Below are 70,513 nucleotides of genomic sequence, written 5' to 3' on the forward strand. Positions count from 1 at the left end.
GGTCATCTTCCCTCAGGACCTCTTGGAGAGAGTCAGGTCTGGAACCCAGAGTAAGAGACAATAATGATAATAGTACGTGATGTGACAGGCTCAATGATTTACCAACATTACTGTAGGTATACCTCACAACTAGCATAGGAGGTAAATACTGTTATAGCCCCTTTTCACAGATGAAGAAATGAACACCAACTGATAAAAATGAAATCTGTGTAGGGTCCCACCGGGCATCATTTATGGAGCTAGGATTCAGAACCAGGGTGCTTGATTTCAGAGTTCAAGTTCATAACCACCAGACCAAAGTTCATGGTGACCCATGAACTCTGTCCAAAGGTCCCAGCAACATTCTCTATTGTCTCTAATGACCTCTCCCTGGTCTAGGATCAAAGGACCCATAGGGGATGGGCGGAGTTTACGGCCATAGTCTCAGTTAAACCTTTGGATACTTCCTGTTCCTTTTTGAGAACAACCCTGGAATAACCTCACTCGTGGTCACTTTCAGGAGTGGGCCACCAGAGCCACACATCCGCCACTCCTCCCTGTGTGTCCCCGGGCCCTTCTTCCCTTGTGTCCCCTCCCTTGGGCTCCTTAAAGTTTTCAGGGGGAGTCACCTGGTGGTAAAGTTGTTAACCAAAGCTGGAAAATGGAATATGTGTGTGTACGAATAAATTGTTGGATTTATTTATTTGTTATTATCATTGATGGATCTGCCTTCTCAGAAGGGCCAGAGACTCTGTGAGAAAAAGGAAAGCAGGCCCTGGGGGTGGCAAGAGTCTTTGAGGAAAAAGATAGAGCGGCTTCTTAGAGGAGATGGTGTTGAAGATCATCTCAGCTTTAGCCCTGTCCAGGAGTAGCTAGGGGAGAGGGAAAGGAAAAATGAGCACTGAACTGGAAGTACTTCAGTTTCCAACTGAATAATTATATACTGTGGGTTTTTGCAGGTGATGGAGATGGCGAAGGATGAGTTGGAGGGGGCTGGCATGAACTGGGTAAGTTCACAGTTTCAGATTGAGGCAACAGTTTGTAATTTCTGCCTCCCATTTAGTCTTGGAAAAACAGGTTTTTGAGAAAGTTATCAGGGTAGTCTCCCCTTTTCCTACCAGCTGGCAATCATTGCTGAGTTTGGGATGAATGGCACAGACATGGGAGGGGTATAGTTCCTAGGAATCTCAAGAAAATCTAGTATGTGGGCCTACTCAGTCGTACTCTGACTAGTCTGATGTCACATCATTTCCTCAAATAAATATGTGTGGCTCTAACCATGGGCCTCTTTTCTGCAAGCCTCCTCCAGCCTGTCTGGGATGGGCTGAGAGCTGCTGCTCACCCCTCTCTCCTCCCAGGTCCATTTCTGTTTGGGAGTATGGCCTGGTTATGAGTTTCTGCTTTTCCATCCTGCCTTCTGGGCACCAGGAAGAAGAGAGAAAAAGAGAAGAGATTTTTAGCCTTTAGGTTGTTAGAGCTCAAGAAGGGCAGAAGGGAGAAGGAGGATGGATTGGACCAATGAGAAGGGCTTTCCCTCCTTGTCCAGCAGTGGAGATAATGGTGGCAAGGTGATGTGGGATCAGAAACTTTCCTTCAAGGGGTATGGATTGTAGGTAATTGCCCGTCGTGTCTCTGGACGACTTTGGACCCTGGTGGGAAGGTGCTGGTTCATCTGCTCTGGCCTCTGCTGTGAGCCTCAGCTTCCCTTAGGAGCACAAGATCCCACAAATCCTACCGGGTTCTGCAAGTCGTGATGGGATCAGGCAACGGGGCTGTAGCTGCAAAATGGATCAGGCTTTGTGGGGTTCCAATGGTAGTCTCGGGGTTCTTCCACAGCCGTAACTGCCCGAAGTGTCATTTACAGATGGTCCAAATCATTCAGCAGGGAAGTCTGCCTTTTGGTCTTGTCAAGGAAGGAGCTGTTTCAAAGGGGAGCCAAGGTGAGAAGGGCACTCTGGTGAGGAGCCCCACGCCGAGAGGAAGGGCTGGTGGAGCCCAGGCATGACCTCGGAGTTACACACGTGTGCCCCACATGGTGGGCCATGTGTGCCGCAGTCTGGGCTCCGGAGCCTGCAGGGTCCTCCATGCTTGGAATAGTCTGGTTCTGCTGACTTGGCAAAATGGGGTGGGGGGGCTGGGCCGCATCTGGAGGGGAGAGGGAAGGAGCCCCCGGTGACTGGGCTGTAGAGGGGCTCGCTCGCCCCACGCTCCTGCAGCCCAGAGCTCCCCCCTCCTTCCCCCCAACCACAAGAGCAGTGTAATTCTCACGTTAAAAGTAAACATCTGGCAGCATCGGCAGTGCCCAAGTAAACCAAGAACTAATAGGAGGCGTTTGTAACCACAGTAGGTCCTGGATGGGGGAGGAGGGAGTGGGTCTCTATGTAGAAGCCAACCTGGCTACTTGGGGAGCCTCAACTCATTTGTTTATTGATGGGTGGTTAATTAGTTGATCAATGTACCAGTTCCTAGAAGATCTTGTTGGTGCAGTTTGCCATGGCCCCAGGGCAGCAAGGACATCACATTGACTTTGTGGGGGCCAGATGGTCCATGGTATAGCAGGGACTGGGAACGATGGTCAGTCCTGGAGCGTCACCTGCCCCTTGCTGCAAGTCCAGGGTCAAATATTCCAGAGAACAGTGGGAAGATCTGTGTGGCAAAGCCAGTGGGGTCACTGCAGGAAAAAGGGCCATTTTCTAGAAGCGAAGTTTGCCTGGGCCCCTTCCTGAGAGAGCAGAAGCAGAGGCCGTCATAAAAGCAGGTAGGATCCCTCTGTGGTCAGTCATGGTGCCAAAGGAGCGTCCAGGGATGAGAGAGAGAGGGAGACAGAGAGAGAGAGGGAGACAGAGAGAGTGGAGATGAAGCAGAAGAAGAGGTTACATCTTGAGGTCAGTCCTCTGAAGCTGGTAACTGGTGTCAGGGCAGTGGTATTGGAAGAAACAGTGATAAACACATTGACTGCTCAAATATGATTGACAACAAGCTGGAAACAGAGTCTGGGCCTGGCTGGTACATCTGACAACTGTGAAGGGCTCAAGGATGAAACTGGGCAAATTTGAACAGCATCAAATCCATTCCTCACAGCCACACTAAATGTAAGTGACAGATGGAGACACAAATTAATATTAAAAATGTTGCCAGCTTTTACATTCTGGCAAGAGAAATGCTTCCAACTAGGGACAGAGTCACAAGCCTTCATACTTTGAGTACTAATATCCTTCATCACCCTCATCAAACAGCCGGAAGTGGCGCAGGGTTCACTGGGGAAGAGTCAGTAGGAGAACACAGGAGGTTTGGTGGCTGAATACTCAGAAATCAAGCAGTTGGCTGTAACTTCAGAAATGGGTTTCATGCTAGAGGTCACAAACTGGCCACCAGCTGGCTGAGTCCAGCTTGTAGACATGTTCTGTTTGGCCCACAAATGTTTCTACTTTATTTTTGAATTTGGCTTGGTGGCCAAAATGCACAAATCAAGAGAATCACAGAAAATTCCAGTTCCCTTGAAATACCTATGCACTCAGGCCTAAGTTCTCCAGATGGTGTCAGGCTCCACAACTCCCTTCCCTGCTGGACTTACAGTCATTTGTGATTTCAACTCCTGTTTTAAGCCATCAAACACCTTTTATGAATAAGAGATTTAGTGGAGCGGACTTTCCAAAAGTCCAATTTAAATGGAGGTTATGTAACAAAATGGGAGAGAGATTTTGGTACCACTTTAGGTAACAAGATTGAGCTTCTCCTTTAATCCGTTGAAACAATGATCTAATTGAAATCACTTTTTATTAATCAAGCAACATAACAACATACAAGAAGAGTATAGAAAATTAAAAAAAAAAACTAGTTTGTCATCCTTGCAAAATTGTGGTATTCGCAACTATTCACAGTAGTTGTGTGTATTCCTTCCAGTATTTTTTCACTGCATTTTTATATAGTCATGTGTCTGGGTTTACATCCTCCTTTTCTCGTTTAACACTATAATTTACATGTTTTATCATATTGCTATATAATCCTCACTTTTCCTTATTCTAAATAATGTTGCAAGGAACATCTGTGTGCATTTGAACCTTTCCATTTAAAAATTTTTTTTTGGCCACACTGCACGGCACGTGGGATCTTAGTTCCCCGATCAGGGATTGAACCCACACCCCTTGCATTGGAAATGTGGAGTCTTAACCACTGGACCGCCAGGGAAGTCCCGACCTTTCCATATTTTAAATTGTTTGCTGGGAATATATTTTCAGAAGTAGTATGAATGAGTTATATGACTTGCACATGAAAGAGTTAACCTGTAAATTCCTAACCCGAAAGGACCCTGTATAAATTTCTTCATCTCAGCAAATTGTTGGAGAGGCTGTAGGGAAAAAAGGTCACTTCAGCATATGTGATAGGAGTGTGGGTAATTAAAAAAGAAAAATTCAGCATGTGAAGTCCATTCCAGGAATAGCACTATCTTGAGACCCAAGTCAAATAGTACTAAATGTGCTAAGCAGAGGCCTATGTTTAAAGAAGAAACTCATTTGTTCTTAAGAACTGAAAAATGCTGCATAGTTCGACGATGGAGTCAGAAAACTCCGCATCGCATCAAAGCCTGGTTCAAAAAGATACGGGAGGCCAAGATACAAGACAAGCTGTCTTTCCCGATTAAAGCATCTTGGTGCCCCAAGTACAATAGTCATTTCTTAGAACAATGGCTGCCTTTAAAATTTTTTATTGATGGGAGAAAAAAATGACTAAACAAGACCAGAGCATTTAAAGGTAATCTATGTCCTATAAACACAACCTAAAGAGCGGTGTAAACAAGGTGATATGTCATAAAATGAAATGTGATACAGATAATCTCACAACTATCTCCTGTTCAAGTTCAGATGAATAACAGGGCCTTAAGCCTCCATGCAATGGGAAGCAAAGCATACTGTGTGTTTTATTTTGCCTCGTGTCTTTCCCCAAATAAATAAGATTGATTTTATAGAAGGGCAGGAGAAAATGAGAGCCCTTTCTTGAGACTGACCTCTGTGCTGAAGATCTGAAGGGCACCAAAAGGGCTTCTGGGAAATGGCCCACAAGTTTTGTTCCCCTGCCAGGCCAGTCAGCAGACCTTCTAAGGGCTGGATTATGGAGCACTTGAGAAACTCCTCCTCCTGTGGAAAGGCAGCCTGTCTTTGGTAAGGAGAAATTGTGCCTCTCTAATCTACTAGAGCTCTTTGAAGGGCCAAAGAAGTGTATGGATAAGGGGGGAAACAGTAGACACACTCTATTTACACTTTCAAGAAGCCTCTGACAGGCTCCACACCAAAGCCTGTTGAGTTGCCTTGGGAATGGGGGCGGGCAGGGGGGAATGTCTGGTGACAAAAGGGAACTGACTTTCAGATAAGAAATACAGAGTAAGGATAAGCCTTCCTCTGGATGGAACAGTGTTAACAGTGGGGCTCCTGGTGGGGACTTGACGCTCCTGGTGGGGACTTGACACTCCTGGGGGACCAGGTTAACTAGCCCTTAGTGATTTGAGATGTGACCATCAAGCCCTTTGCTTTCATAAGCCACATGTGGAAATTGATCTCATTGCTCTAGAGTCACAGCTCATATATTGCCCCATTGAATTTGTCCATCTTTGTGACATCTCTAGTGACACTGTGAGTTCCTAAAAGGCAGGGGGTATTCTGATATTTTAGTATTCATTACAGTGACTAGCATTCAAGAAATATTTTGTGGCTTGATCACTAGAGAGACGAGTGAGTGTGCATTGAAATACCCTGGCTTCCCATGACCCGAGCTCTTTTGTGTAGGAAAATACCAACCAAAGGCTGTAAGCTGCGGGGAGATGCAGGAGTCTCTGCATGGACCAAGATGCTCATCATGGGCAAGGATACGTTGAATAAAATGTTACATGAAAAATAACTCAGGCTTCCCTGGTGGCGCAGTGGTTAAGTATCCGCCTGCCAATGCAGGGGACACGGGTTGGAGCCCTGGTTTGGGAAGATCCCACATGCCGCAGAGCAACGAAGCCCATGCGCCACGACTACTGAGCCTGTGCTCTAGAGCCCGCGAGCCACAACTACTGAAGCCCGCGCATCTAGAGCCCGTGCTTCACAACAAGAGAAGCCACCGCAATGAGAAGCCTGCGCACCACAACGAAGAGTAGCCCCCGCTCACCGCAACTAGAGAAAAGCCTGTGTGCAGCAACAAAGACCCAATGCAGCCAAAAAAACCCCCCAAAACCAAAAAAACACCTCAAATTTCACTTTGTTTTTATTAGGAATGGCACAGACAGTACACACAAATGTATATATCAGTTTAGAGAAAAGAATATAATCTGTACTTTTGAGGGTGACAGATTCAAAGCTTTCAGTGACAGCCCAAGAAAGGGTTTTGGGTCAACTCTAATCCAGTGCTTCTTAAGCTATGATTCATTATCCCATGCCCCACATCCCCATCCAATACTCTTGTGGATACTTTTCTCCTAAATGCTACCACCCCCATGGAATTTTAGTAGCTCAGTTATATTGCATGTCTCTTTAGGCATCCATTATGATATCTAAGATTTTTTCATCTCCCAAGAACCAAGTTTTGTCTCCTTGGGGATGATGGCGCCCCTGATGAGAATGTATGCTGTAGAGGACTCCCTGAAGGTTTGGTCCCATGTGTTCTCTTATCCAAACAGAACAACAAAGAGCTGGATATCTAAGAATGGAACTGGGAGTAAAAAAAGAAAAGTCTTCTCTTGCCCTTCCTCAAGCCAAACAAAAGCTCAAACAGGAAGTGGGATGGAGTGCTAGGTGTATTCCTCTTGCGCCTCCCGATCGGCAATCTCCCCTTCTCCACCCTGCTGTCTTAGAGGCTTGACAGTTGCAGACCTCACATCAAGCTCCCTCTGGCTTCAAGGTGGGTTTGGTGATGGAGAGCTCAGCAGGAGATGGAGGGGTGGGGGAAGGGAGGATGGAAAGTGAGGGGAGACTGGCTCCCTCCTTGTGAGGTCATCCTGTCTGGCTGTGTCCTTTGGTCACTTGACTCCTCCTAGGTTCTCCTTCTGGGTTCTGGTAGCAGATCCTACTCCCTTCCCTTGGGTAGAGATGGTAACAGCTCTATTTTCACTAGTTCCAGGTTATAGCGCTATCCCATGGGGTTCCCTTGTACCCACATATTTGTAAATATATCCAATGTTCCTTGTACTCTCCATTTCCTGTTGAGACCCTGAATGATTGACGGAGGCGGGGGGTGGAGGGGTGGGGGAGGTCTGGTTACTGCACCTCAGGAGGAACCTCCTGGAGCTGGAATGAGGCCAGCAGAGGGCAGGCGAGAGGCTGGCGGGGGGCTGGTTAAGATGGGGCAGGAGGAGGAGGATAAGGCATCACTGCCCTAAAAAAGGAAGCTGAAAGGGGCCTTGATCTGGTTTCTGGAATGAGGTGGAAAATGAACTTCTCCCTACATGGTCATCAAGGATCCACTACAGCTTGAGAGGTAATTTTAAGAAATATCGTGGTCCATCTCCTTCACATAGTTGGCACTGATGTAGCTCCTTCTCCACCCAAGGGTGTAGCCCTGGCTTGGATTCACAGAGAGGTGAACAAGGGAAATAAAAGTTCTGCACGACTGACCTCAAAGCGGTGCTGAAAGTAGGTTGGGCTCTTTGGGGACATCCTCACCCTTATGGGATGAGGCCAGAGAAGTGGACCTGGTCTCCTTAAATTGCCCTCTGGGTTTCCCATCAAAGGCAGAGTGTGAGTCTGGGAATCCTTCCCAAGGGAAGAGGCAGGTCTGAGCGGATCATTGATCTTTTGGGTTCGGGGGCGCTATGATCCTGGGCGAGACAGTGGGTAGAGGGGAAGGATCACAGGCTTCCAGGGGCGATCACCTAGGCTTGAATCCCAGCTCCTCACCTCTCTGGGCCATCCCCCGTCTCACAGAGCTGCCATGAGGATTAGACGAGACAGTGCATGTCAAGGCAGCTGGGCCCCTCTTCCTAGCCAATTAAATAGTCTCATGTTCTGAGCCCACCAAGCCTCTTCCCGGCTCTTCCCCTGGGAGCAGGGGGCAACCAAGCCTCACAGGCTCCGGCTCCAGAAGCCACAGAGTGAAAGTAAGAAGCTTGTTGTCATGGATGGGGGTGGGTGGGCACATTATCTTGAAGCCTCCTAATCCCATTTTCTGCTTTCATGTTAATCCTCTTCCTCCTTCTGTCTGCCACGCTCAACTCCCAGGGCACCGACCCAGAGAGCTGGGTTCTACCTCCTCCAGGCAATGGCAGCGCTCCCTGGTGTGGGTGCTGGAGGTGGAGTGTCGGGGGACAGTCTGGCTGTGCCTGGGTCCTCCCCAGCTGACCTGGATACTCTTGTAGGCCAGGCCTTGGATGAATGTGGAGGGCTCAGCTCACTCATAACAGTAACAATGACAGTATCAGTATTTCCTAACACTGCTGACCCTGGCTAAGACTTTTATGTATGTAATTTCGTTCAATTCCCATGACACTTCTGTGAAGCAGGTATCATAAATCTGAAATTTGCAGATTAGGAGTTGGAGGCTCAGGGAGTCGTCACGGCCCAGATCACACAGTGAGCAAAGAGAAAGACTGGCCAGAATTCCTCCAGAACCTCGTGGGGGAGTAGTGGCAACACAGGCCCTTTCGTGTTGCTTCCTACTCCTCCAGCCCTGGAAAGGACCCACCTCCCTCCTCTGGTCCTGTCACCCGAGGCTTCAGTTGGGCGAATGCATTTCTTCCATGCACTAGATCTGGGTGTCACTGACTGTGCAGTGGAGTGGAAAGAACATAGACTTTGGGGCCGGCAGGGATGGGTCCGTCTTCCTCAGGAAGGGAACAAGATGTTCCCAGGAGCTGAACGTTTTCCAGGGACACAGGTGGCTATGTGTAAAGGGCCATCTGGGGGGGAGGACGATTCTGCCTCCGGCTTTCACTCTCTACCCCCTTCCTTTCAGGGCACTCCACCACTTCTCCACCCCCAGCCGCAAATGCCCCTTTCTACTTTGCAGCACTGAGCCTGGCCATTTTTGCCCCCCTGATATAGGTTTGGAGGCAAGGCTCACTCCACTGAGGAAGCAGCTGTTTACCATCCCTTTAGCTACCTGTGGGTGAGTCTTTCTAGGAAGGTTTTATGCACTTTGGACCTCCATTTGAGTTTGGCACACACTCAGAGTATGGGCTCCCTGACTCTAACTTAGATTCCTCTTATAGCAATTCTCCCTCCAGAACAGGCTTGGAAGTTAGGGCTGGGTTTGAATGCTCATTAAATCCCTTTGCAGCTGTGACCTGGGCTTTGGTTTTCAGGTCTGTAAAACTGGAGTGATAATCACACCTTGCCGAGGCCAGAGCCTGCACCTCTCCACGGGCCAGTGAGCCTCTCATCTGGAAGCCCAGAAGGCAGTGGTTGGTTCATCTTCAGCCTTCTCTTTCCTCACTGAGTCACACAGTTCCTGAGCCCGCGGGCCTCTCTGCTGACTGTAACCAGGGTCTTTGTTTCCCTCTGGATGGCACAGACCCCGCAGACCTTCCTGCCCCAGCCCTGTGGAACCCCCTTGGGCCCAGCATGGTGACGTGGTTCTCCTGCCCTCAGAGCTCCACAGACTGGTGGGCAGTTGAACAACAGAGGGCACTGTGAACTCTTAACACTGGCTAGCAAGGGGTAGGCTACCCGTGCGGTAGCGTGTGAATTCAGCTGAGGAAAGAGCTCTGGAGGCTGATGGAAGCCGAGTTCCTCCTTGGAGGGGTGGGGACTGAGAGTGGTGAGCATGGGCAGGACGTGGCTTGGTTGAATCATGGTGTGAGGTTCTGTGGAGGCTCTGACCCTTCCCGCCCTCCACGATCACCAAGCCCAGGTAACCAGAGGCAAGAGGTAGGGCGCGTGGGCTGGGCATGGTGGTGGTAAGGTACAACTTTGAGGGTCCGGGCGGCATCCATGATGAGGACTCCAGAGCTAACATCGGCACCTCAACCACTCAGAACTACAGGGATGTCCTGTGCATGAGAAATTACACCGAACACCTCTGCTGAGAAAACATTGGGCTCTGAGTTGAACTTTGGTTATTCTTTTTAAAGCCCTCAAAGGCTTGTGCACTTTGAGAATATTCTAGAAGTAGAATGGTATACAGGGGAGAAGATGTGGGATTTCAAGTTAGAAGACTTGCATCCATGCTGGGGCTCTCTCTGGCCTCAGTGTGATCTTGAACTCTTTCACTTTGGGCTTCCATATACTCGGGCCTTTCCCTGTTAGACCCTCCCTCCCAAAACTCAGGAAGAGGGGGCCGGGCTTTCCATTGACTTTTCTGTCTCCCCACTCTCCATATATTTATTTCTTGCTCAAAGAAAGGCTCTGAGAAAGGAAAGTGTGCATTACCATGTGGTGGGCAGTGGTGATGATGGCCAGGCCCAACCCTGCACAGAGGCAAAGCTGACCTGACTGGAGGCTGCCCAGGGCACCCTGGCGTGACTGACATCCCACCGTTAGGACACGAGTCCTCTGGGTAAAGGCTTTGTATAGAAGAAGCCAGTGTGTGTTAAAATTTTAACCTCGTTAGTCCCTCCTGTCTTTTGTTAGGACATGGATGTGGAGGGCCAAGGACGGAGACAGGAACCATGGGAGCAGGGCCTGAACGCACACTGTGCCAGCTTCAGTGTTTGCATGGAGATTTCACTCCTTCATCACACGCTGCCCCCCGCCCCTAAACAGACATCAAAGACAAAACTGAGGACGAGAAAGGCAGCCTGGGAAAATGCGGCTTGGGAAGAGTCCTTGCCATGAAATGTCATTTTATTAATTGATTTTTTTTTCTTACAAAAATAAACATTTTAATGAACAAGAAGTACAAAAGCTTCTGGATATACAAACTCCAGGAGCAGGGAGAGGCTGCTTTTGGCTGCTTTGTGGCTTTCACTGAAAGCAAATGAGGCAGAAAGGCCCCGGCCCCACCCCTGCCCCGGGTCCTGGCTCAAACTGCTACCTGCTCCTCAACCCCATGACTTGGCTCATACCTTGTGTGCTCCTCTGCCCCCCTGCTCCTGGGCTGGCCGGTGAGCGCCCCTGTCAGGTGCCCAGAGGCGGCCGCCCCAGGTACAGAATCACCCACCTCCCGGAGCATCCCTTCAAGTCTCCGGTCAGGAGCTTGGCTAAGAGAACACTCCGTGACTGATTGTCCCCACGCGGCCCCCGCTGGGCCATGGCACATGCAGCAGCACCAGCCGCAGGGGCTCTGGCTACATTCTCGCGCTACGAACGCAGTGATGGGGCTGCCCCCAGAACCGTCCCAGTGAGGGGCAGAGCCCCCCGTGGGGGGACCGTCCTGAGCCTCGCTGGCAGCCCAGAGGGTGAGAGGGGCAGTCAGCCCTCCATGATTCCTGCCCGGGAGCCAGCAGTCCCAGACCTAGACTGGTAAACTCACATTTTAACATGTGGCATTATTGCACGTTGTCCTGGTCACCTCGGTCTGTCGGGGATGTCAGCCTTGTCTGCAGGGGTGCCCAGGTGACATGCAGTGCTGCCAGTGCAAGTCACAGGCAAGCCCAGCTGGCAGGGATGGTCAGCTGAGCCCACAGACAGGTCAGCCAGAGGCCCTCACATATGTGGTCTTGCTGGGATCAGGGACCACGTGGCTCCATCCTGTCTTGAAAAAGACTAGTTGCCGACCTGGGGGCAGAGGTAAGAGGTAACAGGACTGGATGATTCTCTCCCTGGAGGCAGGGCCACTCTCCCTATAACGCAACTGCCCTGAGGACACTTGTCTTCTCACCATCGCTGGCTTCTGAGGGGGGACCGCTACCTGTCAATCTCTTCCGGGGACTCCAGTCACCTCCCTCAGGATGTCCTTTCCCACTGGCTCACCTGTCCAAGTGGTCTGGTTGGTGACCACAAAGGCCTGGCACTGGGCGTGGCTCTCACAGATGTCCACAGCCTCGGCCAGGTTGAACACTGAGAGGAGGCAGCTTCCGTGGTGGTAGGACGGCCAGCAGCGGTAGTCTTCCTGGGGGATGGTACTGCCTGGGAGGTGCTGGTACTCTGTGGGTTGGGGATGGAGCTCAGATGAGAACTCTCTGTGCCCAGGGGTAAGGGCTGGGGCCGCTTTCTTTAAAGGGCTGTGAGCCACATTTCCTAGGTGAGGGCTGAAATCCAGCCCAGTCCTCCTAGCATGGAGATGAAGGCAGCTCTACCACTGTGAAATTGGGATGACCACTCAGGAAAGGCAAAGCTCAGGTTTACTTTTTGGGAGACACACATCTCCCAAATATAAGGGCACACAACTGGTTCAGGCTACACATGACGGCGGGCACAGGCATGGGATAAGTGCACACACAGAGCCATTGGCTGACCAGGAAGGCTGCTGAGCTCAGAACATTTTAGACATTTAAAGCCGGGCTTCTCAAACTTTGATGTGCATGTGAATCTCCAGGGAATCTTGTTAAAATGCAGATTCTGATTCAGAAGGTCTGGGGTGGGGCTTGGGAACTGGCATTTCCAACCAACTTCTGGTGCTGCTGGTCGGCAGACCACACTTTGAGTGGCAGAGAGTTTAGAGCTGCCCTTTGGTCCCATTTCCTCCTGGCCTTGGGGAGAGAGGCTAGGCCAGTTCCTCGGACAGGGGGTCAGTCATGGAGTTTTTGAAGTTCAGAGGCATGCAAATGAATGTAAAACACAAAAAATTACCATTTGGGAATCCACAACTTGAGTATTTGGGGCAGAGGCTGGAGGAAGAATGTGAAATCTCCCCATTTCACAGAAAGAGCCCCCAGAGGCTCTGAAATCTCCTCAATCCAGAAGCTGCTTGGCCGCAGGCCTCCTGTTCACCCGAGTCTTTCCCGCTGCCTGGGGAGCCCCAGCTCTGGACTGATAATGCAGAAGCCCTGGGCCTCTGGCCACCCTGCCCTCCTGCCTCCTTCTTCTACCAGGGACTAGACCAAAGTCCAGGGCTGGCTGTGATTTATAGCCCCATAAACAGCGTCCTCAGGGACAGAGCCAGCCATTGTTCACCTCGTTAAACTTTATTTACAGGGCTAACGAGGGCTCCCCTACCCTTAAGACTGGCCAGAGCTCCTTGAATACAGAGGCTGCCCATCCCTCGCCCCCCTGCCAACCATGCTAAACCCCAGGGCCTCAGCGGGAGAGACCACAGCCCACAAGCCATGGCTAGAATTCTCTCTCTGCCCTGGAGCTTCCTAACTGGTTTCAGTGTGGAGCCCTTCTCCACCTCCAGCCACCCTCCCAGCCCCAGAAGGGCGAGGAAGGAAAGAGTAGCAAACATATATTGTGTTCAAGCTGTGTAACAGGAAACGAGTTAACTGCTCTCACACATTTCACCTGCCATTTAATCCCCATAAGAATTCTGAGGCAGGTAATACTGAACCCAATTCACTGATGAGGAAAGTGAGGCTCAAGGTGTCAGTTAACTTGCTCATAGTCACACAGTAAGTACATGGTGGGGTTTGCAGCCATCCAGAGAAGGGGTGTCAGTGCCCACCCCCCAGTTCAAGGCAGAATTGTAGTTGTTCTAGCTCAGTTGAAGTGAAAGCTAAACAGCGGTCTCTGCAACACTCCACGTGAGTCTCAGAGGGAGGATAAGCCACTTCCCCGATTAGGGGAATCACCCACCCTGGCACCTGCTCCCCACCTCCCCAGTCCCTGGATCCCAGCCGGGGCCACTCACCGGCTCTGCCGGCCTCCGTGGAGTTCTGCAGATACTGCCCGCTCCGGTACAGGTGCAGCACCTTCTCCAGCTGGGCCAGGGTCTCGTCCACCCCCCAGGTGAGCTCTCCTGCAGAGTGCACGGTGCTGTAAGAGGGTACCTGGGCTCCTACTTCTCCCTGAGGTAGGCAGCCAGCTGCCTTTTCCCCCTCCCTCTGGAGCCTGGGCCCCGATGACCGGAGGACTGGGGACTGGGTTTGCCACAGAATGCCACTTTGGGAAATGATGTTTCTGGACCATGTGCTGCCCTGGGTCATTCTTATGCCCATGCTTGCTGGAGGTGGGAGAGGGTGACGGGAGACAGATGGGCTCTGGAGAGCTCACCTGTGGCGTTGACAATGCTGTCCAAGAGAGGCCGCAGTGAGGGTGGGGCACTGTGGGGCAGGAGGTATGTGAAGAAAAACCTGGGGCAGAGAGAAATCAGGGGCTTAGTGGCTCAGCCTTTGGGGACATATCCTTCTTCTACCCCAACTTGGGACAGAACCCCCACCTGGCCAGGGAGCCTGCTCTGTCAGGCTAATCAACTAGGCCTATAACCCCCCGAGCGTGCCAAGGAGTCTCTTCAGACTCAGGCTCGGGGTCTGGGCACACGCTAAGGCCACAGGTAACTTCACACCAAACTGAAATCTGAGGTCTGTTTTCCCCACCCGTCCCAGGGACCTTCCCACCCCTCAGCCCCGCATTATCCCCCGGCTGACCCGTGTTAGAGCTGCCCCATGGCTTGGCCCTATGAGGAGCTTCCAGAGGTGAAGGGCCAGGGGAGGAAGGGGCAGGGCCTGTCCCACCAGCCCTAGGCTCTGAGTCTGAGACTATTTTAAGAAGCCTCCAGCTGCCACCCCCCCAACCCAGATTCTCCTTGGAGCTGACTATTTTTAGCCTCATGGTCAGGAGCCTGAATGTTCCCTTCTTGAAGGGGTGGAAGCCTTCCCCCGCCCCTGCTACTCCGCTGGTCACGGCTGCGTCTCCCAACCTGGCTGGCCTCCTGGACCCCGTGCTGGGTCCCTCCCTGCCCCCCGCCGCCCCCCCCACCCCACCCCCCGGCTCATGCTCCCTCGCCGCCGGCCTTCCTGAGTGGGGATGGAGGTCACCTGTAGGCATTGTAGAGGTTGCGTTTCTCATTCATGGCCTCGCACCAGCCCTGGGCTGAGCAGGGCAGGGTGAAGTTCCTGGCTGGGAACTCGAGTGTGCAGTCAGCGCTGCCTGTGCACGGTGTCTCCTCCACGCGGGCGTCATCCAGATCTGTCACCTTCAGTTCCCCATCCACCAGCACGAACTGTCGGGGGCGGAAGTCCAGCAGAGTGACCGAGCCCAGCGGAGAGTGGGCCAGGTGGTGGAGGAGGCGGCCCAGGCTCAGGCAGATCTGAGGGGCAAACACCAGGCTGCTCACGGCTTCTCTCCTGGGAGGGCGCCTGGGGGCTCCCCGCTTTGGTGCTCTGGACTGAGCTTGGGGGTTTGCCTTTCTCTTCAAGGCTCTGGAGCTCACTAAGGACTGAGGCCTGGGGCCTTACTGAGCAAGCCAGTGATTTTCTGTTACCCCCGGTGGGCCTGACCCTGAGGCCAACATGGAATAAGTGGGAAATGGGCAGAGAGAAGTCTGGGCACACTGCATATCCTCCCTGAAGTTGCATCTTCGGTGTGGCTTCTGTCCAGCGTATGCAAACAGAGGGAGGGTCAAGATGCCCTGAAGCTCTTTTCTAGTCCTGGGACACTGGCCCTCCTGCAGCCAGGCTGAGAGTATGTGTGAGTGTGTGTGTGTGAGTGTGTGTGTGAGGGCAGCAGGAGCACAGAAACCTCAGGATCCTCTCTGCCTCGTTTCTTTTTTTAACCCTTTGGCCGATGGCCGAGTCAGCTTTGCTCCATCCTTCCCTCCCTCTCCCTCAACTGAGGAGGAGTTGAAGCTGCTCCGGAGGGCTGGCCTGCTAAGGGAGAACCATCCCAGCAAGGAGCCCAGGGCCCTGGCCCTCTTCCCTGCTCACTCGGAAGCGATCCTCCCAGGAAGTCTGCAGCAGCTGGATCATTTCCACAGGGGCGCCCAGCTCCGTGATGGTGGTCAGGGTGTCCGGGATGTCCTCGCTGTCCTGGTAGCAGTAGCCATAGAGCTGGAAGAGGCCCAGGCGGGTCATGAGGTCACAGGATGGGGGTGGGGACAAGGAAGGGCTGGGTTTTCACATGCCCCCCACCCTCCCATCCCTAGGTCTTTGCCTCAGCTCGGGCCAGAAGAGAATAGCAACGTTGCCTGGGAAGCCTGCCCTCTGTCCCAGCAGCCAGAGTTCCTACTGATTCCATCAGCCCCTTACCTCTGGCCACTCAGGTAAATGGGCAGGTCTGGCCACCTTGTGTTAACCATGTGCCAGGCACTGTGTTAAATGTTTTACAAGCAAAACTCAATTCTTAGAATAACCTTAAAAGGGCATAGTAGGTACTATTAGTATCTCCAATTCACATGTGAGGAAACCAACTCAGAGAGGTTAAGTTACCTCCCCAAGGCCACACAGCTAAGAATTGCAGGATCTAGGATTCAAATTTATGTTACTCTGATTCCACACCCTTGTTCTTTCCACGAGTACCATTTGCTAATCGCCCAGCCAACAAATGGATATTATACCTCCTCCTCTGCTCTAATCCTTGTCTTTGCTTCATCATTTTCACTTTCTGGCACCTTCATTTTTCCTCTGCTCTGGTCTTTCTGGAGGAAAAGCAATCTCCCTTGGGATTGGTAACAAGTGTGGATCAGAACAAAAAGTATCCAAGGGGCATATCATTGGGTGTTCTTTGCATAGCTGGTGGGCGGGGTGGGGTGGGGTCACCCGTATCAACTGGGGTAGTAGTAAGGGTGGTTCCTGGGGAAGGTCAGTTCTTTGAGGGCACGGTCACAAGGGCCGGCCCGCTCCATATGATCTGGGGGAGGGGCTTTGTACGGCTCAGCTGGCCAGGGGCTTCTGGGAAGCACAGCCTGACTTTGTCACTGACACCTAAACCAGCATCCACAGAGATCTCTGCTTCTCCCAGTCTCTCCCACCATGCTGCACATCAGCTACGGATCAGACGGTGCTCAAAACAACCAGTACCCTGTAGGGAGCAGGAACACAAAGGCCGAGTTGTCTGGGCCAGAGTGGGAAGAGGGGAGAGCTGCACAACGGGGGGTGCCGGTGGGGTGAGGCAGCAGGGAAGCCGAGCCCCTGGGCTAGATGTCCCTGCACACCGTCACCCTTCACACCCTTCCCAGCTCCACTCCAAGCCCTTATATGCTCCCTTCCATCCCAGGAGTGCCCTTGCAGCTCCCCGTCCCTGGAGCCAGCTGCCTCAGTCCTGCTGGCACGAGGGAAGGCATGTCTTGGTGTCGCCGTCAGGTTGCAGCTTGGGGGGTCAGGGGGAAATCCCCGGTGCCCTCTTCTTCCCTCTCTCTCTACCCTCCCCACCCCACACCAGCCCAGGGAGACCCCAGACCCCAGTGGGGCAGAGGTAGGGGTGAGGTAAAAGGAGCAGCCCTGGAGCCTGGTTCTCATTTTCTTGCCCAGTCTGAGCCTTTGTGGGAAACTTCTGAAGGTTATTAAACACCCGGAGGTCGTTAAATGCGCTGTTAACGAGGTATTAATCAACACCCCTCAGGAAAAAATAAAAAGACACCATTAACCCCCCCAGGAAGCGTGAGGCTGAGCATTTCAGTCGCATCTTTTGTTCCTTTGGGAGAAGAAATATACTCTAGCAGGGCCAGAATCAGGGCCCAAGCAGGCCTGGGGCCCCATCTGAGGCCTGAGGCCCTGGGAAGGACAGAGATGCAGGGGAGGGAAGACCCTGGTGCCCTTTGACCCTGGGCTATAGAGGCATCTATCACGTGAGGGAGTGTGGTGTGTGTGTGTGTGTGTGTGTGTGTGTGTGTGTGTGTGTGTGTGTGTGTGTGTGTGTGTGTGAGGTGGGTTGGGGAGGGGTCACAGAGATGGATGGAGAGATCTCGCCCAGGCAGTCCCCGGACTGAGCAAGCTCTGGGAAGGGCCCGGTGGGACACGCTGCTATCCTGGCGCTTTTCTATTAGAACCAGCACCAACTTCAGGGCTGCCAGAGAGGCGGAGGTGGGGGTGGGGGCCTCGGGGAGCGGGAAACACTCTCTGGCTCCTCCCCGGTTCAGCAAACAGTCCAACAGTTTTGAAATTTTAAACGATTAAGAGGTATTAAAACAACATTATTTCTAGTTCCCTGCACACCAGAACTGGAGCCTCCTGAGCAGGAAGACCCCCAGGCAGACTTACCTGGAGCAGAGGTGGCATTGCTGAAGAAGCCAGAGGGATACTGGCCTGGGGGTTGGGGGACGAATGTAGGAGACCCAACACCAAAGCAGTCCCTAAATTCACACTCAGGTACCTCTACCTCCCCGTAATGGTAGCTTTTCACCTCTCCCCTGACAGAAAGGACCAGGCACCCTCTCCGTCTTGTAACACTTCTGTCCTAGGGCAACTAACCCCAGTCTCTGACCCTGTAAGAGTAACACAGACAACCCAGTCTCGGTCTAGAGCGGGAATGAGTGAAAGCGATTCAGTTGTAATTTGTTTTTTCCTTTGGCACCTTCAGCATTGGGCTGGGGGCCTGACATATGCGTGAGGGTGGTTAGCTGGATGTTCGTCTTGAAGTTTGGGTGGGGTAAGAGAGGGCGGGAGGAGTTCCTTAAGAGACAGGAAAGCGCATCAAACCTCAAATCCCTCGTAAGGGAGGGGGGTGGGGTCTTGAGTCAATTAACTAACACTTAATATCCTGCTAAGACACTCAAGACCTTCTCCACTGCCTCAGAATCTGGCCTACACCCCAGGTTTCCAAAAGGTTCCCAGGAGCTCCTGGGGAGCAAAGAGAACAAGATCCTCCCAGTTAGAATGGCCACGTGACCAACTGCTCACTCCCTGTAGCTCCAGTGTCAGCCGTGCAACAGTTGGCTGACACTGGAGCGTAACCACCCATAACTGTTGGCTCTGCCTGACCTTCTGCAACCAGTTCAGGGCCCAGGACCCAGTCAACGAGTGTCTGACCAGGGCTGGAGTAGCCTGGGGAGACTGGGAGCCAGCAGTAGTATAAACAGCTCTCTGGCTTCTCTCTCCTATTCTCCCATGCCCACCCAGATCTGGGGGTCCATCTCACTCCTGAGGAAAGGAGGGAGGGATTCCTGGGTTTCTGACCAGTTCTGCCGGGTGCAGAAAGGTTAATTTGACTGGGCTAGGAGGTGGAAGGTGCGGGCAACGTTCCTCAGCTGGGGAGTCTGAACAAACCCTATGTTCACCGGGCCAAAAGCAGTCAGGGATTCCCCTCTCAGTCTGCTCAGACATGTGCTAAGGGAACGGTTCATCTAATCCTAGGGCTGACTCAAGGACCGAGGAGAGCTGGGGGAGAGGAGGAAGTGGGTGTGTTAGGGCAGTGCTGGGACTGTGAGAGGCCCACTCTCTTAGTCTAGCCTGGAGGGGACAAGGTGGGGTCTCATCTTTCCCCTCTGCCCCCCAGTGAAGGGGAGAGACAGAGTCCCATTTAGTAGGAACCTGGGCATCTGGTCTTCTCAGTCTTCTAGCCTCTTGGCCACATTTGCTCAGATAATGTGACATGCAGACCCTCAGGTCCTCAGCCTGTCCCCTGAGCATTGAGCTAGGACCCCGAGGCTTCCTCAATACTTCCAAAGCCTACTTTGAGGCCCAGGGTCTCTTCTGGGAAGGGCCATGCATTTTCTGGCCTACTATCCAATCCCCTCCAGTCCTTTCAGCAGCTTCTGGGTGGGGTACGGGATATTCTCTGGGAATCAAGCCTGGTCTTTTTCTAGCTCTTCCCAACCCCATTGCAGTCCCACCCCAACTTCAAAGCCAGACAAGTCACTGTCTGGAAGTTGAGAGAAGTGGGGTTCAGATTCCATCAAGAAAGGGGACCCTATCATTGCAGTTGGGACCCTGACTCAGGGATGACCTCTGCTCATTGTTTTGGCTGGGGTCCCTTCTCTGGTGCTCAACACCCCAGCTCCAGCCAGAGGCAGGGTCCTAAGCCCGAACGGACCTCCACTCCTACCCTGAGTTTGGGGACCCTCTCTCCTGTCCTCAAGAGATACGGTTTGTAAGCTGAGAAACCCGGGAGTCTCTCCGTAACGGGACGCCCACCCAGGCAGGGTGGTGTAATGGGAAGCTGCCATGGTCCGGGTTCTGCCCCTAGCTTAACCTGGGCAGTCATCGGGGCTCCGCTTCTTTATCTGTAAGACCAAGGGTTCTCTTCCAGCCTGAGTGGTCGGGCACGGGCACGTCCAGCCAGCACCCTTATCCCTGCACCCGCACCCTCGTACCTGCAGCACGTTGGGGTGCCGCAGCCGCTCCAGCAGCACCATCTCCTTGAGCAGCTTGTGGGCCGCCAGCCGATAGCAGCCCCTCCGCGCCCCGAACTCGCGCACACAGCTGCCCAGATCGTGGCCGCTGAAGTCCACCGCCTTGAGCGCCACCGCGACGCCGCCGGGCAGGCGGACCCGGTACACGGCCTTGGTGTAGCCGGAGCCCACGTACTGTGCGCCGGACACGTTACGGAGCGCGGCGCAGCCCAGGCGCGGGCCCGGGCCGGAGGATCCCGGGCCGGGGGAGCCCGGGCCAGGAGCCGGGGGCCAGCCCGGAGCGCCGTCGGGCAGGGGCCGGGCCCGCGGGGGGCGGGGACGCTGCAGGCCCGGGCCGCCCGGAGCTAGGTCCATCAGGCGCCGCCGCTCCGGCCGGCCGGCCCCGGGACCGGGGCCCCCGCGGGAATAGCGCTGCACCTCCTCGTAGCGCGCTCGGATCTGCCGGGCCAGCTCCCCGCGGCCCCCGCGACGGCCCGGGCCCGGGTCTGACGAGGGCCCGGGGGACTGGCCTGGCCGCGGAGGCTCCGAGCCCGGTGCGAAGAGCACGTTGAGGACCGAGCCCAGCAGGAAGGAGGCGCAGAAACCCGCGGCCACCGCCGCCCGCCGGCGCCGCATCGCTCCCCTCCCCCCGGCCGGCCGGCCCCGCGCGGCTCCCCGGCCGCGGCCCTGGGAGGCTCAGGCTCCGAAGCGGCTACGCTCTGCGCCCCGCGGGTCCCCTGCCCAGCCCGCGCGCATGGCCCCGGCGGCCCCGACCCCGGCCCCTCGCGGGCTGCACATCGGCCTGACACTTGCCTCCCTCCCGCCCTGCCCCCGCCGCTTATAAGGCCCGGAGCCGCCCCCGCCCCCGCCCCCTCCGCCTCCGCCTCCGCCTCCCAGCTCCCGGCCGGAGCCCGTCCTCGGCGCCGCCCCCTTCGGCTGCCCGGCCTTCCCCGCTGACTGACAGCGGGACCTCCTCCCGCGGCCGTCCGGGCCTGGGAAGCGGCGCGGAGGCGGCTTCGGCCCTGCCCAGCCCGCGGCCCCCGAGCTCGGGCCGGCGAGAAAGGGAGGGGCGGCAGCGGCCCCGGGACGCGCGGGGGCTCGGGCCCAGCGCAAAGGCGGATAATGGTGTCGGGGCGGCCGGATAACGGGACCGGGAGGCGGCTAACGGAGCCGGCCGGGCAGGGTGGGGGAGAAGATGAAGGGGCGAGGCCAGCGGGTAACGGGTTCTGGAGGGGACGAGCAGCTGGGTCCGGGGTGCTGAGCATCCGCGTGGTCCCAGAGCGCCCTCCCGGGGACCCGGGGCCTTGGGGCGGGCTGGGCGCAGGAAAGGAGCGTGGGTCCCGCCTCCCGCGAGTGGGACTGCGGGTGGCGGCTCCGGGCTCAGTCCCGGATTCGCGGGCGGGGGATGGGGAGGCGGCGCTGAGGGGCTGGCACCTGCGAGCGCGGGTGGGACGGGAACTCTGGGATCAGAAGAAAAATCTTGAGGTTTTCGGAGATGCCCTCTTCAACCTCCTCTACCAAGTTTTCTGATTTTCTTTGTCCCCGAAGCCCCAGATGGAACCCCTGCCCCGGGATCCCCGCAGTCAGACGCGGTTAGCAGCGGATCACGAACCATATTCGTGCTAGTAATTTGTACAAAGAGTGCCTTTGTATCCACGGACGTGCGTGGTCCAGATTGTCTCTGGAAGTGTGTGCATTAGTGTGTCTGAAGGGGCCACTGTGTCCGAGGAAGGGAGTGTATACCGCGTGTGTAAGTAGGTGCTGACTCCACCAGAACTTCTGGCCCCTCCTCCTCCCTCCCTGATTGCATCATTAGTGCTAATTGAGGAGCTTTCACACGCCAGTGCATTAGTTGTTTGGAGTGAGCTCCCCCCTCCTGGGAGAGATAAGCCGCTGCCCCTCCCCCTCCCAGCCCTCCACTTCCCCACCGCCCAGGAACTGCCCACCTAGATCCTCCCACCTTCCTGGGCACCTTCCTGCCTCCTGGTCCTCTACTGGTTAATCTCTTTCCGCCCAGCAGTGTCAGGGATCGGCTGGAGAGGAGTCAGGGAGGAGGTGGAGGGCTTAGAAAAATCTATCCTCCGGGAGGCTGAAGAGGTTCTGGCCTTCCTACAGAAAGCACAGTCTCTGTGATGAGAGAGGGGACAGGAATCTCTGGCCGGTTCTTTTGGACCTGGAAGGGCAGAGGACAGCACTGAGTCCTTGATCTCCAGCCTGTGATCCCACTGATGAAGGGGCAACCAATCCTGCCTGACTCCTGGGGTCCCCTAAGACTCGGAGAGCTGGGGCCCAGTCTAACTTAGAAAATATGGGAGGGCTGAGTGAGAGAAGCCACGATTCTCCTGAGGACCTTGGGTTTGGTGGAGTTTGGTCTGGTCCTGTTTAGCTGCTCTGCCCTGCCCTGGCCCTTGGCTGCTGGGTGTAGGGGGAAGGCTCTGAGCAGATGCCCTCCTCAGGCCTCACACCAGATGTCTTTGGTCTAATTAACTGTGCTGGGAAAACCAACCTGGGTTTGTAAACAGAGCTACTGGCTAAAGTCAACAGGGAACAGCAGCAAACAGCAAACATTCCCCTCTCGCAGCTACAGTCCAATCCAGCCGCCTGGGGAAGAGGGGAGCCTTGCCCATCACGGGGCCCCCCGGGGCCGACAGCTGAGTCAGGGAAGGCCTCTCTACCTCTGTGACCCTAATATGGCCATTTCCTTACCAGTGCCAGGGCTCCTGTGCTGGGGAGGAATGGGGATTCTGGGAGGACAGAGTTGCCGTTTCAAGATAGGCTCTGCCCCCCTTTCGGAGTTCTCTTGGTATCTATTAGCCAAACCTCCTGATCCACAAGGAAGCCATTGTGGGGGGAATATTCCTTAACGAGCTTTCTTCGGGGCCTGCTCTGCTCTAGGGTCTTGGAGGAGCCTCCTAGGTAGGACTTGGCATTGAGAATCTATAACTCGGAGTTGGTGAATATAACATGAACATTGTTGAGTTCGTTACACATCGTGTAGGTATTATAATAACATGTTCTGAAACTAGATAATTATTCCTGTGATAGCTTTGCCAAGCTTCAGTGTTTCCGTTATGGTTTGAAAGTTCAATGCACACAGGGCCTGAGAAACAGGCCTGAGTGTACATACATACAGTGCACACACACGAGCCCATGGAACGGTGGCCTCACACACAGGAACAAAGGCATTTCAGCACTCGTTCTCACACTCACTCTGTCTCCCTTGCCAGCTCTCAGACATACAGACATATACAATCTTTGATGGAAATAGGTTTTTGGACTCTGAAGAAAAGAGATTGAACTTTTTGAACAGATTAGAGTTTCTGAATTGGCAGTTTCTTGAGTTCTTAACCAAATTGTGCTTGTTTGCTTTTTCCTCTTCTTCTTCTTTTTTTTTTTTTTTGCCACCCAAGGAGTGGAATCATCATTTCAAAGAACTGAAAAAGACACAAAACTCTGGTTGAGGACCCAGATCTACCGTCTGCCCATCTGCCCTGTCTCGAAGACCTGGCAAGGCCAGTAGCCTCTTTATTTTCTGCCTTTTCCCTCCAGCCCAGGTCTCAAAGACCTCTTTTGGAGTATCACTCTCTTGCTCAGCAACCTGGAGGATAAATTGAACTGTGCCTTCAGGCCTTTGTGAACTGGCCCCAGCCCTCCACCTGGCCCAGTTACCCCCTTTTCATTTCCCTGTACAGAACCAGACTCCCCCAGTCTGCTGCCTGCACTGGCTCCTGACTTGCAGACATCATTAGTGTTTTCCCCCGTGGCCCTCCCGGTTCCCTTTCCTGAAATGCCCGCTTGTAGCCTTTCTGTGTCATCTTTGCTAGCTGGTTCTTCAGGGTCTCCCAGAACATAGTGAATTACAGATACTAACCTGGACACATGGGTCCCTGGGATCTTGAAGGTCTATTCTTAGAGTTTTTGTGGATATATTTTCTTCAAAAGGAAATGTACGAAATGCATTTCTCAGGTCTTGGAAACCTTCATGTAGAGCAAAGAGCTTGGGATTTGGAGTCCAAGAAGCCTGGGTTCAAATTTCATTATTCGAGTTACTTTGGGTGAGTTAGTTAACTTCTCTGGGTATTCGTTTTCTTATGCAGAAAATGGGAGATGATAGTAGTGCCTGCTCCGTAAGGCTGTTGAGTGAATGAAATGCAAAGACATAAAAAGTGCTTGGCATAAGCTAAGCCCTCAATATGGGTAATCTGTAGCTAGGATTAATGATGATATTAAACAAATAAATATCTGTGACAACATGTTAGACAGCTAACCATAACCCTGCCTAGAGGCAGAAATGACTTTAACTACTTTCCTTCCTGGTTTCCACTGGTGAAATCTCTCAGCCTCCTGGGCTCTCTCTGTGTCTGGAATTTTCACTTTTTCCCGAATCAGTAAACCAGTGGTGGATCAGAAGAGGCCTTGTTGCCTCCCCCAGCCGGTGGTGAGCTGCACAGGGAAGACACTGATCAAGGCCCGATTCTCGCTGCCACAGTGACCAAGCACAGGGAAGGCCTTGGTCCGTCCTCCCTGGGGCAAGGAGCTGGGGGAGGGGATGGGCTCCGAAGAGGAAGGGGGGAGGGAAAGGGGTGGAGCCAAGCAGCCTGCTCCCCCAGCCCCCCCTTCCCTCAGGTAGGAAGTGAAGCTGACGTTTCCAAAATATAAAAAACAGATGATGAGGGTCGGGTTTCCTACACACTGGAGAGCGGGAGCCCCAAGGCAGAGTCCCCAAGAAATGATCAGAGACAGAGATGGGGGGCAGAGAGAGAAAGAGAGAGGAGAGGAGAGAAGATAGACAAAGATGCAGAAACATAGAGACAGAGAAAACCCCCCCTGAATCCTGAGGGTAGTCAGACAAAGACAGAGACAAAAGCCGTGGCTCAGGAAAGATCTTTCCCCCCGTTTCTGGAAAAGAGCTTAGTTCCTCTTTGTGGGTCTCAAGTTGGGAACGTGAGCCATTTTGGCTCCATGACCCTGGCTGGGGGTGAGGCCCTCCAGGACCCCAGAAACCAAAAGGCCCTCTGGGCTCAGAGCTCTCCCCGCCCCGGCTGGTCTCTGTCTGTCTGGGCCTCCAGATCTGTGGTCCAGAGCCTCCCTCCCGGAGCGAGCCTCGCGCTTCCCCCCTCCTCCCTCCTGCTTAGCTTCACCTACCAGCCCAGAGAGATGCTCTACGACAGCTTCTCTTTCTCTCCCTTTCCTGGATGTCTGGGACGTGTGTCCTCTTCCTTCACTGGTTCCTTTGATTGGAGGAGCTGGGGACATGGGGCTGAGGACAGAGAAGGCTGAGAGGTACCTGTTTAAGAGCCATTACCTAGGGGAAGGAGGGAGGCGGCTGCCTTGGCGTTGGACCCAGGCCAGGGGAGGGAGAACAGTGAGGGCTAAACCCTAGGGTCTCTGTTCCCTGGGCAGGTGGAGAAGCAGGTAGAGGGATGAAGAGTTGGCCACTGGATCAATGGGTGATGGGTGGACTCTGGTGGCAGGGGGTGGTAGAGAGGAGGCCTTTGCCTTTGTCCAGAGGCCTTTGCAAGGGAGAGGGATAGGAATGGGAGCATAGGGGCCAGGTGATCCGATCTAACAATTCACACCTTCTCTGACCAAGCCAAATGTGCCCTAAGTCAATGGGGCAACTTTTCTCCCAGGCCATAGTCAAATAGAAAGAACCAGTTCTTTTCGAGCAGCCTCGGGGCTGTGGTTTGGAAAGTAGAGAAAAAAGAAGAAGAAAGAGGGGCTGTTGAGTTTGTGCATCTGGTCTTGGACCTCCAGAAGGCTGACAATTCTCTCCCTCTTCCCCAGCTGCCCCAGGAGGCTGGCCTGGACCCAGGCCCAGAAAGAAGACTGTTCCTTACAGTTAAAGAAGCCTTGGCCCTGCCTCTGCCCTGAGGAGTTTACCGTGTAATTGGGAAGATTCGCAGTCAGCTGTTAGGGACAGAGGGAACTGTGGAGGGTCTGGGGCAGGGAAGAGCTGGCCCCTACCTGGAGCCCTGATGGAGAGTTATCATGTACTGAACGCCTGCTGTGCGCCAGGAACCGTCTAACCTCTTGACATGTACTGTGAGGTCAGTATTACTACACCCGTTTTATAGATGGGGGAATCGAGGCTCATGAGATTAAGGAATCTGTTGAATGTCACACAAATCGTAAGTGGCAGAGCAGACTACCATGAAATCAGGAAGCAGCAACTCGGGCCCCGCTTCAGGTCTTCTCTCAGCTCTTTGTTGGTTGGGGAAGAAAAGAAAAATTCCTGTCAAAAGGAGCAGCAGAGGTAAACAAGTGCCACCAGTGGGAACCAAGATGGAAGCGCATTACGGTGATTTTTGCCTCCAAGCAACAAAGTTTGGTCATAAAGATTTCTTATTTTATTGTTCTTATTAATTCTAATGATAGAGTACACTCATTAAATGCCTTTCATCATCATTTAACCCACTTAATACCTCTCGGAGATAAATACTATTATTATCTCCAATTTTCAAGATGAGAAAATTGATGTATAGAGCAGTTAGATAACTTGCAGCAGAGCTGGGATTTGGACACAGATGCCTCTGATGGCAGAGCTGTACTCTTGCATCTTCCGTCCTGTGTCCGTTGTTTAGGTCATGGTCTAGGCTGGGCTAATTTCAGCTATAAAAATCCCAAGGTCAGTCTTTCCAAGCTCAGTGCTGCAAACTTGCTTCAAAGATGGGTGTCTGATGATGTTTGAGCCTTTAAAGGACAGAGGCAAGCCCTGATGGGGTCACAGGGCAGTGGGGAGAGAAGGAGGGAGACACTGAAAGAGGTACCCCCCTCCACCCCCGCAGGGAGAGCCAGAGACTCAGGAGCTGAGACTAAACTCCTATGAAGTGTTTTTCAGGGACCCCAGCAGACTCTGTAAATCATTCTCTCCTTCCCCTTCCCTGCGGGGGAGATGGTTTACAAAGGGTTAACGAGATCTGGGTGTCTGCATGGAATTAAAATAATTAGTTGAAAAATTCCAAAAAGCACCAAAAGGAAGTAAAAATTACACAAAATCCCTCCATTAAAAGAGATTATATATCATAAGATACGAAAGCCACCTTGCCTGCCCCTCCAACCCCACCCGCAGAGGTAACCACTGTGAAGGATGCTGCGTGCAAAGACGCCCTAAGATGCCCCACGCATTCTTCATCTCCTTCCCCCCACAGGCTTCCCTTGGTGACTGTCTCATTTCTGCACTGGCAGGCTCCAAGACACCTCAGTCTCTTTGATGCTTCCAAACCCAAATTTAAATCCTGTGCTTAAAAAAAAAGTCTCTTGGATTCGCCCCTTTATTTCCTCACAGCCTTCCTCCCCAGTCTAGGCTCTTCCTCACACATCTGGTCTGTTGACTGCGTCCCCTCGATGTTCTCCTCCCATCTCAAAGCATGTACGGGTACCAGATACATCTGCCAAAAACACTGCTTCCAACACATCATTTTTCTGTTCCAAAATTGTTGATGATTCCCCATCATTTGGAGGATAATTTAGCTTGGCATTTAGAGTCAGTCGCAACCTACCTCTTCTATTCTTGTTTCCACGAGTACTTCCTGGTGCTGTGTTGCAGCCTGACTGGTTGCTTCACCCATCTTAGAGCATTCTCTGCCTCTCCTGCCTGATGACATCCTTTCTCCACCTATCCAAAGCTTGCCCATCCTTCAAGGCCCACCCCAAGACTTTCTTTTTCCAGAAAGCTTTCCCTGACTGCTTTAGTTCACGTCCACTGCTCCTTCCCCAAATGTCTGACCACAAGGAGGCTGTACATCATGGTTCAGAGTCCCCTTGTTGGAAGAGACCTTGGGTATGACCATCAAATAGTAGTTCTCAGCCTGGACCCCAAAGATCTTCAGGAGTCTGTAAACGTATTGGGGAAGGCGGAGCTATTGTCAATATTCCAGAAAACCTATAGGAAATATTTCATGGTGAGTTTGCCCAGTCAAGGGAAACATTGACTTTCTTTGCTTGTGGCCAGAATTATGTCATGCCTTGGGTCTCTTGTGCTGTTGAGTGACACTGGTTTTTTATTAAGAAAAATGGGGCGGGGGGGGGGAAATTATGTTATGGAAATGTACTCTGGTAGGCAGACTTTTTAAAAAATCTGGGGTTTGTGGGGCAGCAGGATGGATAAAAGGAATCCTTGATGGTGAAAAAGTTGGAGTCACTGGTCCTGCCCATCTCCTGACCAAAGTAGGACTCTTCGCTGACATTGGGATAGCCCAGTCACCCCTAATGCCCAGCCCCGTGATGGACAAGCTCACTTTCTTATAGGTAGCCAAGACGTTATTTGATCATAGTAAATCTAAACCATCTTCCTCAGGACAGCTCTTCAAATATCTGAAGATAACTTAAAACTGTCGTTGGCTTCTAGTTTCCTATAGGCCAAAGACAAACCTTCTTTCATGTTTTCTGAGGCCCCACATGCTATAGCCTTGCCCACCTCTCCCACTTTCGCCTGCACTATGCCCTTCCTCCCTGTCTCTGCTGAGACCCGTTTACCCTCCCCTGCTCCTCATTTGCACCTTGCTCTCTCCCCCCACTTACGGTGCCCTCTGCTTGGAACACTCTTATCTCCCCTCTTTGCCGAGTTACTCCACTCATCCTTAGAGCTCAGCTCTTAAGACACCTGCTCAAAGAAGCTTTCCCTGACCACCCCCAGTATGGATTCTTGTACCCTGTGTACCTGTCAATTGCAACACGCATCACGGTTGTCATTTCTCTCACTTGTGTCATTCGATTGAAATCGGTCTACTCTGGACTGTATACTCCGTGAAAGCAGGGCCTTGTTATATTTCTTCTTCCGGTATATCCCCATCACCTAGCATGGTGCCATGGTCTATAGGCAATTAGTTAAATATTGATTAATATTGTTATTTTTTTATTGCACAGGGCTGTTAGAAACAGTAAATGTATGCAAAAGCATTTTGTAAGCTCCAAAGCAGGACCTATAATAATTTTAGGACTGATTACTATTACTGTTTCTTCAGTTACACTTTAGTCTCCTAGATGGACCTAGAAGTATAATCCCCATGCCTTCCTCCCCTGAGCGTCCTTTAGCTTGATAACGAATGACCTAGCTTATAAACTGAGCCTTTTTTTCCCCTCTTCTTTCTCTTTTAATTGGTTGTTGAATTAAAAAGTAATCTAAATGAAGTGCCCTCTAAATGTTCAATCTCCCCCTTCCTCTCATTCCTTTCCCCCCTTTCAATTCTACGTTTATTGGTCGCCTACTCTGTGTTAGACATCAAGCAAATAACCAGGGACACAAACATGAATGATGAGTCTCTGTCCTGAGGTATTTCTTGAAATCTTCTTTGTGTAAGAGGGTCTCCTGGGCCTCTCCCAGATCATGCTCGTCTGATTACTTAGTTGTTTGATAATGCTCTTCCCAAAATGGGGCCCTAGGACCTTTGCACTTGCTGTTCCCTCTGCCTGGAAAGCTCTTCTCAGGAGGGAAAGCTCTTCCCTCCTATGGCTCCTTCTCTGTATATTCAAGTCTTGGCTCTAATGTCATCTCATCAGACAGGCCTCCTCTGCCCACTCTCTACCACATTACTCTATTCTGTCTGCAGAGCATTTGTCATCTGAAATTATCTTGATATGTCTGTTATATTTTTACTTTTTTGTTGTCAGTCTCTCCCCTCATTAGACTGTAAGCACCATGAGATCAGGGTCTGTGTTTTGTGCACTGCTGTTTGCTCGAGTCGCCAAGTAGTGGCAGCATCTAGCAGGTACTCAGTACTAAATAATTGTGGACTGATTGAACTTGACATTCCAGCGAGCTTCCAGAGGGCTCAAGCTGAGCCCTTCCCCTCCTGTGGTTTGGACACCATATCTCTTGTAATGTGCTTGTCCCCTGATTTTTTTTTCAGGGATATTTGCCTCGTGCCAGAGGCTAAGTAACAAATGTCTCCTCATCAGCAGAAAGAAATCCTCTCTTTCTGTCTTAACCAAACCCAGTCTCCTTATCGTGAGCCTGGCTTCCTGCTTCCGGAAACTGTGACCTGAACTGCTTCCCAGGAATTTACCTACCTTGTGTCTCTCCCTCAGGGCTCTACATTGTGACTTTTAAGGTGACAATCAGCTAATCCAATAACAGAATCCTGCTAATGTGCTAACGGGACAGGGTGAGAAAAAGGCTCCCAGCTCCCTTCCTTCTGACTCAGGTTACATCTGTGCATTTAACAGGGCCCTTCTGGAGACAATTAAATAAATGCTTTATTGAAACAATAAAATTAATAGGGGTCTCATGGAACTCAATGAAAGGTTTTTAAAAATTAACTTCATTGTTTTTTAAGCTTGATATTAAGCTTTGCTAGGCAAGGGGGTGGGGCAGGGCCAGATTTTGATTAAAGCTGGTCCCTGACCACAGGGCCTCCTGTGTGTGGGGACAGTCAAGATGCCAGGCCTAAGCTTTCCCTACGGAAGGGCCACTGCTGCCATTCTGAGGGCCTGGCTCCAAAGGGCTACCCCAGTAAGAGGCAAGGTTATTCTAAACCATAGGTCTGGTTCTGGTCCTGGGACTCTGCGACCGCATGGATTGACTAACCCTCTGCTTCATGAGATTTGGGTGCCCTAGGTGAGTTGTCCCATCAAAGGAAATGTCATGACGATATTTGTCATGTCGAATGAATGAAACAATGAAACTGGGGATATATCCCACTCATTCTGCCAGGAAGTGGGTGGGACGTTTGTCGGGTTCTGCATTTGTCTGGGTCCAAGGCCCACCCACCTCACGATGTTGCCTCACAACCCTTGCCCTGGCTGTGTAACCCGTGGTCCCCCATTCCTCCCTAGGAACCATCTTCAGCCTCAAGAAAGGCCTAGGAAGTCAGAGTTTGTCAAGTCAGAAGCTGAGGCCAGAGATTTTGGAAAATCTGTGGAAGGTTCTGCTGGGGGTGGGGGCTGGGGAGCAGGTGTGATGTGGGACCAGGGGACTTTCCCATGAGGGATCTGCCCAGCTTGGAGGGCACTGGGACCCTGGATGGCGTAATTCTTGTGGAAGATGAGGTTCTCTGTCCAGATGGATGGAGCTGGCATAAGACTGTCTTCAGGATTCCTCATTATTCCTATCAAGGTAGCACGTTGATTCAAACCATCTGTGGGCTTGTGAGGTCTGATTAGACTTGGCGTTTCCAACTCTGGGCTCCCGACTTACGCCCTATGTGAGTGTGAGGAGCAGGCTGGAGGTGCGGTTGAAGTCCGGGGTGGACCCTCTCTCTGACCCTCAGCCTCCTTGCCCCCAGTGACGCAGGGCACATGCAGCTCCAGTCCCCTCCCATCCCCTGGGCTGCCAACAGGCATTGGGAGGGGTTCTGAGCTGAAAGGCAGAAGGCTTCTGCTCCTAGCTCTGCCCTTAACTAGTTGTGTAACTTTGAGTAAGTTATTTAGTCTTTCTGGGACTCAGTTTTTTCATCTGCAGGATGGGGATAATGATACCTGCTGTGGTTGTTTTGAGGGTCAAATGAGGCACAGGTGTGAATCACTTTGAAGTGCATGAAAAAAACATTGTATAAATGTTGTTGTTTTCATTAATGGCGTTCCCTGTCACAGGGAACAAAGTTTTCCTGCCCTGGAGTTGCTATCCTCTGAGTACTGAGTTCAGGGCATCTTTGGCATCTGGAAGGGAGAATAAAGCTTTCGGGGGCCTTGCTTATTTACTCCTCTGATCCCTCACTTCCCCTAGAGGGCTTCTACCCTCTTTCCCCCTCCAGTACTACCTAGTCTCCCAGACCAGAGGTCTTGGAAGTATCTTTAACTCTTCCCACCCTTTTATCCCCTAATATCTATTCTGTCAGCACATCCTGGTTCTTCCTTTGAAATCCATCCCCGACTCACCTTTTCTTTCCTGGTCCCACTGACGTCACCTTAGTCTAAGCCATCATTACCTGGGTTTCCCCAGGAGCTCCTCAATGGGTCTCCCCGCCCTTCCTCTGTCTCCCCTCCATGCCTTGCTGCACAGGGCTACCAGCTTCATCTCCCCAAGGGCCACCATTTATCAGGTCACTCCCCTGCTCAAGAAAAGCCAATAGCTCCCCATTTATCTCATCAAGGCCATTGTCCTCTATGTGCTCTCAAAGTCTTCCACTCCTCTGCTACACCTGCGCTATGCAACTTGATTTCTCGCAGTTCCTCTGCATTGCACCCTCCTCTACAACCAGACCCATTTGCTTACAGCCCCCCAAAGACGAGGTGCCCATTCCTACCTCTGTGCCTTTGCACGGACCAATTACCCTGCCTGGAGTGGGAATACCCTCTCCTAGACTCTCTGTCAATTCTCTCCAGTCTGCAGCCTCCAGCCCAAGTCCCTAGTTCCCACCCACCCCACGCCCCCTAATTTTCTTAGGAGGTTATCTTATGGGACTATCTCCCGGCTCTATGTATCCTAAATTCTTCTTGCTTATATTGGCAGTACTGATTTAGTATCAATTATCTTTCATTTCTTGTCCCCCTGCCCTGCCTCCCTTACCTAGATTATAAACTCTTTGAGGGCTGAGACCCTGTCCTCTATCTTTCCTGTAACATCTAATCAAAGTCTGGATGTCCTGTAAAATCGTGGTTGATTGAATGGACAAAGAGATCTGGTGTGATGCATGGAGACAATGTGGAGATTCTCTATTTTAAACAGAGATTTTGTGTCCCCTCCCCTCCTCCCCTACCCCACTCCTGCTCTCCAGAATCCAACCCCCCCCCAGTCTTCATCCATCAGTAATAAAGCAGGAACAATAGGGGGTTTCTTTCTAATTAAAGGGAGCAGTTAGTGTTTCCACTTCAAAGCCCCAAGAGAGAAGACTTTTGTTCACAGGGCCTGGGAGCACTGGGAGCCCGGGCTGGGTGGGGAAGTGGAGCTTCAGGCCCAGCCAAGCATTAAGCTCGTGAACCTGAGATCCCCAACGCCTACCCCCCACCCCCCGTTTGCAGGCAGGGAAGCTCAAATTTAAAACAACAACGTAATTTGGTAACTCGGGTTCTGATAAAACAGTTGGGGGAATTTCTTCTCTCCTAGCGTCTGAAGCCAATGTTATTACAGGTGTGTGCTCGTCTCTCCCAGCCTCCTCAGCCCCTGTCGCCCCGCCACACACACCGAGCACACACACGTGCCACACCACACGCTCACACGTATGTGGGACTCACAGCATGGCACTCGCTGAGTGGGTGCATCCTCTTACCTCCGTTCCCAGGGCACTCTGGCCTGGATGATCCCACACTCCCAGTTACTCTCACACATGTCATCCACCTCTAAGTGCTCAGGAGCAAGGTGCTCTGGCTTGAGACTGTCCCGTTCTCTACTCAGCTGCAAGTCAGCTTGGCAGACAGGTGTTCTCTTCCTCAGTCATCCACCAGCCACAGACTGATCCCAAACGCTGGGCCCACACTGATTCCCACCCTGATTATAAGCTGCCTCCTACCTCTGACCACAGACTGAGACCCCAAAGTGGCCACAGACTGAGCATGGATATGGTCGTAGACTGAAGCTCCAAAGTGCCCACAGAGTGTGTCCTAACAGTAGACCCAATAAAGAGCATAGTGGGTCTTTGGTCTAACAAATCATCTCACAAATTTGATCCATTGATAAGGGAGGTGGGAAGAGAGCTTTTGGTCCAGTTCCACTGCTGAAACTCTGTAAAGCCCACATTATCCCTCCATCCATCCCTCCGTCCCTCCATCCCTCCATCCTACACTGAGCACCTATTCTTCACCATATAGTGATGAACAAGGCTAAATACAGACCCTGTGCTCAAACATCTCAGCGTTAGATAAATATCATGGGTCTGGGCATTTTACAATCCTGTGTTCAAGTTCCTCCTCCTTGATTTACTAGCTGCATCACTTTGGAAAAGTTACTTAACCTTTCTAAGTCTCAACTTCCTCACGGGCAAATGGGGGATAATAATAATAACGACCTCTAGGGACGTTAAAAGGATTAGATGACATGATCTATCAAGTGCAAACAGTGCGTGGCGCATAGAACATGCTCGATAATAATGATCATTCGTTTAGTTGTTATTCATTCTAGTGGGGATGTAGACAAACATGCCTAAAATTACAAAACAGCATAAGCTCTGTCCTGGTTCCATGTACCAGTGAAGGAGCAGCCCAGAGGAGACTCTGGGTCTGCTGGGGATGTATGGGGGGCTTTTGTGGGAGTGGGGCTTGGGAGCGGGGTGGAGGCAGCCCTCGGATAGAGGCTTGTGGAAGTACGATTTTGCTTGACTGACCAGACCTGTTGGGTCCAACTGGAGGAAAAGACACGCATATTCCACTGGGGTCAAGAATGGCATCCCCTGCAGACTCTGGGCAGAATGTTTTTTTGTTTTGTTTTGTTTGCTTTTTTAAAAATTATTTATTTATTTATTTAATTTTATTTATGGCTGTGTTGGGTCTTCGTTTCTGTGCGAGGGCTTTCTCTAGTTGCGGCGAGCGGGGGCAACTCTTCATCACGGTGCGCGGGCCTCTCACTATGGCGGCCTCTTGTTGCGGAGCACAGGCTCCAGACGCAGGCTCAGCAATTTTGGCTCCCCGGCCTAGTCACTCCGCGGCATGTGGGATCTTCCCAGACCAGGGCTTGAACTCGTGTCCCCTGCATTGGCAGGCAGATTCTCAACCACTGCGCCACCAGGGAAGCCCCTATGGGCAGAATGTTTTAAAGGTCACAGGGAGGCACTATCCTTATGACATGCCACTAACTGGTGAAGGCAACAACCCTCTATGCATCCAGGACCGTCTCAAAGGGCATCTGATGATGGTGAAGGATGGTGATGTTGACACAATGTTGTGATTGTGGTAAAGCAATGACACGGTTAAGAAATGGATGGCTGAGGTCTTCCGGCTGCACACCTCCCCTCTGCTCTGACCTGGCCTTCTGTCTCCTTTTCTTTCCTGCTTCCACTCCCTTCCCACTTCCTTCACCCTCTTTTGTCTCTGTGTGGCACAGAGAGACACCTTTGTCCTCATCACTTGCCTTCCTCATCCCCCAAAGGCCCCTGGGTCCCAGCTCCAGTTTGGCTTGACTGAGGGGGGCTGTTTGCGCACACGTGATGCCGCCAGTATGGGGCACGGCCGCCCTGCTGTGGCCTTGCTTACTCCCCTGATTATTTCTCCTTAATTGAGCGTAAAGAATGTGAGGAATGCGGAGTAGACCGCAAGAGGAGGGCTGCTGCGGCCCCCGCGGGGATCCGGGGATTCGGGGCTCTGGATGGGAGAACTGCAGATGGCCACTGAGCCCCACCGAGTGTGTGTCATTCCTGGCGCTCCCACTCCCTCCCCACCGTGATGGGCCCAGTTCTCCAACCTTTGATCTATCCCTTCACTGTTCTGGGGCTTTCTTCTCCCTCCTTTCTTGCACAAAGAATTTCACGTGTTTGTAAACGGGCCACAATCTCCTCTCTTCCCGGGAGTCTGCCTTGATTTAAACCCATTTGACACTGACAGTCCTTACCAATCTCTAATTCCAGGTGGAACTCTAGAAGCCATTTACTCCCCTCTGGTGAAGGAAGGGGAAGCAATGGCTACCCCACGGCTTGCTGGGCTGTGGGAAGATGTGTGAGTCCAGGTGTGAAGCCGGATGCTTACGTGTCAGGAAGGCAGCCAGGTGAGTCACAGCTGGAGCGTGGCCATGAGGGAGGTGCTGTGTGAGTCTCTCTGTCTCCTTCCTCTGCCCACTCAGGGTCCAGCCTCCTGCCTTCTCAGGTGGAGTGGGACGTGGAAGAGAAAGCACAGGTCGGGGACTCAGTCCTGAGTTCGAGTCCTGGCCCTGCCCCATTGTCTAGTAGCTGTGTGACCTCAGGTGAACTATTTTTTCCTCTCTGAGGCTGTTCCCTCGTGTTTAAGAGGATGGTGGTATTTCTACACTTGCAGAGTTGTAAAGATGAAATTAGATGTGTTCAAGCACGTGAATGTACTTAGGAAGTATTAGTCTGGCTCTTTCGAGGAGACTGAAAGAAGGGGGTGAATTCTTCTAAAAGAGGTTTTGCTTCTGTGGTAAATGCACTAGGCTATCCCCGGAGATCATCGAAGGGACAACGCGATGCTGAGGGACCCAGTCCTAAAATGTGCACTCAGAGGCCAATGGATCCCAAAGCTGCAGATGAACGGGATGCCAAAGAGAAGTGCCGTGGTGAGGGGACCTGGCAATTCCGGTGCTGCCGCTCTGACTCCTTAAGAGAGGACAGTGACAGCTATCTTCCTTCACCTCCCCTCCCCCAAGGCTTGACCAAAGGCCATGGCCCATCCTGCAATGGGAGGGTCTATTTAAAGAAAACTTCCTGCCTTGGAGAGATGTTCTGTGTTGAGATAGCTAATCCTCCCAGAATAGCTGAGCGTGGGCTGGTCTCCTTATTTTTGCAAACAGGACCTGGATGGGGCCTGGCTGGGGTACAGGCCAAGCTCACCCAAAGGTGGGGGCTGGGCAAAGTGGTACTCCCTGGCCTCTTCCCACGCAGACTCTGCTGGCTGCCTTCCGCCTCCTGATTCTTCCATTCACTGGTAGGCGGCTCCCTGGAGGTGCTCTGTCAGAGGGGCAAGGCCTAGAAGGCACTGATTATATTCTGCAACTTCTGGAAAATTCCTGCTGTTAGGGATTTGCAAACTTCTCTTGAGATGAACGTTCAAAATAAAGTGGGAAGTAAATGGGCCTCGTGAGTGATGGCATAGGGAGCTTTATCATTGGCGGTGTTTATGAGCAGGGCCGTGGGCCCCTTCATCTTTATGGCACCTGGAATGCTGGGTATTTGCGGGGCTTAGGACAGAGGCTGAGCTGCCGGGCTGACACTGACATGTCCCTCCATTTCCCAGAGGCAGACGCAGAGGCAACATTGCTGCCCTCCCCTCTGTGGCAGGAGGTACCCAAGGAGGACCCCAGGGCCACCATCAGAGAAGGGTCCCAATGAAGCTGATACTGCGGCTAGAGGCTGAGGTAGGAGAAGGGCAGCAGGAGTAGGAGGAGAGTGTAGAATGAGGGTGATAGGCTTGGGGTGGATGAGGGTGGAGTATTCATTTGCAAGAATCTATTTTCCCCGGGACCAGGCCGGGTCTTTCTGTGAAGTCAGCCACTAGATCTCTCTCCTTCTCAGAGCTGCAACCCTCCTGGAGCAACTCTGTGCATTGTCCCCTCCTCTGGCCCCCGTCCCCATCCCCATCTGGGTCTGCATTCCTGTTCACAGCCACAGCAGTCCTGGCAGCAGCCATGGCTGAACCACATCTGGGGCTCTGATGGCCACATCTGTATCCGCCCCTCTCAGAGCTGGTTATTTCTATTCTGACTTTTATCTGCATCTGTGGAATCTGGAGGGGATCTGTGCATGGTGGATTCGCAGCCCCAGGAGCTGTCAGTTTCCGGGGGAGGGCTGGGGAGGACTCCATGTCACCAGGCCCAGAGGAGTTGTTCTGATGGGCTTCGGTCGGGGGCAGCGGCTCCCACCTCTCTGCAGTCATAGATTCCTGGCTCTTTGATTCCAGGCAGAGACAGCTGGGGAGGAATCGCAGCAGAGCCTCACACCTCCCTCCCCAGGCTCCCACCCTCCCCCAGTCTGGCTCTGCCTATGCCACTGGCCCCTCTCCTCCAGGAGCTAATTACACTTATGATTGTTACTGAGTCCGGGTTATGGTTCCCAAATAACACTGGGGATGGGGGGCAGAAGAGAAAGACCACGCATGCTGCATTTGAGTGGGAGATGAACATGGGGAGGGAGGGAAAACAAGATGGCACTGGGTGCAGGTGCTTCTGGGGGCCTCCTGGGCTATCTCAGGGATCCCTGGACTGGTGTGGAAAGGCTCCAGGTAATGTCAACGTGCAACACTAGGGGCAAGGGTTGTGTGGTCAAGATGTTCCGTGCTTACAGGCCAGGAGTATCCAGGAGAGGACGTCTGGCTTTTAAGCCAGAGCACCTTGGGCCATAGGCTGGGTCTCCCAGCTGGCTTTTGATCTGGCTTTTTTGAGGCCAGAGTTCCCTGGCTGGGTCGCCTTCTCAAGACTGCTGGAGAGTGGTGGGGATGGGGGTGGGACACACAGAGCATTTCTTGCTGTGGTCCTTCATGGTGGGACAGACACCCTGGCCATGAAAACCCAGACAAAAAGCCTGACCCAGGAAGGGATAGAGGACTCCAGAGAGCCGATACCTTCCCTCTGGTCTGGCCCAGACCTGCTGATGTCCTGGGAACCCTGCAGGCCAGTGTCTACCTGAGCGAGGTCCTCTAGGATGAGGGAGGTAGACCCCCTGTTGGCTCCCCTCACTGGACTAGAGAAGACATAAGGTTTGGGGCAGAGAAAAGAAACTGGAGAGGTCCTTAATGGGAGACTGTGTGAGAGTATGAACCAGCCCATCTGTAAGTGTGTGTGTGTGTGTGTGTGTGTGTGTGTGTGTGACAGGGATCAACCTCTGTGCTTAGAAGGCCGTCATCCCTGTCCTGATCCAGGATTCCCCTTATTGTGTTCTGGAAGGACCTTGTGATTTAGAGTGGCATTTTGCCTGGCACATTCCTCAGAATGAATCAGAACATTAGCTGAGCCCAGGTTAGAGCTGGCTGATTGGGAAGAGCACCCCATGGTGGTGGCGTGAGGGACGTGGTGGAGGGTCTCAGTGGTTCTGTAGAGCTGGGAGTTAACAGGTCTGGGGTTGCTTTCCTGGATCAAATCTTCCCACCTATGCTATGAACCTTTTGTCACTCTGCAGTGGGTTTCCAGGCTCTGCGACCTCACAGCCAACTTTCACTCAATAGCCGAGCAGAGACCCCCATCTGTATCTCATCTGATGGGAGTTGGTTTGGCTTCTAGAACGGCCATAACCTTCCTCGTGCAGACGTAAGATATACCAGTTGAGGTCCCATACTTACCCTGTGAGATATTCCTCGTGGGAGCAGTGATTCCAGTGACATCCAGGGCTGGTGGCACTTCACCTGAGTAACTAGCCTAATCTTTCTGAGCCTTGGTTTTCTTATCTGTAAAAACGGTAGTAATAGTAATGCCTAAGGCATCGGGTTGGTATTAATTAAACGAAACAAGAAATAGAAAAAACCGGTTACAGTGCCTAACACCTCATAAATGCTCCGTGCATGTTAACCCTAACTGTTTGCTAATTCCCACCCCACGACAGACACCTCTGGGCCAGGCTTATGCTTTACAAAGATCAGGATGAGAGTCTGGAGTTGGGGCTACAGTAAGGTTTTGGATGAGGATTAAGATGTGGGGTTAAATTCAGCAGTTTTGAATAGTGTTTGGGTTGAGACTGGTTTGGGGTTCCTGGGAGGGCTGGGTGTTAGCACTGAGTTTGAGGTTTGGATGACATTTAGGAAGGAAGGCCCCGGGAGAATTCCAGTTAGGGATGGAGTTGCCCTCGAGGAGGCCTTTCTGTTGGGAGCAGAATGGCTACCTCTGTCTGCATCCCACCATGCACTCAGGAGTCACACTGGGACTCTGCAAGTCTGCCTTCTGAGGGGGTACCCCAGCCTGCCTAAGCCTGGAGCTTTTCCCAGGATGACCCCCACTCCTCAGCCTCTGTTTGGTGGAAAGAGCAGTGCACAAGGTCAAGGCCTTTTGGGGGGAGCCCTAGGAGGTCAAGGCTGGAGAGAATGCAGGGCCAGTGTTCTGGTTGTGCTTTTGGGCCAGTCCCATCCCTCCGACACATTAACGCTCTGTCTCCCCACCTCCAGCCCTCCCACTCCTCAGCACACCCACATTCTCACCTGATGGGCCTCTGACCCCAGGATCCTATTGCCCCAGCTCCCTTGCACATCTCACAGGGAGCAGGCGGGGAGAAACCCTGGCCTGGCCTGGGTGCCCTCCATCCTCCCCCCTCCCCACCTCCAGCCTCCACCTCCTGGGAGAGGGTAGGACACAAAGACAGATCTTTCCACCAGCCCCATCCTCCTCCCTCTGGCCTTTCTCCCTCTCCCTCTCAGGGCTGGCAGAGGCCAAAGAAAACAGAGCTTCTCCAGCTCACTCTCACTCTCTCTCCCTCACTTCCTGCTCCGGGAAGATGGTTTAGTCCCTCCCCCGCCCTGGCTCGGGACCTGGCCTTGGTGTCAAGTTTCTCCAGAGCTTCCAGAAGCAGAGGCCCTGCCTGGGCTCAAGCTGGACCCCTCACCTCTCTCCATTTTACCTCTTCCGTGTTTTTTTCTCCCTTAACCCAGGGCCCTGTGCCTCAGTTTCCTCAGAGTTAAATTTTGTTCTTCAGGTAGTAGAGAAGTCCAGTGGAAGGAGATTTTCTTGGGGGTAGGGGGTATGTGGGATAAGAGTGGGGTAGAGGAGGACAGAGCTGCTGGGGAGACCCTGTGGAATGGGTGAGAGAGTCCTGTGGACACAGGAATCAAATACACTTCCTTTTAGTGTATTGACGCAGTGGAGAAAAGCTCCTCTTGCAGCCCAGTATGAATGATGCCCCTGGAACTGTGTAATGGGGGACCCCGGCAAGTGGGCAGACTTGATGACCTTCCCAGAGGTCCAAGACCCCCAGGTCCATTTGTGGCCTCCTGAATTTTGGATCCCTGCTCAATCCAGTTTCAAGTCCACCTACCCTCCCCCAATTCCCTCAGAGGATTCTCAGCCTCATTTCCTCTGTTCTGGGTAGAGTTTCGTGGAAGAGCCTCTCAGCTCCTGAGAGGGCTCGGGGGTTCTGAAGCCCTGGACGTCTACCTGCTCCACCGACCTACCCTCTCTCTCTATAAGCAGGACTCTCTTCTGGCCCAGACGATCCTTCCTTCTCTCTTTTTCACCTGCACTCCCCAGCTTCCCAACCCAGAACTTGGGTCCCCTTGAAGTTATTGCTCAGTTGACTCAGAAACAGAAATTAAACAGATGAGCTCTAGTGTCACACTCCCTAGATGTGAATATTGGCTCCATCACTCACCTTGGGCAAGACACTGGCCACCTTACTTGTGAAATAGGGATGGTAACTGTATCTACCTCCTAGAGCTGTTGTGAGGATTAAATGAGGTGATGCAGTAAAGGACTCAGTGTGGAGCCTGGCACATAGCATACATCTGGCAGGTGACAGCTATTATTATTATTACCATGTCTTCTGATCACTCACCTGCACCTGAAGGCAATTCCAGAGAGACTACTGAAGGATGGTAGAAGAATGAGTGTATTACTCTCCACAGGACTGGTTGGTAGGAGTCCTGGTTTGCTGACCACTGTGTAATACCTATCCCCGCATTTAACACGAAGTTGGGTCTTCCTTCTTTCCTTCCATCCTCTTCCCTTCCTCCCTCCTTCTCTCTTTCTTTTCTGAACTTAACGCTTTCTAAGAATCTCCTCTGGACCAATGCTTTGCTATGCACTAAGGATACCATAATAGATAATAACAAACAGCCTGAAGTCTGGTCTTGGAAGGTGGTGTAGGCAAGCATATAAATCAGAAAAAACAATACTGTATCTTCATTGCTGTGGTAGAAGTATGTACAGATATGGTGGAGCATAAAACGGCTGAGTTAGTGAAGCTTCAAAGCTGAGGGGTCCTGAGCAGGTTTCCAGGCAGAGGGAACACTTGAGCAATGACATAGAGGTGAGAAATACCGCATTTTATTGGGAATATCTTCTCCAGTCTGGAGTTGAGGACCAGGAGTGTGAATACAGGATCTGCAGAGAATATCTTTCTTCTGGAGAATGCTAGAAAAGCAAAATTTGCTTGCTCCTTCTAGAGTTCATCTAGGAAAGAGCTTCCTGCAGTTATCTGAATGGCTTACTCTCCTCTCCTCTTCTCCTTCAAGTCTTTACTTGACTGCCACTTTCCCAGGGAGGCCTTCCCTGACCATCCTATTCTGAATGGTGACCTGGCCCTCCCTCCACAGTTCTATCCCCCCATCCTTCAACTTGCTTTATTTTTTCCAGAGCACTTATTGCCATCTAACTTTCTATATGTTTAATTAATTAATTAATTTTTTAGTTTTTATTTTTAATTTATTTTATCAAAATATAATTGATTTACAATGTTGTGATAATTTCTAACATCAACAAAGTGATTCAGTTATACATATATATATATGTACATTCTTTTTCATATTCTTTTCCATTATGGTTTATCACAGGATATTGAATATATTTCCCTGTGCTATGCAGTAGGACCTTGTTGTTTATCTTATTTTTTTGTTTTGTTTGTCTCCTACTACAAGAACGTAAGCTCCATGAAGACAGGGATTTTTAAAATTGAAATGTTGTGTTAGTTTCTGGTTTACAAAGTGATTCAGTTATACATACATATGTATATATATATTCTTTTCCATTATGGTTTATTACAGGATATTGAATATAGTTCCCTGTGCTATATACAGTAGGACCTTGTTGTTTATCAATTCTGTATACAATAGTTTGCGTCTGCTAGTCCCAAACTCCTAATCCAACCCTTCTGCTTCTCTTTCCCCCTTGACAATCACAAGTCTGTCTCTATGTCAAAGACAGGGATTTTTGCCTGTTATTCACTACTGTATCCCTAGTGCCTGAACAGCCTGGGGACTCAAGGAATATTTGTCAGATTAGTCCTCATCCCGTGATTCATGGAGGAAACATATTTGACCCTCTCTAAATGGGTCAAGTATGGTGCTGGTGAGCTGCAGCCAATGACCCCTAAATGGTGAGCTGTAGTCTAATTCATAGACTAGCTGCATCAGAATCACTTTAAGGTACTTGCTACAGATTCTGGAATCCCATTCAAAACCTAATGCATTAGAATTTCCACAGGTGGATGCTGCATTTTAGCAAGGATGTTTGGTGATTTGATGTGCACCATGGTTAGAAACCATATCTAGACAATCTGGAAAACAGAACATGCCTCCTTCATCAGTAGGAGACTTAGAGCATCCGGAAAGAATGCAGAGAGACCAGTCAGGAGGCTATAGTTATGGTCTAGTTCAGAAACAAAAGTGGCTTTGACTAGGGTTGAGAGTATTAGAGACGGAGAGAAGTGGGTGGATTCAGGGGATGTTCAGGAGCTGAAATTTTGAGATGAATTGCATATGGCAGATGAGGGAGAGGAAGGGTCAAGAATGGGCTCTAGGGTCCAGGCTTATCCACATGCATAGATGAAGGTGCCATCATTCAGATGTAGGACCCTGGAAGAAGACCTAGTTTGGGGATAAGATTATGAGTTTAATCTTACATATATTGAATGTAAGGTGCTTTTGGCAATCAGAGGGGAAATGTCAAGTCAATAGCTATATGCCCAGGCCAGGGGATTTCCAAAGCCAGTCATCTGAAAGCATGATGTTCAGAATGGAAGTAGTCGGCTTTCAGCTAAGCAAGAAAACAGATCAAAGGAGTTAATGTGACCTCCCTCAGCATGTTTACCTGTCAAGTTAAAAAATATGCAAACATATATATATAGTTTCCATCATGAGAGGCAAATAAAGTAATGGAATCTAAAATAAAATTACATGTGCCCTGAACTTAATTATGCTAAAGAAAACAACAAAAAAAAGGCAGGAACTATACAACTGTGAAATGCATGTGTAGCTCTTAGTGAAAGGTTTAAATCTTGCTGACACCAATATGAAATGATGGGTTGTGATTCATAGGGAAGGTAATGTGATTTCTGCAGATGGGCTCTGACCTGGGGCGCCCCAGCTGGAGCTCAGAGAGTGGTTCTAATTGAATCAACACTGGGCTGGGTGGGGGTGGGGTGGAGATACAATGTCTACTAGGAATGTGGGAAGAACAATCTCAATGCATTTTAAACAGAAGGGAAAAAATGGACCAACAGACAAGAGGTGGTTCACACAGAAAAAGGAGTTTAGAAAAACAAGATGTGTCAGGCTTCTCCAGCCTGGCCCAGGGGAGGGAAATATAAAATGTGAAGATTGGGAGCAGCCCCGTGACCAGACGATGTCCATTGTTTTGCGGGGTGAGAGTTGTTTCCCAGACGTCTCCTAAGCTAAGGGAAACTATCACCTTAACTGCCCTTTGCTTTGATTCTGGGCTCATCAAGCAGCCTTCTGGTGAATAATTCTAGTTAATAAAGAACACTTTCTAAGCACAATAGAGAACATTCTTCTAAGCCCTTTAATACATTCTCTCATTTGATCTTCACAATAACTAATGCTATCAGTGACTATTGTTAATATTATCTGGATATTGCAGATGATAGAATGGAGGTACAGAGGCTAATTCAATTCCCCAACATCACATAGGTAGTAAGTGAGAGCTGGGATTTGAACCTAGGCCATTGGACTCTGAGGTCCCCAACTCTGAACCACTTCCTTGCCCTTGCATACCCAGTTGGTGGTTTTGGTTGGGAATTTAAGTATTCTGGTTCCTGGTGAGAGAGTGAGGGGTCGATCCCATATTAATTTAATAAATTGGACCTTTTGTTTCCATAGCTGCTTCTGAGAATTTTGGTTATCTGAGTTTGTTGCTGAGAAGCCAGTAGAACATCCAGTTTCTGTCCTGAAAGGCACGGGCCAGAGCTGGAATGTGCTCTCTCAACATAATTGCTGCTCCTGGCAGCTTGTCTAGTGCCCAGCATGTGGATGGAGAACCTTTTATTGAGGTACTGAATGAAGTGGGGGCATCACCTGAGGGGCTCTGAGGGATCTCCAGGCAGCACCCTGGCTAACGGCCCCCAAACAAAAAGATGACACTATTTTTGACAATTTTTAGCAAATTTTCAATATTGAGAAAATTTTTTTCCTGTCAATTGCAAACTCAGACTGCTTAAATGAATGTTAACACAACTCCATACTTGTGTTTGAAACGTAATTATGGAAGAAGAAAAAAATCTACTCTCAGATGTAAATCAAACCAAAAATGCACACTGAATGTAGAGCAAGGCCCGACCTTTCAGTGTATTCAATTTTGGGGAGAAAAGTATCCAAAAGGCTTCTTTCCCACTGCTACCCACCCCATCCCCCCACCAAAGGTTTCAAATGGAAGGAAAGTAGACATTTTACAAACTCTAAGTCTTGAATGGCTACAAATGTCTGTAATTTGGAGTCATTTTTTGGAGGCTATGTTTCTATATTGCCGCCTGGAATGATAAACTTGTGGAAAGGAAAGGTTCCCAGCTTCAGTGTCTCCAAAATGCCATGTGAGCACTCAGATGGTGCCTGAAGGCAGGGTTAAACAAATCAAACTCCAAGCCAACAGAGTTCTTTACTATTTTTAAAAAATATTTATTTATTTATTTTTGGCTGTGTTGGGTCTTCGTTGCTGTGCACAGGTTTTTTCTAGTTGTGGCGAGCAGGGGCTACTCTTCATTGAGGTGCGTGGGCTTCTCATTGTGGTGGCTTCTCTTGTTGTGGATCATGGGCTCTAGGTGCGCGAGCTTCAGTAGTTGCGGTGGGTGGGCTCAGTAGTTGTGGGTCGCGGGCTCTAGAGCGCAGGCTCAGTAGTTGTGGCGCACGGGCTTAGTTGCTCTGCGGCATGTGGGATCTTCCCGGACCGGGGCTCGAACCCATGTCCCCTGCATTGGCAGGCGGATTCTTAACCAGTGCGCCACCAGGGAAGTCTGAGTTCTTTACTATTTTAATGTTATTATTATTTTTCAACTTTTAAGTTTTGAAATAATTATAGAATCACAGGATGTTGCAGAAACATGTACAAAGGCTCATGTGTCTTTCACCCAGTTTCCCCCAATGATAAATCTTGGATATTATTTTTAATTAACCAGAGAAAATTAAAAAGTGGCTCAAACCCTTCTGTGGCAAGCTTTCAGAAGACTGAATTTACAGTTGAAAGATCACATTGATTTAAAAAATGAGAGGAAAACATATTTTTTGCCTGGTAAACTAATTTGAAGAAGTTTAAAATGTATATGGATATTTTATTTCTTTTCTTTTAAAAATGTAGAAATTGGTCCATAGTCATAGGTAAGTGAACATCCAAGCTCCTCTTACTTATAGCTCTGTGTAATCTGAGCCCTGACCACTGGTCCAGACTCATTTCCAACTCTTCCTCCATTGTTTTCAGCATTCTCAATGCATCACTTTAGCAATTAAAAATGTCAGCTCCTGTAGTGAAAAGTTAGTTAAAAAATAAAAAGTCTGGAGTAATTAAAATTTCAGTGATTTGGGGCCAAATGAATTTGCAGGCATTTTCAGTAATATAACTACTTTCATTTATGGCAACTGAGAAATTCATGGAGAAATTCATGGCAAGGGAAATTAATAATTTATTGTGTTTATATGTGTCACTTACTTCCTCCACCCCACCCTCTTATGACTGCAATAGAAGAGAGGAAAATTATTTTAGCCATTTAAGTCACATTTGTGTCTCTCATATTTTTGGGAAAAAATGGCAAGCATTTGCCAGCTGAAAGGCAACAGGAGAGAGGAAAATTATTTTAGCCATTTAAGTCACATTTATGTCTCCCATATTTTTGGACAAAAATGGCAAAGCATTTACGAGGTCTTCTTTGGAATGAGGGACATTTTATGCAAAGCTTTTTTCTTATCATGCTCTTTCGTCCATCTCTCTCATAAAATAATTTGCTAACTTGAAGTCTCAAAATTTTCTTGAAACTGTAATTGGTTCTAAGAGAAGATTCAGTGGGATGCCTGTAGAATTTACCCATGTATTTATTCCAAGGTATTATTTCTCTAGGACTCCTATTAGAGGTGAAACTATCACACAAATTGGTTGTGATACTTTAACTTCACAGAAGAGAAATCTTAAATCCTTGTTTAAAAAAATCCATCAGTAATAAAACAAAACCTTACTTTTTACAGAGATTTTTGGAGAGCCTGACATCTAGTTATTCAAAATCACAAGATATAATATTTAAAAACCTCTAAGTGATTGGAAACTACTCAAATGCCCAGAATAGGTAAATTGTGGCTTATTCATACAAAGGAATATTATACAGAAGTGTGAATCAATGAACTGCAGTTGTGTACATGGAAAAATATAGATGACTCACAGCTCTAATAGTGAGCAAAAAGACCAGACGCAAAAGAGTACGTATGGGTTGGTTACATTTATATAAATTTTAAAATAGGTAAAACTAATCAGTGGTGTTGTAAGTTAGCCTTTGGGGGGTGGGGTGGGGTAAATATCCCAAGGGAATAGGAGAGGGGTTTCTGGGATGCTGGGAATGTCCTGTTTCTTGATGTGGGTTACCTTGTGTTTGATTTGTGAAAATTCAGCAAGCTACCTACTTAACAGTTTTTTCACTTTCACCGTGTACAATCCCATAAAATGTTAGAAAAAAAAAGCCAGTATGTACAATGGGATTATGGCAGAGCCTGGGTCGCTGGCAGGCATCCCAGCATCCTTCACTCCAGACACGATGGCAACCTCCGTTCAATTCTGTCTCAGACGGGGTGGCGGATTGTGGGGAGGTGGGGCAAGCTCCATGGAGACAGCATAGATGGTCTCTAATTATACTTTTCCTTTTAGAAAAAGGAATTTTTTTTCTTTTTCCAAAAGAAGGATTTTAAATGATAGTTCGTGGAAGAACCTCCTTGATGTCATCTACCCTTGGAATACTTTTTTCACTGACAAATCCGTGTGTCTAAACCCGCACCCACATTCCTAGCTCAGCCTGACAGGGAGGGGCGGTGGCACCCAGAAGTCTCGGAGTATCACAAAACTGCCTTCAAACATCAGCGCTGCTTCTCACCTGCCCTGGGACCTTGAGCAGGGTCTGCTCTCTACGCCTCAATATCCATCTCATAGATTGACACTGAGCATTAAATAAGGCCTCCCAAGGGATATATAGCGTGCCCAGGACACTCCCTGACATGTGACAGGCATTTGAGGAGTTGTTCCTGGCTTACATTATCTCTAATTTTCCCTCTGCTCAGTAGGTATTATTTTTATTTTACAAATGAGGAAACAGAGCTTGCGTGGAGCAAAATCACACCTACTGAGTGGCAGAGCAGGACTTCATGTTCCCAGCTCCCTTGGCTATAGCTCCTGGAAGTCATCTTCCTTTTCTCCCACCCTCTTTCCTACACGACAACCCCTTTCCTCTCCTCCCGCTGGCCCCAGAGTCCCAGATACCAGAAATCCACAGAACAATCTAACTGTGCCCTTCCCTGGGCCAGCCCCGATTTGCCCTCTGGGCTAACAGTGTCCAGCTTGGGGAGGCGGTCCTGCCCACACCAGGCTTCCTACATCTGGAATTGGCCCAGAGGACCCAAGAAGAGGGCCCAGTGCTGTTGGGCAGGGCAAGTTATACAATTTTCAGGGCCCAGTGCAAAATAAGAATGCAGAGCTCCTTGTTAAAAAAAAAAAATTAAGAATTTCAAGCCAGCGACCACAGAGCATTAAACCAAGCATGGACCCTTCTGAGTATGGGATACTGGGCCTGCCCCCTTGAATCCTAGCTTGTGATTCTACTAAATAGAATCCTGATGTCTGTGGCCCTAGGTACCGGTCCAGACCCTAGGATCCGAGCTGGCTGGATTCCTTTGTTTCCTCAGAAGGGACTAGATTGTCAGTGAAGTCAATGGCCTTGACTGAGCAGAAAGACTGCAGTGACCTGGGGACTTGCAGCCCCAGTGATCTAAGGCTCTGAGGTCACACTAACCTCAGGTGTTAGGCCTCTGTTGTGTGGCCTCAGGCTCCAGGGCTGTGGCCTGGGTGGTGGGGCCAGTGTGTGGTAGGGGGTAGGGGGATGGGGTGGTGGGATGGTGATGGGGAGATGAAGTACCTGGGGAGTAGCTTAGAAGGCCAAAGGCAAGGGTGAGGGGATGCTTGGGACCTGGACCTTGGAGGGAAGAGAAAGATATAGCCTCTGGGGTTAAAATGCTTCAGGCCAGACTTCAGGAAGCTGGGGCTGGTGCCATATAGACTCTCAGCCTGGAATGGCCATTGGTTTCTGGGGCTCTGGAGGACTTCCAGTGGCTTCCAGAGCTTTGTTGGGCCATGAGTGAGGCTGATGACCTCTCTCTCTCTCTTCTTCACCAGGGACCTCTGCATGTCCTGTATCCAGGGCAAACCCTTCTGAGTGCGTAGACCTCTTCCACTCCCCTCCACCCCCAATTACACTACCCCTTCCTCTAGACCATCTTAGCACAGACTCAGACAGGAAGAACACAGCCTTTGGCATTAGAGAGATCTGGGCTCCGATTCTGACTTGGTCATTTACTAGCTGTGTGACCCCAGCCAGGCAACTCAACCTCTCTGAGTCTTGGTTTCCCCAAAAGAGGATAATGAAAGTACCTGCCTCATAAACTGGATGTGAGGATGAAATGAAAAAATATAGCCAGAGTGCCTGCTACATAGTAAGTGCTACATAAAATGATAATTGTTAGTAATCGTGTAGGAGGAATAGATAATTAATGTGAACAGGCAGCATGGTATTTAAGGATAATAATTTCTATCTCAAAGTGTAGATGTGAGACTCAAAATGAAATAATGTCTGTGGGACAGAAGCTCCCAGCACAGTGCCTGGTGCCCAGTAGGGGCAAAAATGTAAACCATTTGTTCATCTTCTCGCCAGCTGTCCCTAGTGTCCCTCCGGCACTTGGGACCTCCTTAGGTCCCATCTCTCAAGTTCCCCTAGACAGCTTATGTCACATGTCTCTCTGGCTCGGCAAGCAGCCATGATGAGAGGGTCTTGTGAACACATGGAGGGAGCAGTGTGCCTTGGGAGGAAGCCTGGAGGTCTGACGACCTTGGGCAGATCCAGCTGGCTTACTCTGCCCACTGGTCCCTGCCTCTGGTCAGGTATCCCAGTAATCTGCCACCCACCCCAGGCTGGTATAAATCTCCATGCCCCCATGGGCCTCAATCTCTTTGTTCCTTGGCCAACAATTCAGACCCTAGCAGTCAGCTCCGCTGTCACATTCTTCCCTACCCTCTTGTCTCCTCAGCCGATCCTAATCCTCTCTTTACTCCTGGTCTTCATCTTTTTTCCAACCCCATTTAGCCCTGAGCCTGCCCTATCTCACCAGGTTCTAATCCAGACCCAACCCCCTCCACCCCTGCCTAGCATTTCCCCCCTTCCCTCCCCATCTGCCCTCTCCCACTGGGCTCTGGAGAGGGTCTGTGTACCCCTCTGAGCTCGCTGGAGGACCACGCATGCCTCTAGCTGGAGGAGTGTTGGCCAGCCATTCCATTCTGGTGAGAGCGGATGCTCCAGGAGAGAGTGTGGGCCGTCCTGCTGGCCCTCAGGCCGGGGGATGCCCCTGGAATGTCCTCCTGCCTGCCCTCCTCCAGCCCCAGTGAGCGTCACGGACTCCTGGGTACGGCGGCGAGTCAGGCCTGTCTCCGCTGTTGTTTATGTAATCCTTCCCTGCAGTAACGGGGTGTTTACTGTTGCACAAACACATTTTGGTTTAACGGCTGACAGTAAAACTGTCTGATAAAGTTTGATTTAGCGAAAGAAAGCAAAATAAATCTGGGGGCACAGAGAGCTGTTGGGAGGAGAGACTCCTAGGGCTTTACAGAACGGGCAAGAGAGTGAGGCTAGGGGAGCGGGCTGCACTCCCCTGGCCATCCTGTGTGTCTCCCAGGAGCACCTCCGCCAGCTCCTCTGCAGAAAGCTGAGTTCTTGCTACATTGGTAAGCTCCCGGTCCCAGCATTTCCTTGCCATAGCGCATGCTTGGGCTTCCTCCGTTGTCTGCCTTTTTGAATTGTCTCCATCCTTCAGTATCCGGGGTAATGTGTTCCTCCCCCCAGGGAGTCTCCCCTGATTGCTCCAGCTCAGATAGAGCTGGCAGTGTGGCCTGAGAGAAAGATCCTTGAGCTAGGAGACCTGAGGACTAGGTGTCACTCTGGGATTTATTAGCAGTGTAGCTGCAGGCAACTAGCATTGCCTTTGGGGAGCTCAGTTCACTCAGCTGTAAAGGAGCGTGAGCAGGTTAAGATACAGAAAAGGGCTCGGTTCTCGATAAAGCCCTACACATTCGTATCTGGTTCTCCTCTGAAATCTCACAAGGCACGTCTTGGCTGTGCACTCAACTTGTACTCCCCTCACAAAACAAGGTAGGGTGAACATCTGTCCCATGTGCATGATGATTCCGCAGCCTGTTGCCAGGAGCTTCTTGTCGGGCTGTCTCCTACTCCTGATTTGTCAGTATACAGCTGGGGCGAGGCAGTAGGTACCCATGAAATATTTTTTTGAACTTTTTATTTAAGTATAATGTATAGACAGAAAAGAATACAAATCCTAAGAATATAGCTTGATGCCATTTCTCGGACCGAACACGTCCATGTAATCAGCACCCTGATCAAGAAACAGAACATTTCCCTCACTCCCAAAATCCCATCCTAGTTGATACCAGCTCAAGGATAATTGCTGTCTTGACTTCACCATAAATTGATTCCACCTGTTTTTGTACTTTATACAAATGTACATAAATAAATATAACATGTACTCTTTTGTAACTGGCTACTTTCTGCTCGACATCATGTTTGTGAAATTCATCTATATTGCCGTGTGAAGTGGTAGTTCTTTCATTTTCTTTGCTGTGTCGTATTTCATTATGTGAAAAAACCACAGTTATTTATCCATTCTATCGTTGGGTGGCCTTGAGGTAGTTTCTAGTTTATGTATATTATGAATCGTGATGCCATGAACACTCTCATACATGTATTTTGGTGAATGCATTTCTGTTGGATATATGCCTAGGATGGAATTATTGGGTCAAATGGTATGCATACCCAAAGGGCAGCTTTCGAAGATATTGCTGAACAGTTTTCAAAAGAGGATGTGCCAATTTGTGTTCCACTCACCCTTTGGTATGGTCTGTATTTTTCATTTCAGCCACTCTGGTGGGTGTCTAGTGGTATCTCACTGATGGTTCAATTTGTATTTCTGAGTACTAAGGAGGTGGGAGTACATCTTCATATGGTTATTGGCCATTTGTATATCATCTTTCGTGAAGTGTTTGTTCAAGTCTTTTGCCCATATTTCTATTGAGTAGTTTGCCTTTTTTTAAAATTGATTTGTAGAGGTTATGTATATAGTCTGGATTTGAGTTCCTTCTCATATATATACATTTCATATAGTTCTATGAAATTTTCTCACCTCTCCAGTCTCTTAACTGTGTCTTTTGAAGAACAGAAATTCTTCCTCTTAATAGAGTCCAATTTATTTAAGTTTCCAGGTAATGTGCTTTGACTGGTTGAATATAGCGTCTATCTTCCTGGCTGACTTCATTCTTTCCTTCTGAGTCATCCTGTTTTCCATGTTCTGTTCTATGTTTTTTGGGGAAATACAAAGATGGTTTTCAAGGAAAACCCCATAGTTCAGGCCCAAACTCTTCACCTTGAAGCCTTTTTTTCACTTGGAAGTGTTGCCTGAGAATCCCTGGTTCCTATGTCTGAGGACTTCCCAACCCTTCCCCTTTTCCAAGAATCCAGGTTAGTTTTGTGGACTAATCTTCCTTCTGCCACTTAAATCTAGTTAGCTCACTCAAGAGAACCTAAAAGACCAACAAGCAAATGAAGAGTTGCTCCAACTCATTAATAATCAGAGAGATGCAAATTAAGGAATAATGAGATATCATTTCATAACTATTGGATTGGCAGAAATTAGAGAGCTGTATAACACCAAGTGCTGGCTGGGACATGAGGGTCTAAAAATGTGAATGCTCTGCTGGGAGGAGTGTATCAGGACAGCAAGCAGGACTACTGATTTAAAATTATTGACACCCTGGGTACCAGCATTCCCCCTCACACAGGCCCAGGAGGGGCATGGTAGGGGTATGCATCACAATATTGCATTGGTGATGGGGAGCATCTGGGTGTCATCCTTGGGGGAGTGGATGGGTAGGATGTGACGGCTGCACACCGTGGAGTATTATGGAGCAATTGGAAGCAACAGATGAGATGTACACTCGGAAGCATGCATGGATCTTTGAAACATAGTGCTGGGCGGAAAAGTAAAATAACAGAAGGAGATATACAGCCTAATACCATTTGCATAAGTTAAAAATACACACAAAAGAAATATAAACATTTTGCAAAAGCACAAACAAATCAAGAGATGCATATACACTATACACATTAAGAGAGTTGCCTGTGGGGGGATGGGAGTGAGGAAGAAGGATAAAAGGGGATTTAAGAGAACTCTGATCCCTCAACCTTATTTTACTTAATGCATCTTCTGGCTCCATCTCTAAAAATTTCCTTCTTCATAATTTCTCCTGGTTCTGTTCCCAAAGGTCTTGTCAATCTCCCTTCAGATCAGCTCCTCTGAGGCCGTATCTGACAACTTATAAGTTAACGTTTACAAATACCCGCATTTATTCTGAGCAAGTACTCAGCACACTGCAGTGGCCAACATGTAGTGCCACGGGACTGGGGATTGTGGGAAACAGGAAGACCTGAGGGGGGACCCTGTCCTACTAGTCATGGTATCTGGCACCTGGGAGCCGCTCAGTCAATGTCTTCTGAATGAACCAAAGAAATTCTAGCTCTGCTGTTTACCAGTTGTGTCAGCCAGGGCACATACCTTCACCTCTCTGAGCTTTGATATCCATCTCTGTCAAAAAGGAGATAATAATTATAATTTCGACCTCACAGGGTTCTTGTGAAGCTTAGATGGTTGCTTTGGAAAGCACTTCATTAATTGTAAGGAGTTACCCGTGCAATCAAAAAGGGTAGAGAAAAGAATGTAGGAGGCTCAAATCCCAGCACTTCCGTGTATTAGCTGTGGGACCTTGAATAACGTAGCATCCCCTCATCTCAGGTTTTAAATTCCGTGACATGAAAAACAATAATGTCAACCTTGTAGAGTTGTTATGAGGATGAGTGAAAATACATATTTGGTATTTAATAATAGGTGTTTAGAAAATGGAAGATCTATATCTCCGTTCATTAATTTATCAGTGAATTCTCATTGAATGCCTACAATGGGCTAGGCAAGGTTCTAGACACTGGGAATGGAGCAGTGAACAAAATAGACAAAAATCCCCAAATCCCTGTCCTTTGGTCTAGGGGAGAGGGGTCAAACAAGAAACAAAATTAATAAGATATGTAGTATGCTAGTTGATGACAAAGGCTATGGCAAAAAACTAAGCAGGAAAGGGGGAATAAGGGAGCAGCAGTGGGGTGGTGGAAGGGATTTCCTTTTTACATTGAGTGGTTGGGAAAAGCCTAGCTGAGAAGGTGATGGTTTGAGCAGAGACTTGCAGAAGGAGAGAAAGTAAGCCTTGGGGAAGTGCAAAGGCCCTGAGGTGGGTGCATACCTGGTGTGTTCAAGGCACAACAAGGAGGCCAGGGTGGCTGGGATGAGCTCAAAGAGCTAAAGGCAGCAGTAGGGTTGATGGTAGAAGTCCGTTTAAGATTGCTGTAAATTATACCTGGCTGCACTGGGACATCTCAGTGGGGGAGGAGGAAAGATTGAGGGAGCTGTGATTTTCGGGTGTGGAGGAGGAGCCAAGGTAGTTGTACTATTTACCTATGGCCACCTAACAAATTACCCCCAAACTTAGCAGCTTAAAAGAACAATCATTTATCATCTTGGAGTTTGTGTAGGTCAGGAATTCAGGTACCGCTTAGGTCTCTCCGATGGCTACAATCATGGTGACCACAGCTGCAATTATCTGAAGACTTGACTGGGAGAGTGTCTACTTCTACACTCATTCTTGAGGCTGCTGACAGGGTTCAGTTCCTTGCAGGCTGCTGGTGAGATGTCTCTCTCCGTTCTCTGCCACGTGGGCCAGAGAAGCCCTAGTTCAGCTTCAACCTGGGAGCAAGAGAGCATGCCCAAGAAGGAAGTCACAGTCTTTTTTTTTTTTTTTAATTAATTTTTATTGGCGTATAGTTGTTTTACAATGTTGTGTTAGTTTCTACTGTACTGCAAAATGAACCAGCTACACGTATACATATATCCCCTTTTTTTTGGATTTCCTTCCTATTTAGGTCACCACAGTGCATTAAGCAGAGTTCCCTGTGCTACACAGTATGTTCTTATTAGTTGTCTATTTTATACGTAGTATCAATAGTGTATGTGTGTCAATCCCATTCGGAAGCCACAGTCTTTTAATAACATAATCTTGGAAGTGACATCTCATGACCTATTCACTAGAAATAGGAGAATTCACATGAATACCAGGGTAGCGGAATCAGCTGGGCAAGCAGAGGTGAGGTTCCCTGCCCCCGGGAGCTGTGATTGTCAGGTGCAGCAAAATTGTCAAAGACTACAGACAGATGAGGAGTCATTTGTCCAGATGCAGCAGGGACATTTGAGGCTTACTTTGTCAGTACAATCCAGTTGTACTACTTTCTTCAAGAACTAGGAGTAATTGAATCAGTAGGAACCTATCTAGCTAGCTAGCTATCTGGCTGTCATCTGCTGTGGTGCTATGTGGTCTTCCTAACGTGACTAATTAGGCCCTCTGGCTGCTCATTCTGGGGCCAGGTTTCAACTCGCAGAGGAAAAGGCATTATTTGTTTGCACGCATGCACGTGCTCACATCTGGGCTTATCTTCTGTGATGTCTGCATCTGGGGTCCCACTCTACCCTGAGCCTGGAGACCCCTGGGTTCACCTTTCCTCTGCTTCCTCCTCTGCACTTTGTCAGAGGTCACGTGGGAGGAAACAAGCCCCACGCGGTTTTAATCATTTTGCTATAAAAGCCGAGCTGCTCTCTGCTTTGATCCAGGCTGAGCTGCTGGAGGAAGGGCGGGGGGCCAGGCTGGCCTGTCCGCGGAGCACCTCCGCACGGCTCCCACATCAGACGACAGCCGTAAAATGGAGCACAGCTCATTAATTCTCCCTCTTAACCAGGGCACCTGACAAGAAGTGACTTTGAAAACCCGGAGGACGGATGGGCGGGCGGGTGGGCGGCTCTGGGGCTATGCGAGGAACATCTGTTTCCAGGTCCCTGGCCGTTAAATTGACATCTTTTTATTTGAAACTTTTCTTTTATTTCCCAACTTCCTGCAATTGGCAAGGTCTCTGTGCCAGGGAGCAGATGGCATGGCGTTGAGGGCTGAGTGGCTTTGCTGTCCTGCAGGATAGGCTCCTAAGTGCCGGAGTGGGCATCCTGGCACTCTGTCAATTATTAAACCTATGTTTGTGCAGAGAACATCAAACCCCATAAAAAACCAAAATGGCCTTGAAATCGAAAACCCCGTGAACATCTGTGAGCCTCCATATGAGAAATATTACCGTTTCAGAACTAGAAAATTCACTGGGAGCCTGGCATTTTCCATCAAGAGTCTTCTCTCCTTGGGACCCAGCAATCAAATTTCCTTAACAAGAATGATCCAACCTCTGTGACTGCAGCCTTCATCCTGGATGCTGAGATAGCTATTGGTGGCCAAAGACTCAGGTGCGACCTTTAAACTCAACCTGGCCAAGTTCACTAGCAAAGGCTGGGTTGACCCTTCTCAAGGTGTCAGCTCTTAGGATGGGGGATTGGAAGTGGTGGATGGGCGATTCTGTTTGTCTCTACTTTGTCCTGGGGGCCTTTCGGTCACCTTATATTCCTGGCAGTCTGATCCACATGTTTTATCCTTCATCCTTCAGGGTCCATCCTTGGCTAGGTGGATCCTGGTCAGCAGGACAGATAGTAGTCAGTGTTTGAGAAACAATGGCTTTGCTGAGTCCCAAGGGATCACCAAGAGATAATTGCATCTGGTATACCCTTTGGCATGCACAAGTGTGTGTGTGTGTGTGTGTGTGCACGTGTGTACATGCATGTATGGTGCCACGACGTGAGTTTGAATGTTGGTACATCTGTGTGAAAGCATGGGTACCATGATGCCTGTGTGCTTCTGAAGTATGTGCCTATGAAGTGAGTGGAAGAGTGCATAACATATCTTTGTCAGGACATGTTTCTGTGTATTAAGGTGCATCAGGAACTGCTGGGATGAAGTGGCCATGTGCCTTTGTGGATATGTGTGAGAATGAGAATTTCCTCATTCTCATGGTTCCTGAAGGTGGTGGAGATGTCCTTGTTGGTTCTGCTTTACCAGTGACCCTAACACTCATGCCCCTTAATATCCAAGACCTTGCGTGTTCCCATCCCCAACCCTTTGAAGGTCCCGTTAAGATTGTAGGCTCTTGAGTCAGGTTGCCTGGGTTTGAATCCTGGCTCCATCTCTTTCTAGCCACATGATCTTGGGCAGGTTGCTTAACCTCTATATACCTCGGTTTCCTTGTCTGTAAAAGGAGAGTAAAATAGTGCTGAATTGGAGAATCCAGAAAATAATTCATGGAAAGCAATTTGAAACTCCCTGCATTTGGTTAGATGCCATCAGCTCCACCCCTTGTCATGTCTATCACTCCCACCTCTCATCCCAAATTCTATACTTCCATTATGCCATGATAGCCTTCCATTCTGCCGCATCTCCCTTCATCACTTTATCAACCTCCGTCAACTCGGTTACCCCAGCCCCTTTGCCACTGCTATTGTACACCACCTTTCTAATCCAGGCCACCAAACTAGGGAGTTTCCAGGAAGGTGAAACCGGTAGGGTACGACCCAGCCAAGATGGATCACTTCAATGGCAGAACCAGAGTACCTGTATCAATGCTTCTTGATTTCTCAACTACTTGGGTAGAGAATAAGAGCAGGTAAGTGCAGGTAGAAATTGAGCCACCCAAATTGGCCCCTGCAACAGGCTTCCTTCTCCCCCTCTCCTCTTTCCCTTTTGGGCTTGGCTTGGGGTGAGGAGGGAGGCCCCAGGTAGTGTTGTCAGCTCACTACCAGCTTGGGAGTATCCAAGAATGCAAGTCAGTGTTCTGGTCATTTTAGCTTTTCCGTTCCAATTTGAATATATTAAAATGCAACCTTCCAGCTGTGCAAATCCCCAGGCCATTGAAATAAAAGGTTTTTAACTTTAACCATTAAAGATTTAACTAGCCAATAAATCTAAGCGTGTGGGGGGTTGTTACCAAACGTTTATTACATTGCTCTTGCTTTTAACTGAAGAGCAAATGCCAAGTGTGGATTTCCATGAAAAAGACATTTCCTTATGGTCAAAACTGATCTCAGCCCCCGACCAGAAAAGCACGAGATCACTGTCTCCAGAAGGGTCCACTCATTTACGTCTCAAATCCCTTTAGGAGTTAAAATGGCTATATCAATTTTCCAAACCAGTTTGCTTGCTGCAAAAAAGGCCTATAATAGCCTCTTGTTGCCACGGTCAGAACATGACTGATTAAATTAATCCAAAGGTCTACTTTCGGTTTGAGCATCTTGGTGCCGACTTTTCCACAACCAGTTTTTATAAAGGCACAAAGGGGATATAGCTTTGGTGAAGAAAATCACAAGATCTTTCTCTTTTAGTATCTTCTGGGTGAGTTGGATAATCAGTGTCTTGGATCATAGTGCTTAGTTTGGCCATTTTTACCTTTCAGGCGAGCAGGAGATCTGCCCAGTAGTGAAATATGGCTTTTAATTTACACAAATGTAAACGTACAGAACTTAACAAGCATATTCACCCTGGACTTAAAAAATGAAGAGAAGCCAGATAAATCTTGGCCATTAAAACACACACACACACACACACACACACACACAGAAAAAGATCTGACGTACATGTTGAGTTATACCAGCCAACGAGGGGACAGAGCCACATTCCAGATGTGCTATTTTCGTGCCCATTGACAGTTCTGCAACCCACCCCAGCATTAAAAATTCCTGAAGTGGAGTTTTTAATCTGGCTTAGACTCCTTTTTGCCCAAGAGGCCTGCTGGGTGGGTCCTCTGGGTTTTATTTCTTGCAGAACAAACCAGGAGCACTGTTTGTGGGAAATACATAGGAAACTGGGCTTTGCTCACGTAACTTCCCTCCGGAGCATTTTCCACATCCATATAGGAGGTGAATAAAGTTGGTAAGCAGTTGTATCTTTTTAAAAAGTGATTTTACGTTTCGTGTGAAGAGTTTTAGCTCCATGAGGCCATATCCTCTACTCCCTAAATTATAAGGCAGAGTGAAATGACAGTGGTGAGGTGTGTGCTTTTCTCTAGCCAGTTCCAATTGTGGGGGACACTGACAGTTGCCTTTTGACTGGCAACCCATCTCCCTGGCTTCCGCCGAGGAAGGGACGTTGGCTGATTCGAGGGTTCTCTTTCTGCTCACACGATCTGCATCTTTATCTACGTCCTCCATTCCACTGCAATCGCCTAGAAGGAAGAGTGAATTCCAGGCACCTGGGGCGTAGCAGCATTTTCCCTGGAGGTCCCTAGCAGTGTCCTTTGATATGGGTGTGGTAGGGAAGGGCTAAGCTCAATACATTTTAGAGCCTCCTCCGTGGAATGAAGTGGAGGCACTGGAGACATTATTTTCAAACCAGACTGGAACAGAAGGGAAGCACTGGCTGATTTGCTGGGAATCTCTCTTGAGTCTGAGAGGCAATTCAATTCAGAAACTCCAAAGACCTGTTTCAGCCTCAGAAATGGGAAGAGCTGGCACCATCCCTTAGGGGCCTCGGGTGGGTTGTCTGCCTTCCAAGGCTTCTAAATTTCAAGGATCGGCAACCCACGTGGAAAGCACAGGTGTCTCACACCAGCCTCTCCCTGGGGCACTTCCAGATCGACTTTGCTGTCCCTGCTGCCTTCTCTGATTTTCAAATCCCAACCTGTTAAACCCGGAAAAGCAGGAGAGCAAGAGAGAAACTTCTCAACCTTTATTAGAATATTTTGCTTTCTGAATGACAAGCCACTTTGGAAGGAAACTTCTTTTTTTTTTTTGATTCCTCATACCTGTGCAACTGTACATGGCAGCCTTATTTTGGGGGGTGTAATCTTGGTAGTGATGGAGGAGAAGTACCCATACTTCCTCCCAGAAAGAATACAGTTGCTTAGGAGACCCTCATCTTATTCATTGATCCATTCATATATTAGCTCGTTCATTCATTCTAAAAATATTGCTAGCGGACTTCTATGAGTCTCTGCCAGGTGTTTGGCTCAGGGGTGTAGGCAGAACATAAGCCAGTGCCTGAGTAGACAGTCAGCCAGAGGAAAGTGACCCTTGACTCTGTCTCTAAGGATTACTGACTGGGATCCTCCTCTGAGGGTGTTAGGAGAGCCTTGCACACATTAGAGGTTGAATCGGGCTTTCGTTGTCTCCCTGAAGTTCCTCGTGGTACTATTTCAGATCTCCCTACCATCTATAACACCCAACTTCTAGGTCTCCTCCATGTTTAATTGCTGTTTCTAGAGAAGGCAGACAACGTTGATTAAGCTCTCCAGCTCACTTCCTCACTCTCTGCTCCTGCCAAGCCCACCCACTCACCATCCCAGCCTGGGTGTCAAAACTGATCCCTCCTATTTCCCTCTTCATCCTTTTCCTCCCATCCTTCTCTAGAACCCCCTGAACCGTGAAATTCCTGCCTGCCTCCTGCATCTCTTCAGCCTCTCTTCCCCACCAGGACTTGCGAGGCTCATCCCTGCGTCGTGGCCCTTCCCCTCCCAGGCCCATGGGCTGCAGCCTTGGACCTGAGGAAGGGGACAGCCTCCATCCTCACAGGCTGGGATCATTCCCCCTCCTGCCCAGACACTGCCCCAAACACATTTCTCTGCTGCTTCTTTTTCCTTTTCCCTTCTGAAAATAGCCATTTAAAAAGGTTGAAATGGGCTTCATGAGGTTTCAGGGGTTTATTAGTTTTAAAAGCCCTGTTCCCTGTTTGGTGGGAGGGGAAACAGCTGCCTTCTTTTCACATTACGTCAATCCACAGGCGTCTGTAATTTACATTTTTAAAACTCAAATGTTCAGAAATAATGGAAAGGCGGCTTGAAAAAAGCAGATGAAATAAAAACTGGGGGGAAATGTGTATTATACAAAAACCAGACCCGTGAGCCTGAGGCGAGACACCCCGATGACCTGGGGAGCTGATTAATGAGGCAAACCAAAGGCAGCCCAGGTGAGTGTGGATTCCATGATTTTCTCACAGTCACTGACGTCCATGTGCTGGCATTTCATTTCCCACGCACAACTTCACGGATGGTTTTCATTCGGAAATTTTAGAACCACTGATGTTTCTGCCCTGGGAGAAAAGAATCCTGAGCTGTGGATGTTGGGCAGGTGGGGGAGTGGAGGAAAGGAGTTGGGGGTGGGGAGAATGGGAACTTCCTGGGTCCTAGACTCTGCATCTCTTGGTTCTTATAGGCAATCTTTTCTGATCCAGCCTCATCGTATTCAGTGCCTTCTTTAGTTCTTCCCCTCCTCACTCTCTGAGCAAAAGGAGATGAAGGTCAGATGCTAAGACCAAGGTAAGATGTATTAAAGTTTTATTTTCTGACAGTCTTCTAATATACCCACTTCATTAAAAAAAAAAAGAAACCTAACGTCTAGTTACATATCAAATGTCTGTTTACAAAATAACTTATCCTATTTTTGCATATAGTTTTTTCTAGGTATTGTGTCTCTGAATACTATTTCATTAATGTTCCTTTGACAAGTATTTTTTTTTAACATCTTTATTGGAGTATAATTGCTTTACAATGGTGTGTTCGTTTCTGCTTCATAACGAAGTGAATCAGCTATACGCATACATGTATCCCCATATCTCCTCCCTCTTGCGTCTCCCTCCCACCCTCCTTATCCCACCCCTCTAGGTGGTCACAAAGCACCGAGCTGGTCTCCCTGTGCTATGCGGCTGCTTCCCACTAGCTATCTATTTTACATTTGGTAGTATTTATAAGTCCATGCCACTCTCTCACTTCATCCCAGCTTACCCTTCCCCCTCCCAGTGTCCTCAAGTCCATTCTCTACGTCTGTGTCTTTATTCCCGTCCTGCCCCTAGGTTCTTCAGAATCAATTTTTTTTTTTTTTTTAGATTCCATATATATGTGTTAGCATATGGTATTTGTTTTTCTCTTTCTGACTCACTTCACTCTGTATGACAGACTCTAGGTCCATCCACCTCACTACAAATAACTCAATTTCTTTTCTTTTTATGGCTGAGTAATATTCCATTGTATATATGTGCCACATCTTCTTTATCCATTCATCTGTTGATGGACACTTAGGTTGCTTCCATGTCCTGGCTATTGTAAATAGAGCTGCAGTGAACATTGTGGTACATGACTCTTTTTGAATTATGGTTTTCTTAGGGTATATGCCCAGTAGTGGGATTGCTGGGTCGTATGGTAGTTCTATTTTTAGTTTTAAAGAAACCTCCATCCTGTTCTCCATAGTGGCTGTATCAATTGACATTCCCACCACCAGTGCAAGAGGGTTCCCTTTTCTCCACACCCTCTCCAGCATTTATTGTTTGTAGATTTTTTGATGATGGCCATTCTGAATGGTGTGAGGTGATACCTCATTGTTGTTTTGATTTGCATTTCTCTAATGATTAGTGATGTTGAGCATTCTTTCATGTGTTTGTTGGCAATCTGTATATCTTCTTTGGAGAAATATCTATTTAGGTCTTCTGCCCATTTTTGGATTGGGTTGTTTGTTTTTTTGATATTGAGCTGCATGAGCTGCTTGTAAATTTTGGAGATTAATCCTTTGTCAGTTGCTTCATTTGCAAATATTTTCTCCCATTCTGAGGGTTGTCTTTTTGTCTTGTTTATGGTTTCTTTTGCTGTGCAAAAGCTTTTAAGTTTCATTAGGTCCCATTTGTTTATGTTTGTTTTTATTTCCATTCCTCTAGGAGGTGGGTCAAAAAGGATCTTGCTGTGATTTATGCTTTGACAAGTATTCTAAGTGCATACCACGTGCCAAGGATGGTTTTAGGCTTGGGGGATCCAAGGAGACCAAGCCAGATGCGGTCTTTGTTGCCTACTTTGGTGGGGACAGAAGGTTGGACAGAACCATCAGTGTAGGGTGAGGAGGCCTGTGATAGCAGAAGTACCAGGTGTTACAGTAGATCTCGTGGGAGTGGAGGAGTAGGAATGAGGGACTAGGAAGCTTCCTGGAGGAAGTGACTTCAGGTGCCTGGAAGAAGTAGGATTTAGCTAGGTAAAGAGGCTCTGGAGGGGATTCCAGGCAGAGGGGATGAGACAGGCTAGGACCTGAGACTAGGGACCCTTTACTGGAGCGCTTGCACCTGGACAAATGTCTCCTCTAGCAATAGAATACAAGAATCTATAAGGGACTAAAAATAACTGCACGCATGCGCAGTTGGGGTGATGAATGAACAACGAGATACAAAAAGGCCGCAAACCAGCTGCCATTTCTGAGGTGCTGGGAGCAAAAGAAGGGGACTGCGCATGATCCCAGCACACAGCACCACCAAGGGGTGGACAGAGCACCTGAGCCACCCCTCTGGCTCGAACCATCGATCGGCTCCCACCCTCACCCCGTTTAAGAAAGCAGCCTGCGTCCTCCTCAGGTGAGCGAGCAAGGGAACTTGTTACTCATTTTCCCGCCTGCCTGAATTCCTCATCTGGCCATGTATCAATCTCTATTGATTAAAGAGTCCAAGGACCCAGGTCGGTAACGGAGACAGTGTGCGTGGCGCAGGGGCAGAGGATTTTGAAATGTAAATTCTGTTGAGTGGTGGTACTGCGACTCCCAGGAGATGGACCTGGGGGGTAGCAGGAACCCAACCACGCAGGCTCCTTCCAAGGAGCTTAGATTTCATTCCGTGGGCAATGGGAATTCTTTGAAGGGTTTAAGCAGGAGAGTTTATGTCTGTTTGAATCACTTCCATACTGTGATGGAAGTCGCCTTAGAGATTGTTTAGTCCCACTCTGTTTTTTTTTTTTTTTTTTCAGATGATGAAGTTGAGGTCCAGAGAGGGAAATAACCATTACGCCTCTTACTACTATTGTTACCAGCTGGTATTTATTGAGAGCTTACAGATAGCAGCCCTGTGCTAAATGCCTCTGCTCCCTCATCCTCACAACACCCTCTGAGGGAAGTACTGGAAATATCCCCATTTTACAGCTGAGGAAACTGAGACCCAGACAGATGAAGTAACTTGCCTAAGGTCACTGGGCTAGCAAGTGTTGAAGCCAGTGATTGAGCAACATGTCTGACTTCACAGTCTTAGCTGGGCCCTCTATTCTCCCAAGGTTCCAAAATTAACAGCAGGGCTGGAATTTAAACCCAGGCCTCCTGATATAGTCTGAACTACTGCGCTAGCTGCTCATGGCATATACCAGGTCTACTTTCTTTCTTAAGAGGTGGACACACACCTCGTGTCAACTTCTCTGCTTCTGTTGGCCCTGTTTCTGCTGACTCTGTGTACTCCTTTGCCATAGTGACTCCTCTGAATATGCCACTTTTGTATCCTGTTCTTCATTTATCTTCTCATATGTATTTCAGGAAGATTATAATAGTCAGTGTTAGTGTTCCAAGGAGGACAAGAACTGAACTCAAGGAAACTGGGGTGGGGAGAAATTCTGAGCAGTGCGTTAAACAGTTTTGTGGGATTCCCAATCTCTTGGCCTAAAGGATACTGGCTGCGGTGGCGGGGCTAGCCCCTTTCAGCCCCAGATGGTGAGCTGGCCTATTCCTCTTGAGGTCAGCAGTCTCCAGGATGAGGACCTCCCAGGGCTGGCCACTGTCAGGTCAGCTGTTCCCTGGGACTGTCACCTTCAGTTTCTACAGGGCTCGTGGCTGCTGGGCCTGGTGAAGCCTCGGCCACTGGTCATTGCTTCCCAGCTACTGACCTCCTGGCCAGGCCACATCTTAGCTAATTTCTGCAATTAGGGAAGCTTGTTTTCAGAGGCTGAAACAGGAACTTTTCTGAATTAGCTTTTATGGTTCAGAGACTTTAATTTGAGATTTAAAAAACATCATAGCTCGCCAAAACCAAATAAACTGCAGCTAATGAAATTCGCAGAAGTTCTCGGAGAATGCTTCTTACTGGTGCTCCTGCATGATTTATTGACAGCCGGTTGTAAAAACAATCTTATTAAAGGTCATAATGTTGGGTAAAAAAAAAAAAAAGTCCTTTAATTTATAGCATAATTAGGCTTCCTCCAATAGTTCTGCTGCCAGGGCTGTCACTTAGGGCTCCGAGGAAGCCCTTGGTGTTTTTCATTATATCACAGCGAAGGAGATCCGTGTTCCTAAAGGGCCCACTGACTTTCTCTTTATGGCCCTTTTATTGCTGCTAAAATAGTCAAAACAGGGGGTTGATTAGAGCCGACTGATGCCTACTGATTATGGGAACACCTCTTGTGGGGGGAGGGAGAAAAGGTAGGAGGGGGCTCAGGACTTCAGGACAGGCCTCCGACAGAAAGGGATGAACTGCGAAACATGCCGGGGAAGTGTGACCAGGTTTCCTGGCTCTTCCCCCAGACACTTGTGGATTGAGGGCTGACCCCAGGCAGGCAGGCGGGGCTGGGGTGATAAAAGGCGTGGGGAAGGTGCTAATGCCTCGAGGAAGAGGACAAGCCCAGGACAGGATGTGTGTGGGAATAAGAACCTTAAAATGCTAATGGGTCCCTAGGTGGAGAGCAGCCCCGCAAGAGTCCAGTAGAAGGTCCTGCCTGCTGCTGGCTGTGCAGAAGGAAACGAGGACTCCGTATTTGTGTATTGTGGTGAGGGCAGATCCTGGTCTCCCGCTTCCAGGGGCCCCAGGTGTTGTTTTCTGGAACCATCTCTCCAGGGCTGTGCTGGTGCAGGGGAGGGGTGAGCACCTGGGGGAGGCGGGGAGTCACAGCAGAGCATCAGGGATGTGTGATGACAGCCAAACCCCAACAGAGATGCACCCCACCCCCCAGTGTCTCTCTCCCTCCCCAAATCTGAGGAGCTGAGAGCTGCAGCTCTGAGCCCACCCCTTGCCAGCCTGAGCCCTGACCACCTACGGTCAGGCCATGGGGAGCATGGGTCCTGGAGCTGCCTTAGCTCTGCAGGCTGTGTATGTGTGGAGGATGGACTGCCCTTCCGCCAGTGTACAGTGTGGCCGCTGTGATGGGGGCAAGGGGTGGGAGCCTCAGCAGTTATGCTGAGGTTCAGTCTGGGCCCTGAGTGTGGCCTGGAGCTGGCCTAGCGCCAGAAAGACTGGGTAACCGTGTGGGCCTTTGGCAGCCCCAGGGATTGGTCTGTTTCTTCTGAGTCTCCTTTGCTCCAGGCTTCATCCAAGCTGCCCTGTCTCATCTTACCTCATCGTGTCCAGTCCTGTCCCTTCAAGTCCCATCCAGTCTGTCTCTTCTCTTCTGAGGTTTATCAACCACTCAGATTTCTCCACCAGCCTGCATGAAACTGGTGAGGACATCTTGGTCTCCCTACATCTGCTCACCCTTTGGAGGCCCAAGGAACCCACTTTCTGGCTCCTTGAAGCTGAAGATCGGACCTAAGCCTGTGGTGATCTCACTTTGGAGATGCAGCCATTCTGCCACTCTCCTCCTCTTCCTCTTCCTTCCCTTCCCCCACCCCTTCTTGTCTTTCGGAATTAACCGTGCAGGTTTATTTGGGAGTAATATTGTGAAAGGAGAAGGAGGATGGTAGGATGGGGCAGGGGGAGCTTTGAGACCAGGAGGCAGAACTGACAACGTCCCTTCTGCTTCTTGTCCGAAGGTCACAGGCTTCATGTGCACGTGTGAACCAGCAGGGAAGGCTCGCCGGGTGCTGTCTGTCCGTGTCTACCGCAGGAGGGGGCCGAGTCTAGAGCTGAGCTGGGAAAACTTTGCCATAGATTCTGGCATTTTCTGAGGGGTTCCCTTAGATACTTTTCCCCCAATTTCATCCTAAGGGAGAAAGAGGTCTGGGAGACGATGACTTGCCCCTTGGACCAGAGTCCTTAGTCATGGCTTCAAAGTTCATACAGTGAACATTGTTGAGCACCTACTATGTGCCAGACACTGTGCAGGAAGATGGGCTTACAGAAATGAACTTAGGAAGTTTCCAGGCTGAGACAGAGATGAGTGAGAGACATTATATAATTAATGACATTATATGTGGTAAATGCTACAGCTGACTTTACACCAGTGGCTAGAGGAGTACGAAGGAAGACGCAGGGTGTGTGTGTTTCTCAGGGACTGTGTGTGTGAGAGTGTGAGGATATGTATATGAGTGTGTAGTCTGTGAGTGTGTAAGTGTATGTTGGTGTGATGTAAGCATGTGAGTGTGTGTGATTGTGACTGAATGTACGTGTGAGTGTGCAAGTGTGTGTATGATGCTGTTGTGTGGGAGTATGTAAGTGTGTGTGCACAAGTGTGGGTCAGTGATATGTTGTGGGACTGACCACTGGTAACCATTGCAAAAGGTAGACATGCCCAGAGAAAGGATTGTATCTGTGTGTGCTGAGCACGCAGGAGATGATCAATACACATTTTCTGATTGGAGAGCTGCCTCTCTTAGCAGGGCAGGAAACAGGATCTGGTCGGGTAGCATCAGCTGTGGCCTCGGTTTCTTTTCAGGAGGTTTTGTCCTCTTAGACAAAGAAAGGGAGTAGGAGTTTTTTCCTTCTAGATGTTAGTAACTGAACCTAGAGGGTAAAAGAATAAATCCTCGAAATAATTAAATGCTAGTAACATCCTGCCCCCCCCTTTTTTTTTTTTTAAAAGAAATTCACGTTCTTTTATTTATTTATTTATTTATTTATGACTGTGTTGAGTCTTCGTTTCTGTGCGAGGGCTTTCTCTAGTTGCGGCAAGTGGGGACCACTCTTCATCGCGGTGCGCGGGCCTCTCACCATCGCGGCCTCTCTTGTTGCGGAGCACAGGCTCCAGACGCGCAGGCTCAGTAATTGTGGCTCACGGGCCCAGTTGCTCCGTGGCATGTGGGATCTTCCCAGACCAGGGCTCGAACCCGTGTCCCCTGCATTGGCAGGCAGATTCTCAACCACTGCGCCACCAGGGAAGCCCCCATCCTGCCCCTTTAAGTGACCATAAGTCAAGAGGTTGTAGTTAATTTTAGTTTGCTTCTACAAACTTTTTATACTTTCTAAATATTCTTCAATTTTTTTTCAATCAGAAAAAATGTTTATTAAAAAATGGATCTGGCTTTTCCATGTAAACTTATGCTGAAAGGGTGTGAAAGCTGCTTGGGGTGCTGGCACCCGGACCCTGGGATTACTTCAGACAGCTCGCCCCGTTTGCCTGCCCCGACCTGCAGTTTCCCATCGGCCTTCACTGCTCCTGCCGCCCGCCCTTGGGCTTTGTGTCTCAGCCTTGGTTATTTGCCTTGCTTCCCCTTGATTGACAGCCTATTTTGGAGTCACGTTTCCAGACTGACCTTTGCCTTCCCCAACAGAGCACAACTCTGCAACTTACCTAAGGCCTCCTGCTCTGAAACTCCACTTTCCCTGCCTCACATTCAGCTTTGCAGCCCTTTGCAGCTTTGGGTCACAGGCTGGGCACCCCTAAGCACCCTTTCAGGGTCAGGTGGAGGCTGGAATGAACTTGGAATAAAACATGCTGGTGTCTCTTTAAAAAGCTAGCTTCTCTGTAAAAATCTAACACCTCCTTTTGGATTTGTCTGTCTTCTTTCTTCTTAGAAGCTGGCAATTATTCATCATTTGTAAATTGAAGATAATCCATTTCCTGATGACTCCTGGAAGACCAGGGGTTGGGGTAGGAGAGTTTCTTAAGAACTTTCATCCCAGTCTGCTGTTTGTAGAGAGAATAACTAACATGCCTCTATTTCTCAGCCATGGACTTCCAAGGTCTGGTTCTTTCCAAATAGATTACTGTGTATTAAATCCTTTAATAACAGCAATAATCTCTATCAGAGTTTTCAACCCAAAGGACAATCGTTTAGGGCATGTTTCAAGGTACAAACTGCAGACAGCTGCCAGTCAAGGCCACCAGATTGTGGGGCAGTGGTTATTCTCTCCCCAAAGATCATTCCTTTCTGTCTTTTTTTTTTTGACCTAAGGTGAGGTTGGAATTGGAGTTGAAGTTAGGGCTGAGGGCAGGATAGGATTGATTGGGGTTGAAGTTGATGTGGGAGTTGGGTTAGAGGAGGCCCAGGCTGGGATTCAGATGGTTGCGTGTTAGCAAAGAGGGTGAGGGGCACGTGGGGCTTGGGTGAGCATGTGGTTTGCTGTTTTGGTATCGGGATTAGGCCAGGGTCAGGTGCTTTGCTGAAATCTCAGAAGCTTACTGTAGGGACCCTCCATCTGAGGGCTGTGACACGCCTGAATTTTCATGCTCACTGGGATCAGACCCATGGTCCTGCCATCCAATTTTGGGTTGAATAAGATAAGGACATGTTGTTTTCCCTCCAGGAGTGTGCGGGAGTCGAGGGGCCACACAGGAGCACCGTGGCAGCCTCCTGGGGGGCCTGGTAGGACCCAGGGTGGGAGTTTCTCTCTTCTGGGGCAGGAGGGGAGGTAGAGGCAGTGGGTCTTGATATTTGTCTGTCCTCCTGCACTGCCAGGCAGTGGGGACAGGACTCAGTCTCAGGACATGAGGCACAGAGTCAGCCAGGTGGATCCTGGGGGCACCTCTGGCTGGAAACGAACCCCACCTTGTGTCAATCACTTTGAAGTGATTGAAATGTGCTGATTCCATCTCAGCGATGAATTGATTCTCTTCCTTTGTCCCCACAAGTAGACAGGCAGGGAGCATTCCAGTGCCTTTCTGGGCTATTTCTGTGCAAGGATCCTGGGCAAAGCCAGGTAAAGAGCCCACACGGCCCCAGGCCCACTGCTCAGGCACGGGCAGACATGGCCATGTGTCTGAATGCTGCCTGTTTCGTTTTTGCTCTTGCCAAGGCCACCCTATCCCACGCTCTAGTCATGCTGTCACTCCCCTGACCACCAACCCCAGCGCGCCTCCGTAGCTTTGCCTGGGCTGCTTGTCGGCCTGGGACACCCTCCCCCCCTTCTCTCCACGCGCCTAGAATCCCCTCAACTTCCAGGATCCAACCCTTGTGACATTGCGTTGCATTTATTTGTTTATGGACTAAATGCAGGGACAGTGTCTCACACCGTCTCCTCAGGACCTGGCACAGGGACTGAAAGAGAGTGGGTACAAAATCAATATTTGGTGAAAGAAGACAGAGAGGAAAGAACCAGGCCATCAGGCTGATGCGTTATACCGATTTTATTAAGACTTAGGCCATCTTATAGAGCACCCTCAACTCCTCCATACTTTAGAAATCTCTGTATATTTTTTTTTTTAGAAGTTTTTTTTTTTAAATTAATTAATTAATTAATTTATGTTTGGCTGTGTTGGGTCTTCGTTTCTGTGCGAGGGCTTTCTCCAGTTGTGGCAAGCGGGGCCACTCTTCATCGTGGTGCGCGGGCCTCTCACTATCGCGGCCTCTCTTGTTGCGGAGCACAGGCTCCAGACGCACAGGCTCAGTAGTTGTGGCTCACGGGCCTAGTTGCTCCGCGGCACGTGGGATCCTCCCAGACCAGGGCTCGAACCCGTGTCCCCTGCATTGGCAGGCAGGTTCTCAACCACTGCGCCACCAGGGAAGCCCCCTGTATATTTTTTAATTGCTCTCTTCTCTTTCACTTGACTTGAATTCAGTAAACCTAATAGGTGACCATGTCTAGGTGCTATGGGGCATGTAACACACTTAAAGTATGGTAGAGCTGCAGAGCTGGAAGCATAAAATACCTCCTCAACGTCACTGACAAATAGAACACAGATGTAGAGAGGGAATTGTTTCTATATCCCCTAGAAGGGCACTTGGTTTTCAGACAGATTTGTCTCCTGTAAAGTTTTATTTTTTTTGGCTTTAATAGCTAATATTTATTGAATCCTTAGTGTATCCAGAAAGTGTTCTAGGCTTTTTGAATGTATTAACTCATTTAATTCTTTCAAACAACGCTGTGAAGTAAGTACAGTTATTATCCCCATTTTACAGATGAGGACACTGAGGCCCAGGGAAGACAAGTAATTTTTCCAAAGTTCTCACAGTTGGTATG

The 70,513-nt window shown here is 49.6% G+C and overlaps 1 protein-coding gene and 1 long non-coding RNA gene across 4 annotated transcripts; one reads left to right on the top strand and one right to left on the bottom strand.

Annotated features, from left to right (window-relative positions):
* Positions 1–10,693: 10,693 nt before the first annotated feature.
* On the bottom strand, positions 10,694–20,760 carry PKDCC (protein kinase domain containing, cytoplasmic). 3 transcript variants are annotated; one of them, XM_082358242.1, is made up of 7 exons: positions 19,954–20,760; positions 15,632–15,754; positions 14,744–14,928; positions 13,980–14,059; positions 13,618–13,725; positions 11,802–11,975; positions 10,694–11,606 (listed from the first exon to the last, which is right to left on the bottom strand). In XM_082358242.1, exons 1-7 carry the CDS (start codon positions 20,605–20,607, stop codon positions 11,521–11,523), a joined length of 1,410 nt encoding a protein of 469 aa, XP_082214368.1. In that variant the 5' UTR covers positions 20,608–20,760; the 3' UTR covers positions 10,694–11,520. The 3 variants fall into 3 exon arrangements, with proteins under 3 accessions (XP_082214368.1, XP_082214367.1, XP_082214366.1); XM_082358241.1 differs by having other exon boundaries at positions 13,618–13,742; positions 14,744–15,015; XM_082358240.1 differs by having other exon boundaries at positions 14,744–15,015; positions 19,954–20,758.
* Positions 20,761–20,910: 150 nt separating this feature from the next.
* Positions 20,911–37,417, top strand: LOC309612506. Its single transcript, XR_014235227.1, has 3 exons — positions 20,911–26,021; positions 35,406–35,542; positions 35,945–37,417. It is a non-coding gene; the product is annotated as an uncharacterized lncRNA (long non-coding RNA).
* Positions 37,418–70,513: the final 33,096 nt, after the last annotated feature.

The sequence above is a fragment of the Balaenoptera borealis genome (assembly GCF_965194805.1).
Source record: "Balaenoptera borealis genome assembly, chromosome: 15".
Lineage (NCBI taxonomy): Eukaryota > Metazoa > Chordata > Mammalia > Artiodactyla > Balaenopteridae > Balaenoptera > Balaenoptera borealis.

Coding starts and splice junctions, on each gene's coding strand:
- PKDCC (XM_082358240.1), bottom strand. CDS start 20,607: ATGCGGCGCCGGCGGGCGGCGGTGGCCGCGGGTTTCTGCGCCTCCTTC. Junction 13,726..13,979: donor CAGCATTGTCAACGCCACAG/GTGAGCTCTCCA, acceptor TGCACTCTGCAG/GAGAGCTCACCTGGGGGGTG. Junction 11,607..11,801: donor CAACCAGACCACTTGGACAG/GTGAGCCAGTGG, acceptor CTCTGCCCCCAG/GTCGGCAACTAGTCTTTTTC.